Here is a 72,089-nt window from a genome sequence, read left to right as displayed (position 1 = left end):
AATCTTATTTAGTATAGATCATCGGTTTAACTCTAATAATTTTATTGGAATTTTTCAATTTAATTTCATAATATCTAAGGCTATTTTGCCATAATTTTAATGGTTCTTCACTAAAATTATTTTCTAATATTTTAAACAACCAATGATTTGTTTCAAGTTGTTTAATTTATTCTTGTCTTGGTGGTGTAAAATTTTATCACAAATAAATTTATGATTTCCTATTAATGGTATTTCTACTGAAGTTTTTCTACAAATAACATAATTAATTTTTATCAATAGAAAATGGTAAATGCTGGTATATAAAATTATTTCCTAATAATATATCTCAATGCATTGCAGGAAAGTATAATATTTTAGGTATCACAATTTTACATTATTTATGTAGATTGGTACATTTCTAGCTTTATATTGGATTATGGTTTTATTATCATCTATTCCTATAGCTTTTATTGGATGTTTCATAGGTTCCCATTTTTCTAAAGGAATGGCATTTTTTCTGCAACAACTAGTTGTAGCTCCAGTATATAATAAAGCATGCAAAAAATATGTTTTATATTCTCTAAATTGAAATGTAATTCAATATATGTGTAATATTTCTTGGACTGGAAATTTGAAAATGTAATTACATCACTTGTTTCAAGTTTCATTTGTTGGATAATTATTGAAGTTTGTATTTCTTCCATTCTAGTGTTTCTATAATTTCTACTTGGTTCTGTAGGAAAAATAGGAATATGAACTTTTTTCATTCCTATTGGTGTTGAAGGTATAGAACTTGTACTTGTATTTTCCTCATCTTCCTCTATTTGAGTATTTGAGGGTAAAACTAAATTATCATTTGTATTTGTTATAGCAGTATTTTTAAAATATAATTTATCCCTAGAAGACATATATTCTATAGTACTTATGTAACACCCCTTACCCGAGCCCGTAGCCGGAGTCGAGCACGAGGCGCTACCTGACTTAGCTTACTAATTCGGGGCATAAAAATTTGCTTTTAAAATTAATTTAGTTTCATTCATTCAATTTGTCCTTAAAAAGGGTCCTCGAGACCCTAAAACATGAAATTGAAATAGTTTGGGAACAAACCGAAATCAATAAAAATTTTCCGATCACTTAAACAAATCAAAACAATTTATTTCATCTTTCATAAATAAACTGTCCATCTGCGTCATAGCCACTAAATAAATTATAACTCAAGTTAAGAAACTCAAAAATAAAATCCGTAAATTTTCTCTAAAACTAGACTCATATATCTTCTTACTAAATTTTTTTTAGAATTTTTTGGTCTAGCCAATTAGTACAGTTTATTATTTAAAGTTTCCTCTATTTTAGTGTTCGGCTGCTCTGATCTCTGTTCACTACGAATTAATTTTCTCTCTGTAAAGAATTCAAATAACCATGACGTTTATTTTATTTAAAATTAGACTTAGTAAGGAATCTATACATATAAAGTATAAATCTTAATTATTTTTGTACAATTTTTAGTTAATTTCTAAAGTCAGAACAGGGGATTCAGAGATCACTCTGACACTGTCTCACCAAAATTTAAATATCTTGTAAAATACAACTCCTTTATTTACTCTGTTTCTTTCATATGAAAATAGACTCAATAAGATTTAATTATATTATTTTTAGTGATTTTCAAAATTCACGTCATTACTGCTGTCCGATACTGTTTTAAAACTAATTTCATCTTTTTCATGATTTCCATGGAATAACTAGCATTTAGGCATACATAACACCAAACATGTCCTTGATTAGCCATTCCAATAGCTAACCATTATCAAGCATTTACATACCATTCATCAGTCATATCATAAGATCATACACACAAAATGGCTACGATGCTATACATGCCATATTCAAAATGAAACGTCTAGCTATACCAAAATAATCCTTGTGATAGTGTGCCCAGACCTCCGACGTACTTTACGATCCCCGAGTTAGCTTGACAAAACTATAAAAAGAAGGAAAATAAAGGGGGTAAGCATTAAGCTTAGTAAGTTTGCATGCAAATAAATAACAACATCCATAAGAATTATCTTACTACTTGGCATGATACTACTTAATGCAACTTCATTAATTGTCATAGACATATTTTAAACTTCTTCACTTAGTCACTTACTTAAATACTTACTTACTTAATCAAATTTATTAATAAATTTTACTTATCTTTTTCCTTATCAAGCATGCATGAACATTATATACTTACCTTTGCTCTTCTAGCATGAACTTGTCTTACCTTTTTAGCATAACTCGTCTTACCTTACTTTACCTTGATATTCTCTTTAAATTTTCCCGTTGAACCACTTGGAATACTAAGGATACACGGGCACCTTACCATTTTCATGACTTTTCATGGTCTTACATGGTATCCTTTTGAAACTTACCATTGCCATGTCTTGACATGGTCTTACATGGTATCCTTGCCTTATGAACTCACCAATGCCATGCCTTGGCATGGTATTACATGGGACCTTTGCCTTATAGTAACTTATCAATGCCATGTCTTGACATGGTCTTACATGATTTCCTTGCCTTAGAAACCTTACCAATTGTCATGCATTGGCATGGTTTTACATGGTATCCTTAAACCCTAATGTCATGACATTTGTATCCTACACATTCCTAAGGTTCAACTGGGACTTTCTGAAATTACTTCTCCGTCAATTTATGCTTGAGTCTTCTTTGAATAATTTCATAAAATAAATATACATATGCTGGAAATTAACAACATTAACATAAAAAAATAGAATATTGCATTTATTTACTGCAAACTTACCGCGAAACAAAATACGATCAACTATATCGATTTAGTCCATTATCTTTTTCTTTCCCTGGTCTAACTCCAGATTTCATTCTTCTTGATCTATAATAAAAAAATTTAGCTTATTTAATACTCACATTTATTAAAACAGTCCTTGACCCAAACTTTGAAAAAATTACATTTTTGCCCCTAAACTTTTACATATTTACACTTTTTCCCCAAGGCTCGGAAATTAAACTTCATCCTATTTTCTTATGTTTTATAACATGCTGGTCATTTTTCCCTTCTATTACAACATCAAATTCTCACTCTAACATGTACTTATGAACATTAGGTATTTTTTTACCGATTATGTCGTTTTACTTGTTTTCACGTAAAATCGCTTAGCAAAAGTTGTTTAACACAATTTCAACCTTCATATTCTACCATAAAACATCAAAATAAACACATTTCACCTATGGGTATTTTTATAAATATAAACACTAGGTTAAATTATTGCTAGAATAAGCTTAATCAAGTTACCGGGACTCCAAAAACGTAAAGAACATTAAAAACAGGGCTAAAATGGACTTACAATCGAGCTTGGAAGCTTTAAAAACCCTAGCTATGTCTTCCTCATGTGAAATTCGGCCAAAGGGTTGAAGATGGACAAAAATTGGCTTTTAATTTTGTTTTTAATTCATTTTAATAACTAAATAACCAAAATGCCCTTAATTAAAAACTATGGTGTTTTATCTTCCTTTAGGTATTTTTGTCCAAACCAGTAAAATGGTCTAATTACTATCCAAGGACCTCCACTTTAAAAACCCATTACTCACAAGTACTTAGTACCTTTGTGAACTAGAACACACGTTTTACAACTTTTGCAATTTACTCCTACATATCAAATTAGACCCTCTATCGATAAAATTTCTAAACGAAATTTTCACACAATCATGCAATCATGCCATAGACCTTAAAATGATAATAAAATAAATTTTTCTATCTCGAATTTGTGGTTTCGCAACCACTGTTCCGTTTAGGCCCTATTTCGGGATGTTACAACTTACAGGTTTAGAAGTACTTGCACTATCTATCTTTTCTATCATCCAATCTCTTCGTATTGATAAATCTCTTAAATGTAATAATTTTGGTTTTATTTCAGTAGTGAATTTATTAGGTTTAAAGAGCTCAATAATTTTATTATTAATTTCTTTGATCACTACTTTTGTTGTATTAGTATATTCATTAATAGAAGTCCAACTTATTGCTAGATCTTACGCTAAATCATTAATTTCAAAATTTTTGTCTAAATTCTAAGACATAAACATTATTCTATCAGAGGATCTATAATAGGTATAAAGTAATTTGGTTTAAATTTAAATTCTATTACTCCGGTATGTAAATTTGATTGAATTCCTCTAATAAGTGCTTTTATTGGATTTTCAAATCTTTTATCTAATAAAACTGTTATTATTGGTATATAATGCCATTTTCTAAACAAAGCTCTTATTGTTATCATTTTATTCCTAAATGTATATATCTAACATGAGGATATTTCTTTTAATCCTCTTAACTTTATCTTTAGTGAACAATGAGATTTCTGTTAATCCTCCTCTAGTATCTTTAGCTATTGTATTACCACTTATTTTTTCTATATGTCTTTGACACCATATCTTATATTTAGATATTTTATAAATTTCTTTCTTAGAAATATGATTTTTCTTTATTTTTCTATCATTTCATCTGAAAAGCATTTTTCTTCTCGATTATATTTCCTAATTTTATATCTTATTGTTCATTTTAGGAATTTCTTCTAATTGATTATCGAAGCGCTTCCCATATTAAGCGAAATATATATTCCTCTTTATCTGCATCGAATATGTTTATGATATTAATTCGTATAATATTTCCTCATGATTTATTTCCTCTTCTGAACATATTTCTAAATATATATTCCAATAAAATATATATTCGTATTGGCTCTCTTCCGCAACCGGTAAGTTGCAAATTTTATCGCCCAAGTCTTACCCATGCAACTCGTGAATTCTAATGTTGTTCCATCTTCTACTATCATCAAGTCATAATTCTTTCAGGCTGCTCTCATTAGGGTTAAACAAATTTGGATTAACAGGCACACCATTTAAACCTTCCAGCCCCAATTATCGGTCCGAATATTGATATTATCACCATTTAAGTACATATTTTTATTTACATATAACTGGAACCTATTGGAGAGTAAAAACATAAGTAGAATTATCATCTACTTTTTAAGAGATCTAGAGCTCTCTCTAAACAAGTCTTAAAGGTTTTAATCTCCCTTGATTATCAGTTACCATAGGTTGTTCTAGGAATAGTTATGAAGGGAAGATAATCACTTCTAACATTCTCGTTAATTGCCCAATAACTCCATCATGTTCTTGTGTTTTCAACAATTTGGTATCAAACCCACTCACAATGAGTGATAAAATCCAAACTTATGTAGATTGTGGTGGTGATGAAATTTGTTGATCTGCAAATCAGATGGACAAACAATTTCAACAAATGCAAGATAAGATGAAAGTCCTATTTTCTTATCGAAGAAAATCGACAACTAGGGAGGAGAACCCAACTAGATTAGGTGTCACTGCCACCACCACCGAGTAGGGTTACTTCGATAGTTGGAGGATCTATTTCTTAGTTTGCAAAAAGGTTATGCTATAATTGCGATTAGACTTATTCGGCCACTCATTAGCGCAAAAAGTTATTTTAGTTTAAATTGGTGATACAGTGGAGGATAATATTGAAGAATTAGGAGAACTTGAAATCTCCTGGCATGGTAAGACTGTGCAATTACAAGCCGTAATGAATGGACAAATGTTGTTAAGCTTGATAGATTCAAGTAGTACATACAACTTCAGTAGTGTTACAGCTGCTCAGCGTCTTGTACTTTCGGTAACACTTAGTGTGTCAATTGCCAATGGTAAGAAGGTAAAAAGTAAAGAGGTTTGTTCTCAGTTACTTTTTTATATTGCTACTCATGAATTTTTTGCAGGCTTTTATATTATTCCTCTGATTGGGTTTGATATCGTGTTGGGTATTTAAATGGCTTCAAATATTTGAACTTTGGTGAACTAACAATGAACTTTGCAGTGAAAAGAAGATAGGCGAGCCCACCACTTGTTTATAAACTAACTTCGATGCCTTTCTTAGGCTTCTATCATCTCTATTTATAGGAGAATTCTTAAACTCTGTTTAATTTTCTTTGAATCCTGCACATTTTTTCTGATAAGGATGATGTCTAATTATTAATTTGTCATGACATGGTTGCTTCCACGTTGCTTTTTTTTGTCTAAACTTGGATGTTGCTTTCCCAAGTTGCTTTCTTCTATTGTCTGATCTTGAATGTTGTTTTCCCAAGTTGCTTCTTTTTTTGTCTAGACATAGATGTTGCCTTCCCACGTTGCTTGATATTTTTATTGATTTTTTCCAATGGGCTTTTATCCTTCCTGAATATTATCTAGATTTATTTCCTCAATTTCATCTAGATGTAATGAATCGATTGACACTCTTGGTGAGCTTCAATTTTCCCACAAATTCTTGATTTCTTCTATTAAGTGTGATGGAAAATTATCAATCTCCATGTTAGCTACCTTTTTTAGTAGTTGAACGAATTTATTATTTCTATCATCATGAGTGTATCCAACTCCAGTATCATATGCCAATATTCTTCTTCCATCAGTCCAGAGGCTAAAAGTTTTTTGTTGAAGTAAATATTGGGCTTTGGTCATTAAATCTATTCATGCTTGGATCTGATAATAACTGAGATTATTGTAACACTTGTCAATATTTTTTGTCAAGTGTTATTTGTCCTCTTTAACTGCTGAAAGGTTGGGACCTCCAATCATTTTTTTAATGATCCAAATTTGATATGGCTGATAATTTTTTTCTTTTTCAACTATACCAATAAGATTTTTGATTTCAAGATGAAAATAAAAATAATAAATCACCATCATATACCATACGTAATAACATTGTCTTAATAAATGCAGAAAAATCTTTTAATAAATGGAAAGAAAAAATTTGAATTGTTATTTCTTTAACAAAACCTCATTCAATATCGCTTATATCAAATAGTTCATTATCAAGTCTAAACTTTATAGTAGGGAATTTTTCATTTAAATCATTTGTGAAAATATAAACTTCTAGAAAGTATTTTGAAAAAGCTTTTGAAATTGAGTTTGTTGGTTGCAAATAGCTCCATTTATTTTTGTAAATATTTCTACATGCAAAATATTCCTAGCCTTATTATATAAACATAACCTAAACATTTTATTTATAATTGGGTTATTTGTTCCCTTATTAATAAAATACTAAAATATATCAAGAAGATTGTTTATCTCCTTAATATCTAAATAACTAATTTCTAGTTCTTCCCAATCTCGATATAAAATGGATTTTAATAATAAATCATGAGCTTCTTGTTCTTTAGTTTTTTTTTTCAACTAAAAATTGTGAAAGCTTAGTAAGAGCTCTATTGAAATTAGCTCTTTGCTCAGTAATATGTGTTTTCTATATTTCATTAATAAAATTATATAATTCTGATGGTCAGCTTGGATTATAAAAATCTTTTATTTCCTGAATTTGTTGTGGTTTCAACAAATTTTCTGATGCACAAAACTTTTCTGCTCCTTTTATGATTTCAGCATAACTGACTTGGTATGCTGAATTTGGATCTTGAGACCAAGGTAATTGACTTACCTATTGTGGTATAAATAATAATTGAGTTCCAACTGATTGTCTTACCATTGGATATGGAATGTAATATCCTTGATTAGGATAAAAAGATACTTGAAAAGGTATTGTCATAAATCCTTGATTAGGATTTATTGATTTGAAAATGTTCCATTTGTTGGGCCTTTTATGAACAGTAGTCCATTCACCGACTTTTTCTAGAGGTTGTTTACCTTTGTCCATTTGGCCTGCTAAGATAATCAGCAATAATATTGTCAGTTCCTTTTACATATAATACTTCAAAATTAAAAGTATATAATTCATTATACCATCTAATTCTTCTAGGTATAATTTCCAAACTTTTATTAGTAAGGAAATGTTTAAATGCTGATTATCGGTTTTTATAATAAATTTTTCATGTGCTAAATATAGAAGAAAATTTTTATTCCTTTCTTTATTGCTAATAATTCTTTTTCATATATGACATAATTAATTTTATTTTGTTTAAATTTTCTCGAACTATATCCACATATTAATTCTTCGTTGTTTATTGTTCTAGCTTTTAAAATACAACCCCAATGATTTTGTGAAGCGCCTATTTCTAAAATTAATTTATCACCTTATTTAGGTAAATAAACTTTTGGAATTTAAGTAATTTCAGATTTTAGATTTTTTATGATTTTCGTGTCTATTTTAGACCAGATAAAGGGTTTATCCATTTTTTTAAAATTTTCATATAACCTACCTATTTTTTCTCAGATAAGTTAGGAAAGAAATTTCTTCCATAATTAATAATTCCTAAAAACTGTTGAAGCTGCTTTTTATCTTCAAATTTTTCAGAAATTTTTTATTTTACTATAATATGATCTTGTAGTTTAAGACCATTTGCAGATAATTTTAATCCTAAGAATTATATTTCTGATTTTTCTAGCTATATTTTCTTAGAACTTAGTATGATTCCATGTTTTATGAATTCTAGAAATAATATTTAAATGTTTTCTATGTAATTCTAATGTGTCCGAAAATATCAAAATATCATATATATCAACGACACAATTTTTTTTATATTTATTAAATATAGAATCCATCCATCTTTGAAAGATTTGTGGTGCATTACATAATCCAAATGGCATTACTTTCCATTGATAATATCCATTAGGTGCACTAAAAGCTGTCAAAGGCTTGGATTCTTCTATTAGCATGATTTGCTAGAATCATGATTTACTGATCAAATTTACTAAAATATTTTTCTTGTTTAGCTTAATTAATTAAAATATCATTTCTTGAATAAAATAACCATCAAAAATAATATTTTGATTTAATCTTTTATAATTAATAACCATTCTAGCTTTTCCTCTTTTTATTTTGGCATGATTTCTAACTATAAAGTCTAGACTAGAATGTGGATTATTAGTTGTTTCTATTAATCGTTTTTCTAATAATTCTTTAATTTGTATGTCAAATTCATCTATACCTGATTTAGTATAGATCATTGGTTTAAATCTAATAATTTTATAGTGTAACACCCAAAACCCGGCCTAGACGTTATGGCCGAATCTGGCGATGTCACATGAAATGGAATTTGAAAATCAAAGTTATCAAGTTAAAATCGTTTTCGTTCATTAGCCTCTATTTATCTCTCGTCAATTCCAAAATTTATTTTCTCGTTAATTTGATTCATTTAAACACATATTCTGTAGCGGAAGCTTTAAAAACCGTGATATTTAAAGAAAATCGTTCGCATTCAGAAAAAATATCGTTTTGAATTAAACCGAGCTTTTGTTGAGTTTACAGTTTAAAAATTCATGAAAACAGTGAAAATCCAGAGTAAAAGCAACCATCCAAAAGTCCAATTTACATCAAAAATACCCCAAAACTAGATAATAAAAACCATAAATGAAATTAAAATCGTTCAATAAACATGTGGTCAATGTTGAGTCCTCCACCGTACCGATCTGTCTAAATCTGGGGATTACCTGTACAGATAAAACAAAAGGGGTGAATTTACATAAACTCAATGTGTAATCCCCACAGAAGACATGCATACAATCAAACAACAGTCATCAGTCAAATGCAGTTTGTGCTTAAGCCCATTTCAATTTCAGTAGCAGTTCGGGCCTTAGCCCATTTCGATTTCAGTATCAGATATGTATTAATTAGTAAACAGAGTCTTACCCAACCAGCCTCTACACACTATCTCCGTCCATCCTTACACTCCATGTGGGATTTAAAACACTCACCCATCCCTACACTCCAAGTAGTACCGAATGCGGCACAAAATCAATAAATTGCAGCTGAGCTACCAGATAATAGACTTAAGAGTCTTTCAGTACACTTCCTCCAAATATCAACATCCCAACCCAATGTAATGCAACATACAGTATATGACATGATAATACATGAACATCAATTATACATACAGTTCAGTGTTCATTCATATAATCATCTTGCTCAGTACATACATCATACATACAGTCCACGTATTTAAGGGTCTAAGTAGTGCTTACCGACCCTACAGTAGGTTCACAGTCGACTTGGACGACCCGTGCAACTTTAGAACACATTTCAGTTAAATGGACTCACACGCCCATATGACCTGCCCATGCAGGCCCACACGCCAGTGTGGCTCATACGGCCTAATTTGGCCTTAGCGGTGTGGTTCACACGACCTAGCCCAGAATCCCACACGCCCTTGTGCACTACCCGTGTGAACCCACACGCCCATATGGCCCACACAGCCCAAATCATTCTAGCTCGTGTGTCGTACGTGGCCTACCTGGTCATCACAAGGTCGTGTCTTGCGCGCACGGCCTGGCCTCGCTGATCACACACCTGTGTTATGGTACACGGCCTACCACATGGCCTACCATACGGTCGTGTGGCGTCAACAAAAAAGTTTTCGGCTTTTTCTAAAAATACGTTTTCTTGCGATTCGAGTACACACCTATATTGTTTATGCTGCTAAAACAACCACGAGCATTCCCGAACCTACAGACGACATTCCAACACCCAAAAATCAGCCTGAAACCACGATTAATCCGAAAGCACCACACTATAAAAAATTTAGAACATCCAATTAACGTTTACCTCGAAACCTCCTAACGTTTTCCACTACAATTCGGCACGAGACAACCCCTTATACCCGATTCTCAGGTGTCAAGACAGTATACTTAGGTCCCCAATTAAAATCTTAAAAATCGAGATTACAAGGCACCAAAATCACTTATCACTACCGACGAAAATAGAGAGCGAACTCCAGAAGAGTAAATACGAACGAATAGCAAAGAGAGTAGTAGCGTTTGAGAACAAATTGACAAAAGAAGGAGATGAAGAAGGGAGAGGGTTGCCGTCCAAGCCTTTTCTTTTTTTGGGGAGGGGGGAAAAGAGTAAAATTAAAATCTAACCTAACATATGATAACCCCTCAATCCCGCAATCCCTTAATTTTCTCAATTAACCACCCATTAGCATCCACTACTCAGAATTTCAATTTAATTTGAACTCCACCACACGCCACACACCTCAAGCAAATATAATTCCCTTGCTCGCGTAAGGATTCAAACACAGAATCTCCAACCAATTAACACTCCACTTAACCACCAGACCAGTAGGCCCATTTTAATATGGTTTTACGAATAATTTAATATAAGCTCGCTGAACAAGTCTAAGGCTTAAGTCCAATCCAAAGTTTTCTTACATATTTGTTTTTTATTATAACTAGAATTTTTCTTATTTCCTGATTTCCATCTAACTAGCTTATGTTTTCTATTTTTCTTTTTATAAATAGCTTATATTTTTCTTTTTATATTTTCTAACTAGTTTATACTTAGCTTGTTTAGAAGCCTTACTTTGTAAACAATACATAGGTATTCTTTCTTTTGCAAAATTAATTCTATTTCCTTTAGAATCTATACTTTTTAATTCTACATGACTATTTTACTATGCTTTTCTAAATAAGAATCATACTTTTTTATATAAATTCCATCCCATGGTGGTGGTAATTTATAGAAATATTGGTTTTTCGAAAATTTTATTTTTATTTTTAGTTTTTGATATTCATAAAGAATTTTTTAAAAATTCTTCTAAGTATCTGATGCCACATAATTTAATTTTGACAATACAAAACTAGTTAGACAATCTTCATCTTTTTATCAATATATCCACAATTTTATTTTTAGAATAAAAGTTGACCATTTTAATAAATATTTTAATAGGCTTTTATATTATTCCTCTGATTGGGTTATGCTTAAGGGAATACAAATACATTCTGAGATAGGCGAGTGCACCACTGAATCAAACCAATTAAAAAGTATCTTGTCTGAGTTTACAATTAAAAAGTATCTTGTCTGAGTTTAACTTCTTATTTCAAGAACCAACTAGCCTACCACCTCTAAGGCAATGTGAGATTCAAATTTGTTTGCTACCAAGATCTACACCTCACTTATAGAAGGATAAAATTGAGCTGAAAATGTACTTGAATGATTCAACAAGGTCACTAGTTTTGTTAGTACTAAAGCAAGAAAAGACTTGGCACTTCTATGTTGATTACAGGGAGTTAAACATTAGAACAATGAAGGATGGATTTCGTATTCCGATAGTAGAGGAGCTTCTTGATGTTTCAAAGTATTTTACAAAGTTGGATTTGAGATTTAGCTACTTTCAGATACATATTTGTTCCCTACAGATATTGAGAAAATGACATTACGTACTCATCACAAGCACTTTGAATTCCTTGTTATGTCAGTTGGGTTGACAAATGCCCCAATCTACTTGTTAGGCTCTCACGAACGCGGTATTTCATACTCACTTCACTTTGTGTTAGTTTTCTTTGACGATCTCTTGATTTATATTTAGACATGGAAAGATCACTTAGTACACATGTAGACAGTTTTTGAATTGTGACGTGCTCATCGCCTTTATCCAAAGTGTTCTAAATGCTTTTTGCCGACAAACAAAGTCACAACGGTAAGTGTAAGGGTTGAAACAAGCACGATTCAAGCTATCTTAGATTGGCCTCAACTACAACCTCTTACTTCTCTCAGAGGATTCTTGACACTTGCTGGTTATTATCGCAAGTTTATTGTCATTATGGCCAATTGGCTGCTCCCTTAACCAATATGCTTAAACGGAATTCTTTTCAGTGGTCTAAATCAGCCTTGAATACTTTTGATAAACTGAAACAAGCTCTTTTGACTGCTCCAGTCCTACAGTTGCCAAGTTTTGATATTGAATTTGTTGTAGAGTGTGATACTTCAAACGGAGGTATAGAGGCTGTTTTGCAACAAGATGGTCACATAATGGCATTCTTCCCCTAATGAAAAAAGGTTTATTGGCAACCTAAAAAGCACCGGCAAACGACTCTCCATCTTGTGCCATGAAACGAGTCACCCAATAACGACCACCCATATGCCTCACACTGCCCATAAAGAGGGCACCGAGGACCACTAAGGGACTACTGAAATTTAATAACTTCGTACTACTGAAACTTAAAAACCTCGTATTATCTCAACAAAGACTTGCCACTTGTCAACTATACAAGCAAGTCAATCCGTACTGTCAGTGACGTGACACAATTACGTAAGAGGGCCTTCCACCTATATATACCTCAAACCACAATGAATGATCTTTTTGGCACCTTTTTACTCCCTTTAAACCTTAGCTTTCTGCACTCACCTATCTTGATCTTCCTTCTCCATTCTCCCTACTTCATCCAACTTTGGCTCCAACTTTGGCTCTCAGCTTGTAACAAGTGAACCGACCTCTTCATCACCATCACGTATCAACAATTGTTGTCACAAAGCCTTCTAATAGAGTTAGAGCGCCTACGTTAAATGGTGAAAGCCTTGCGTTTCTATACCTGTAATTAAGCCATTTTTCCCTATAACATTGATGCAGATGATGCTATTTTTGTTCCTAATTTGTGTAGTCATTTTACTTGCAATGCAAATTCATTGTAAAATATTAGAATATAATAAAAATCCCCAAAGTTATTGAATATTCATGAAGCCAAACATCTAAAGCGTTATTGAATAGCACGAAACAATTCTCCAATTGTCTTCAAACCCACCGAGTAGAAAAAGCAGCAACTTTTCGCCATCATCACAAAACCGAAACAAAAGTTTCTAAGAATCTAGCACCAAGTATAGAGTGGATTTCACTTTAAAGTTAATGGACGAAATATCTTTAAAGAAACGTAGATGAAAATAACCACAACCTTGTTAAATTAGAAGTTGCTCCTCAAGCTTCTTCAATGGGAGGATTCTGCGGAAAAATTCGATGGTTTTGAGAAAAATCATTACAATAGCTTCAGTCCACCAGTTACATCATCCACCATTTCAATAGGACCTGCAAATAACATTAAATGGAATCGAAGGTAGAATTTTTTACTTCTTTTTTTCTTTTTTTGATAATTGGCGGAGGGAAATGGGGTTGTTTAGAATTGAACCCAAGCTGTCATGCCTACAACATAATGCTCTTACCAAGAATAGCCATCACCGTCCTCGAATCTGAAAATGAATATATTACAAAAAAAGCCTTTAGAAAGCAAAAGCTATCGAAATCTTCACCTAAGAACTTAAATGCATTCATATGCTAGGAAAATAGAGAAATGAAGAACATAAATGCGTTTGTATGCTTGGGATATAGAAAAATGAAGAGATTTGATTTCCACTCAATGACTAAAACCAACGCAGATGTTTGAACAGAAGCCATAGTTCTGAAGCTTGTAGCTTCAGATACTAATTCAAACAATCAGGCAATTTATTATTTCTCTCTTTAACCTTGGGTCTCCACAACTTGATTTTTCAATACCAATGCTAATTCTAACAATAAGAATAACTATTGAGGTTTAGCATTTATAGATGCACAAGCACCTTCATAGCAAGCATCAAAATGTTTCCCTAGCTTGTCCTTCCTAACTTCCGCAATAGGATCAATAGTTTAAGATAATAATAGTTTATTTAACTGTTCTGAAAAAGTAGGAAAAAACAGATTTCATAACACCACCCAGTAAAGGTTACACAACAACAATGATAGCAAAATATCCTAACCTAGAATTTTTTCCCTTTTTGGTACATATCCAATCTAGAATTTGATTCTTCTACATTTTCTCTTGTTGATCCCTTACCATCTCTTATCAAACTCAACAGTTTCCCCCAATCTTTTCTTTTTTTAGCTATATACTGCTAAAGCAATGAATTAACTAAGGGTTATAAAGAAGGCAGAAGAACAGAAAACAAGCCACAGAAGGCAAAGATGGAAGGACCTACATAACTTGTTTTTATCTATACTATTATTTAAACCCCAGGCTGAGTTGATGTCATGAGTCAACCGCGCACCAACTCTGTTAAGGGAAATCACAGAAATATCCTTTCATAATTAAATTAGATAATATTATTTGGGCATACTTTATTCTTTCTATTTTAACTAAAACAAATAAAAATAAAAATATGCATATGGTAAAATTTGAACCCACACCAATGGATTGGTAAAACCTTAAATTTACCACTCAACCAAAGCTTCTTTTTACAAATTTTTATATTAATATGCACACTTTATTACATCCATTAATTGTATATATTAATAATGTTGTTAATTCAATTACTCACAATCGATCACAATACCATGATGAACAATTTTAGTACATTTAGTATTGTTACTTTGATGTATTTATGTGTTTAAATTTCGTTTTACTCACAATTTAATATTTTTTATATTTTAATATTGTAAATATTTCATGTGTTATTATGATTAATTAGTTTCAAACCATGCGTTTCATTATTTATTGTATGTTATTCTTAAACAAGCATTTATGTTCTAAATCCGTGATTTCCACACACATACGTGTGGTAGGATTTCTAGTATAGCTTACATTTGTAACTACAAACCCAAGCTAAGAAAAGCTCTTAACTTTTGCAATTTATAAAAGAGAATAACTTATATTAAGATTCTAAAACCTTGTTTTTTTTTTTTAAAGAAAATAACAAGTAACTATTTAAGAATAAAATCAGCATAAATAATGAAATCAATACATTTAAAATATATATATATACACAGTAAGACTAGACCAATTGATTTATTAATAATAATAATAATATCAGGGATTCTACAATCCTCTTAACAAACAGTAGTCAGTGAGAAAAAAGCTAAACATCATCTTACCAAAGAATGCAAAATAATCATACCAATCCTAGATCAGATTTTTAGTTTTCATTGACCGAAAATAAATTAAAACCAAGTTTCCATTCTTTAAAAACACTTGCTGCAAAAAGAACATATACCCTCGTTTAGAAACTTTTCCCAAGCAGCAATAGACTAAACAATTAGTATTGAAGCAATATATCAATGTAAAAAGTAAAATAACAGCAATGATACCTCTGGATAAACCAAGCTTTGCCCTTAATGCTTTTTATTTTTTTAATCTATAAACCTAGCAAATTATCTAGTAAAGTTACCGCTATTTACTTATTAATTTCAAATTGTAATGTTAATTGGGTGTGGAAGTGTACACTAAAATAATTTAATGCCTTTTAAAAAAATGATAGTGTGGCATTATTTTATTAGTGTCTAAAACGTTAGTTTTTTAGGATCATCCTAATATAAGTTAAGTGATGCTTTACAATTTAGCAAGCCCGGGATGACAGAAGCTATGAAGTGAGAAATAAAATGAACTATGCCACTCACTTGGTGCAATCTGAGTTCTCCCTGCATCAATGGTGATATGTGTCGGTATGTTTAATGATTTTGCCCTCTCCTGAAAAGTTAAAATTCTAGTTAATAATGAAAAAACCATGTAAATGAAATACCAAGATAGATTATCATAAATATTAAAGCTCTAAGGAGAAGGTATAAGACCAAACAAATAGTAGATGTCATTCAAACTGGTGAATTGTTGACCATTTTTGGAGACAGGTTTGGCAACACCAGAAAGAAACATCAACAAGGTCCTAAAATTTATATCAAAGAATTATCAACAGCAACGTTCGTGAGTAAAACATTAAATTGTCTACACACAACATAGAGAAAGATGGATAATTCTAATAAGAGAGAAACACCAATTATAATATGAAAATGGAATACACAATATCATTGGAGCAAGAAACTGACCACAAGTATATGTGAATATTCTTCTAAGAATCAACCTCTACTTTAACAATTCCCATCAAATCCACAAATCTAAAAGTTCATGAAAGCTCTCTCACCACTGTTCTCTAAACAAGTAAAAACGGCCTCTATGACCCACAAAAGAAAAAATCATTAACTTATTTCTTCCATGCCATACTCAAAAAAGAAGTCATAAGTTTCACATTGCAATACTTTTTTTCTTTTATTTGAAACTATGGCTTTTTCTTCTGACCATAACTTGCTCTGTCGATAAATTGTTGATACAAATTCATCAAACAACAAGGTAGATGGTGTTTATAGTGGAGTATACATAATATTTATCAGAATATGAAGCACAAGAACAATTCTTAAAACCACACTGACTTGCAAAACTAGCATATCTTCCTCGCTATCAATTTTCACAACCACCTTTGGCTGAGCACACATCTCCCACCTGCATATTAACAACACAAGAAAATGAAAGAGAGACATGGTTAGAGGCAGAAAGATAAGCACAAAAACTACAGTTTCAGTATTATAACGCCAGAAATGCTCTACCTGTTCAAAGCTTTTGGTGCTCGATGTAGGAGTTTTTTGTAAAGACCCAAAGTTGCATGACTAAACATTGAAAGGAAAAACAAAACCAGTTGGATTACAAACTGAACAAAAAGGGATTCACCAGAACAAAATTTGTCAAGAAAATATATGCAAATCAACCAAGAGGTTAACAAATCACATCAAACAACCACTTCTTTAACAGTATAAAAAATCAGTGACAGTAAATTTACACGAAATTCCTTATAAAAGATGGCAAAATGAGAAGCCACCAAAGTAGCAGCATTTTGTTAAAAGATAGCAAGAAATAACTTGATGAGATTCAAATGTGTTTACCAAAACTGCATGATTGCACATGAGGAACTTAATAGATGACCTTATCCAATGGGTTAAATCCTGTTTTGAGGAAATCAGAATTCCAAATTGTTGCAAACAATTTCTTACAAAATGCTATGCCATGTCTTGATGAGATTCAAAATGTGTCACACCTAATACAGTGCAAAAGTTCCAATAATTTATTGAGTATGAGCTGCTCGAAGAACTCCTGCTTATCACACCCCAAGCATTCAAGTATAATGACAATTTATCCAATAGCAGTTAGACTTCTAATTGGCAGTTGGTTTACTTTTACTCGGATGGATATTCATTATCAATACTAGGAATATGTATATCCCATCTAATCAACAAAATTATGAGTTAGGAAAGGACCTATCAACAATCATATAGTAATTCATTGCTTGACCTGTAAATCATATCTCAGGAGCAAAAAGTTGCATCTAGAAAAATAAGTGATAAAACTAGAAAAAAAACAAGGTTCACCTGCATTGGGCAGCAATTTTCCCTTTACCCATCTTAAGATCGTTTCTTACAACCAGTACCTGAAGAAAATAAAAGAAAGACACAGTTGTTCATTGTCTACATTTTTAAACTTTATAGTTTGCCATAACATACCAATGCCAATCACCAAGAGATGAGAAACAGTTCAATACCATTTTAAAATCCTCTAGAATGTCTGCCAACTTTTCGATTTCCAAGGGTTCTTTGATCTTCTTATTTACTTTAGAGACTGTAGTATCTTTAGCTCCTCTTGATGAGAGAAATATACATGTAGGACGGTGCCTACCAATGCAGTACCCTAGTGCAAGGCAGCCCGCCCCAACTAGGATGGCACTCAACCATGACAAACCCACCATTTTAAAGTACAACAATAATTCCCCCTTTGTCCTAAAAGCCACAGCAAGCATCCACTTAAGACTCAAAGGAAACTCACATCGTGCTTAAACAGATTTCAGAAACCCACCTTGACGATTTTAATAGAATTACAATTATGTTACACATAAAATGAATGGAAAGAAAATAGAAACTAATGATCTTATTATTGGTAGTAGAAACTATACAAGTAAGCACTCAATAAGGGCTTATTGAGGCTCCATTTAGTTGATCATCTTGTAATCTGCTTTCCGCCTTTTCTATTGACATTCGGCTTCAATAAACATTGCTAAAATGTAGAAGTAAATGGTAAAAGGCGAAATGATAATTAATTAGAAAAGGAACAAACAACTAAAGTTTAATAATTATATTGTTCAATATGGAAGTTGAATTATGCATTTTCAAGTTCAAAAGAAATACATTTCTAATTTCTTTCGGTATCAAAACATTTATTTTCTCGGTGCTTCCAGAAGGAGGGAAAAGATAACTATAATAAAAATAAATCAAGTTAACAAAACTTTAGAAACTCTGAAGCCAATGCCAATATCAAACCAAAAAACTTCAAATTTCTCAAATGTGATTGATCAAATTAAATTAAACACCCAAACACCTAATTTTCATTCAATCAGGTTTGTAACTGCAGAGGGTTCAGACCATTGACAATAACTAAATCTCTGAACTATCAAGTTTCAAACTTTATCCTAGACATTCATCAATGAAGCAAACATTTCCCAAATCACCAAAGAAATAACTAAAAGGAAACATAATCGAAGGCAAAGGTAACTGAAATTGCAAACAAAAATCAAAAGGAACAAGGAGAAGGAAAGAGAGAAACGATACCAATTAGGAACTTGGGTTAGAGTTGGATCGTGGAGTTATTGACCCTGGGTTAAATGGGAAAGTGGGTTTCTTTGGGGTTTTGTGTTTGGGTTCAAAGAAAAGGTTCAGGGAACAAAAAAAAAAGGCTGCGAGTGAGCCAAAAAAATGGGGAGAAAAATGAGTAATAGAAGTTGGGTAAAGTGAATAGAAAACAGCAATAGAGCAGAGAGAAGTAAGCAAAGCAAGAAGAGAGTGGGATCCTCCAAGTCAAGCGACTTGGCTCTATTTATTCATCCCATCAATGTAATTTATGATAAACTACTTTTTAGGTGATTAAAATATTAATAATTTTATATTTTTATTATTTAACTCTAAAAAATTACAAAATAATTATCAAATTATTTAAAAGTTTTCATTTAAATCATTAAATTATTCTTAAATTGTTAAGTTTCTTTTTAAAGTTCAGTTAGCGAGTTCTAAATAATAATTTGATGATCGGTACATTAAATTAATACTCATCGATGAGTAGAAAAATATACCTTAGATTCAATTCAATATGACAGTCAGTGTTGAAAATTGAATAAGAAAATTATTTGAATTTTAACTTGCAAATTAGTGACGTTTAAATTTATTTCATAATAAATAAATAAATTGTAAAGGGAAATGAGAGTTTTCGATTTTTGCATGTATTGCGAATAAAGAAGGTCATATAACAGTGGTTTTAATAGCCTAGTGACTTAAACGAAAACTTTCGAATAGTTTAATGATCATTTTGTAATCTTTTAAAGTTGAGTGATCAAAATGTAAACTTACTAATAGTTTAGTGACATTGGGTGTAATTTATCCTTTAATATATATTATAATTCATTGTTATTTTAACCAGTCTCGATCAATCAATTGGACCAGTTAAACTGAAAAATAGTCATGATAGCAGTTTAATTGAGTCACGAACCGATATAAATCGATTAAATTAAATTATAAATTGATTATCTTTCCATGAATGTTTTAATAATTTATTTAATTGAATTGGTAACTTAGATCATTAAACCACCTATATAAATGTAAAAGTGATAATAAAATTGAAGATTTTTTATTAGAATAATGTAAAAATATTTCATAATTTGTTATTGAACTTATTTATCAAAATTGGTCAAAATGTAGAATGCGGGTAAAGTGGGGGGAAGTGGTATTGAAGAAGGAGCGTGTCAAGGTTGGTTACATTAATCTCTCTCTATTTTAATTAATTTGGTTTAGACTTGATAAATTTTATTCAATTATTATATCAAACATAGAAATAAAGCTTAGTAACACCATATTTAGTTTGCGTTAGCATAGATAATAAATTAATACAAACTAAAGTAACTCTAAAATAATATTCTTCTTATTTTAATATTTTCTTTCTTTTTAATAATTTAATTAATCATTATCATTAAAATTTTAGTTCATCTAATATTCAACTAATTTACTTATAAAGACCCATTTCTAAGTATATTTACGGAAATAGGTCAATTTCTGCATTATTTACTGGAAATGGCTAATTTTGGCAAAACATATCCACGTAGGAGCGTTTTAGGGTGAAATTTCTAGCAAATTGTGCCTTTGGGGAGCTTTTTTGCCATGTCAGCACAAAACGCGCTGACGTGAACGCGCTTTGCTAACGTGGCAAAAAGCTCCCCTAGAGGCGCGTTTTACTCCGATTTTTATCCCAATGAGTTTTTTTTTTTACCATTAGGGGGTCCAACGGTAAAAAAAAGTATAAAACCCTCCTCATATTATTTCACACAAAATTTCTTCAAAATTTAGCAAAAAACTCTCAAATTTCTCTCTAAATTTCTCCTTAAATTTCTCAAAGCTCTATTTAATTAATTATTTCCTTTAATTTTCTTTCTAAATTAGTATTATTTTTTTATAATTTCAAAAATATTTGATCGTGTTAGCAATGGCCGGAGAATTAATTTGTCTCGATCATAAACATATATCCATTAAACAAATGAAAATGGTAAGGGTTAATTTTAATTTTTGAATATTATTTAATATTTTTTCATTTATGTAATTTAATTAATTTGCATTTTATAATTTTTTTATAACAGTCTGTAGATCGGGTGTTACGATGTTATATTCGTAATATGTCTGGTCCTCCATCACCGTTGATAGAAAATTACTTGAGGAAAGCGGGTTTTTGGCACGTGGCCACTATCGGTCGGGGGTGCAAGTTGGACCCGAAACTCATCAGCGTGTTAATAAAGAGGTGGATACCTGAGACGCACCACATTTCATCTTCCATGCAGAGAGTGTACTATCACTTTGAAAGACATGCAGTTACAATTAGGATTGTCAGTGGATAGGTCCGCATTAACCTGGTCTGTTCAATCTGTTGATTCGGGGGTCGTATGCTACAATCTTTTAGGTGCAATTTCGGATAATATTTATGGAGGTCGTATCGAGATGGGCTGGTTATGAGATACATTCCTGGAGCCGAGGAATGATTTGACTAAAGTAGAAATAATACGATATGCTCGAGCATACATCTTGAGATTATTTGATGCCGGACTTGTCACGAAACCTCGTACATCTGAGGTGACTGCTAAAACTCATTGATTTTAGAGCATCTGGCGAATTTAGTTAGGGGTCTTCCGTGTTGGCAACATTATACCGAGAGATATGAGAGGCGACGCCACCAAATAAAGCCAAAATTAGAGGTTGCCTATCACTACTACAATCATAGGCTCGGTTTCGCTTTTTATTTTTATGTCCTCGAGTGAACTACCTATATACATTCTCACTCATAACGAGGTATATTTTTTATTTGATTTTACAATTATTATATAGATTTAAAATAAAATTGTATGCTAAAAATTTATTTAATTAGGTGAAACCATCCGGCGAGTTATGTTGGAATACCTACCGTGTTTTAAGATATAAGGCTTCTATTAGACCAACGATCGGAAGCCCAAGTAAGTATTAAATAAAATATATATACATAAAATAGTCGTTTCATATTTAATATTTAGTATTTAGTATTATGTATATAACTAATTTTTTATCACATTCATATAGTTTCAATGGACACCATACGAGGATTCGACAGTTCAGACAGTAATTCCGGATAAATTATTTCCAAAACCCAAACATTTGGCATGTTAAGGTACCATTGGTCAATTATGCTACTGTCGAGATACACCAAACAGATAGAGTGTTGCGACAATTCGGATTCTGACAATCGATTCCTAATGCACCTGAGGTACTCTATAATGAGCACAAAATTAACTTACAGCGAACGGTTACGAATTAGCTGGCATTCTTCTCGGAATATATTAAAATTTGGGAAAATCGGTATGATCATGTACCTACTAGCGAACCAATCATCGTTTCAGAGTTAGCGTATGCGTCGGGTTATATACCATGGTTTAAGATCCATGGCAAGCCATATTTGCTGTTGGAATAACAGATGCGTTGGCAAATTAGTGTCGAAAGGGAACAACGAGGCTCTTTAAATCCAATGAGAAGGGACGATGGCACTAGCCCATCAACAACACCCATACAATCACTGGGCCCAAAGCCTTAACCAACGACACCCACACCACAGCCTCTTCAAATTATACCAAGTGTGTATCCTAACCCTTATATGTATCCTAACCTTTATATGTTTCCTTTTCCCAGTCCTATGCCAAGTTAGAATGCATGACCCAGTGAATCTCCTTTTCTTATGACTTCGACTCAACCCTCAATATATAGGTCATCTTCACTGAAGGGATCGCACGAGACACCGTTTGAGAACTCATCTCATTATCAATCTCAATCACCTTATGAGATTCAAGCACCTTCGTCGTGGGTGATGCAAACACCTCCACATTCTTTATTCTATCAAGGTGGGTCATCCTCCCAACACCCACAACCTGAGCAACCACAACCCCCGCCGGAAGTTGAACCAAGGAGGAATCCAGCGCGTAATCGTCAACCACCCTATGTGGCATTGGTTTGGACCGGCATATACATTGATTTTTTTAAAATATATTAGTACAAACTATTTTTATATTATTTCATTTAATAAAATAAAATTTGTTTTTAATATTTTAATGGTAAATTATTTTTATATTTTTAATAAAATAGAAGTTCTTTTGAATAGGGCAATAAAAATAATGCAACATAGTTTCATTACAGCAATTATCAACTATTTCAGTTTGGACATGATCGAATTGTATAACCTGGGTTCCTATATCATTCGTATAACTTCTGTTGGTTCGTTCTTTCTCGAATATCCATTATGTATTCTAATCGAGTAAGGTCGATCTTTTGGTTTGCGATGCAATTCTCTATCCGGTAACAACTTAAATAGAGCAAGCAATATAGATGGTCACTTACGTTCATCTAGGACCTGTGGGAATACGTGTCTCTACATATTGTACATGTATTCTATTTTGTACACTTCATCGACATATCTTATGGGATCCAAACGGAGATTCTGACAAGCTACAATTACATGAGTGCATGGATAATGAAGTGTGTCAAACGTCCCATAGTCGCAAGTCTTATTTATCAGGTGTACACGATATTTCTCGCTGGTAATACATTGGTTTGGTCTGTTAAACTTCGTCACACGAAACCATAGGTTGTCGCGATCGCGACACACTGTGTGTATTATGTTAGTCTGCGCCTTTGCCTTGTTAATTTCTTGCAGTACCTTCCAGAACCATACATGGCCTCCCTGCATTTGGCCTTTATAACTCGCTGCTCACTTTAGAAATAGTACTGTCAAATGAAAATATGTCTCTCACACAACCGAGGTTATCAACAAATGATACGTTCCTTTTTAAAATAAAATTTATGCATTCAGCTAGGTTTGTGGTCATATGACCATATCGTAGGCCGCTATCGTATACTAATGTTCACTATTCGAAAGGTATGTTACAGAGGTAGTCTGCACCTTGACCGCTAACTAAACACAAAATCCCCAACATCTCATGAAAACGATCATTATTGATCTCATACCCTACCAATATAAGTTGATAGCGAAAATTGCATATCATTATTCCATTCAGAATAAATTAAATATTACAAACGAAATTATATTAATAAATATTAAATACCCATGTTAGTCACTTGCCGCCATTCAGTGGTAGACCGATATTACCCATAGTAGTTAAATGTAATATGCCTTAGACAATATCGATGGTGCGTGCAATCCCATAGGCTTCTTTGTTGCTCAATTGCGGCTAATATTCCAGTGCCTCGATCTGATATAACGTAAATATCAGGTTGGGGCATACATGCCTCCTTAACCTAGAAAGAAAGAAATCATAGTCATCACCTGACTCTCCTGGTGTTATTGCAAACGCAATTGGAAGGATTCTCCCACAACTATTCTTTATCACAACTAGCAAAAGCTTATGGGTATATCTACCATACATAAAGGTACCGTCAATTTGTACCAATGGTTTGCAGTACACAAATGCATCCTGGCATTGCTTAAAGCTCCAGAACAGATGCCTGAACACTTGGCATCTGCGGAGCAATCGGTCGTTGTAGTATGCAGGAACTGTTTCAAGGTTGTTATGCAACCTAGGACGTACCTCTCCAGCATCTAACACCACTGTCACACCTCATTATATGAAGCATCTCACCCACTATGCATCTTTTTCAATGCCTTCTATTTAGCTATTCAAGCCTTGCGGTAAGAGGGCGTATACCTCAATTGGCTACTAATATTGGCAATTAAGACTGACATAGAAATCCTGAGATCTGCCTTCAACATCAGTAATATTAAGCTAGCTATCATACTTGAATCCATATTGGGATGATCTTATGAAACACTTGTTAATGAAGTATGTTAAATAATGCAACGTTAATTAATAACATTATTATTCAAAAACCCTAAACACCCAGTGAAACTGTACCGGTAACACAAGTATGTTGACCTTTGTACTTTTTTATCTCCTACAAACTTGTCTTTTTCCTAAAAGAAATTATGATTTTCCATGAACATGTACCATCTTACACTGCACACTTGGCCTCGAACTTCTCAAATTTGGATTTAACCACGTTGTAGTTAATTCCGTGATTGATGCTATATTGTTTCAATGAACCAAGAAAACTATCTTTACTGGAAAACTCCCTACCAACTTCCAATTCACCCGAATCCAATGACGAACCTGTACAGTCACGCCTTCTGTATGGTAGATCTGGAAACTCCAATGCATCATCTGTCGATATATCGACATTATGCATGTGGGTTGGAGGTGAGTACGCTCTGAATCGTGGATCTTCTTCTTCATTTGAACCCTCTTCAATATCTTCAGGTTCGGATGGAACAGGCTCTGGTTCAGAAAATAATGCAACTTCTACACCATCGGGGCCTAGCTCTCGAAGTGAATCCACATCGGACTCATCATCCAACCCACAATTATCTACAACGTATGAGGTCTCCTCGCCGGTGGACGTCGTAGGGAGTACATCATCCTTTCTTGTGGATGTTTCGTAACGTCTCCAATCAGATGTGGATTTTTAACCACTAGAAGTTGATGTCATTCCCCAATACATATTTTCAGCATCGAATATTGACCCACTGATGTGCATGTCCCATCCACTAATTGAGTGTCATGTAGAAATTATGTATTCCATACTGCCACCAAACACGGGCGCTTCCGTGTTCTGCCTCCCACTAACAGAGTGTCGGGTAGGGGTTTTGTTTTCCTCTCGAATAACAGTAGATGTTGAAGTCGTAAATGTTTCATTTGGCGATAAAAATTGTACATATAACTCAAGATAGGATGATCCACTAGTGAAATGAGTCTGTATCATCGCCTCAAAGCTATGACCACTTTTGATATCAAATGAGTCATATGTCATGGAATCAATCGAAGCACAAAATTGATACTTAATAGAAGAAACCCTCATTGGAGTCATTCTGAATATTTTGTGCTTATTTTTTTTTATAAAATTATGTCAAATCTACAGTCTGGTTAAAAACCATTCGCCTTGTGTTCTCTGATAAAAAAAACAATGTCGTTCTCGGTGTCACGGACCTCACCATCATAGTAAATAACAACACTAATACATTCACTCATCTTCAATTTCTATTCTGCTTAACCTCTCTAATTTTTCTTGCTGTAATTTATGCAACTTGAGAATAAAATTTGGCTCATTTATAGCCTAAGGCCAAACATGAACTATTATAGAAAAAGAGTGTCTATGTGGGAGCTTTTTCAATAATTTTACTGACAGTGCATCCTGCTTGAAGCATTTTTGACACTATTTGTTTAGAAGCGTCTTCTCAAAATTATTTTTTAGGAACTACTATAGAAAAAGAGCGTCCATATAGGAGCTTTTTTTATCAATTTTGCTCATAGTGCATACTACTTAAAGCGTTTTTGACACTATTTGTTTAGAAACGTTTTCTCAAAATTATTTTTTCAAGAACTACTGTAGAAAAAGAGCGTCCACGTGAGAGTTTTTTTCATCAATTTTGCTGACAGTGCATTCTGCTTGAAGCGTTTTTGACATTATTTGTTCAAAATCGTCCTTTCAAAATTATTTTTTCAAGAATTACTGTAAAAAAAAAGCCCACAGGGGAGCTTTTTTCAGTAAATTTGCTAACAATGCATCCTGTTTGAAACGTTTTTGACACTATTTATTTAGAACCATTTTTTCAAAATTAGTTTGTCAGGAACTATTCTAGAAAAAAAATAAAAATCCTTATTGTTAATATAATTTTCCTTAAACCTTAAGCTTAAACACAATATTATTTAAAAAAAACCTAAACCCAAATTTAATTAATTTTCTTAAAAATACTAAACCCAAATTTAATTAATTTATTTTAAACCCTAAACCTTAATTTAATTATTTTTAAAAAGAACACTAAGTTCTGATTTATTTTTAAAAATTCTTAAAACTTAGAACCTTAAATTATTTTAACAAAACCCTAAATTATTTTAACAAAACCCTAACCTAAAAACCCTAAACCAAAACATGCAAAAAGCCCTAGGGACTAAACATGCAAAAAGCCCTAACCTAGAAAAAACATGGAGCAAAACACGCCTCTGGTGGAGCGTTTTTGCCATGTCAGCAAAGCACGTCTGCATCAGCGCGTTTTGTGCTGACATGGCAAAAAGGCTCCTCTAGGGGCACAATTTTCTAGAAATTTCACCCTAAAATGCTCCTACATGGATACGTTTTGTCAAAATCGGCCCTTTCCAGTAAATAATGCAGAATTTGGCCCATTTCCGTAAATATACTTGGAAATGGGCCTTTATATGTAAATTAGTTCTAATATTGTATTTCTCACCGTCACATTTTAACTTTTGATTAAAATTATAGATTTCTTTTTCGCTTTCTGTTTTTCTTTCAGAAAAAAGAAAATTCAAGCAAAGCTAAAACTCTAAACTTTCCCCTTCTTAGACTTATCATTGAAAGGGAAAGATTAAGCGAAAGGAAAAGAAAATAACTTCTTCTTTTTTCCTAAAATAAAAGTTGATCTTTTTGTTTGGTTCGATTCTCTTAAGCCATTTCATATTTGCATGTAAATGCTCTTTGGTAGCCTTAACTTGCCACTTCAACTCACTTCAAGCTAATAACCCTAACGAGTCCCCCGCCAATGATTTCCTAGACTAAATCCTCACATTCCCCAACTTCGTGCCTATTGAGACTAGCTTACCAGGGCCCGACAATAGATTATCTAGAAACGTCGCGACGGCTAGAGTGCCAATGCTCTTGCAATTCAGTTCTGGCGGTGGCACTAGACACATTGGCGCAATCGGCAATGGTAAAGGCTGTGGGTTTAACGAACATGTTTTCCCATTGTGATTGAGCTTGAATTAAGAAAAAGGTGGGTTTTTGAAGCCTAGGGAAGCTTTCGGTAGCAGCAAGCGCTTCTGTGACAATATCATTAATGGCAAAGTTGCTTTCTGTTAAAAACGTAAAAAAAAAAATTGTAATCATATTTACATAAACAATATGTATACCACATCCAAAACATAAAAAAAACACACCTTTAAATCATAAATTAAGAAAAACTCATGTCATAGAATCATGAAAACAAATTATCCTGTTACTTTTTCAAGGAAACAAATAAGAAATAGAAAACTTAAAAGCTTTAATTTTATGTTGTAAATAAACAAAAAATAATTTAAACTAATTATAAAAACATTTGTAGCTTTATTTAAAAGTAAAAGGACACCACATCAACAATCTCTTAATGAATTAACATAATTTTTAACAACAATTAAATTGACAAAAAAAATTTAAACTGACCGAAATAGGAACAGCATAGAACAACTTGCGATGTAGTTTAATCTAGAGGTGTGCATGGGCTGGGGTATAGATTTGGACAAAAAAAGAGAGAGGCTAGTTTAGAAAATAGACCGGGCCTTTGATAAAACTTTTTTCGCCAGGGCCCTACCCGGCCCGAATTATATACTAAATATATATATATTTATTTTTAATCCTATTTACACTTTATTTCAATTGTAATATAACCACTTTTTATTATATTTTCAATTTGCATATTGTTTTAAGAATTATTTTAGTCTCATTTTTTATTTATTTCTTGTTTTAATATCTGTTTTTATGTTTTTAAATGTATTTGATTTATTATAATTTAAAATTTTTTATTTAATGAAATAAGTTAAAAAAATTTTAGTATGGGCTGGGCTCGGGCTTAACAATTTTATTTCGGGCCAGACTTAGATAAATTTTTAGGCCCATATTTCGAGCCGGGCCTAGAAAATTGACTTAAAATTTTGTTTGGGCCCAGCCCGACCCATGCACACCTCTAATTTAATAGAATGAAAATGATTTAAATCAGTATAATATAATTTTGCATATATTATCCCTATTAATCTCTGCAATGTGGAGTATAAAATACTTTCCAAGGTATTATGAATCAATCTTCTTTTGTTTGCTGGCGATTGCTTTCTATGTAATTTATCAAGATTGTTAAAGCTATCCTAATGGAATTCTATAATTTGATAAGTTGGAACTCTTCTTGAGCTAATCCACAAACAAAATGAAATAAGTTGGTTCAGTGGGATCTTAGGATTGATAAGGTATTTGGGGGTAATTTTTTAGGATATCAATAAAACAAATTTTTCTTTAATTAATTACATAAATGATCTTTTTTTTTTAAGTTTTGTCTTATTTGTTTTATTATTTCTTTATTTTTTACTTTTTAAAAGTTTTTATTTATACTTATTTATTTTTTATTATTGATTTTAAAAATTTGAAATGTTTATTTGAAATGTTTTATAATATATATTTTAAAATTTTAAATATTATTTTAAATATTAAATATATTTTTAATAATATAAAATATTTAAATATTTTAAAGATATGACCTTTAAAATTTATTATTAATTTTATAATATTTTAAATTTAAAATTTTTTAATTTTTTAAAATATATTATTTTTAAATATATGAGTGCCAACCAAATTTTAAGTATATCTATTAATATATACTTCATCCGCTAAATTATGCATTTGATTGAAAATTGTATTATTTGTAAAGTTCTTTCTCTCTTTTTTACAATGCTAATTGAGTGAAAATAATTGTTAACTACGAGACAAAAGATTTTGATTTTTCTAGCATGAAATTGCTCATATTATTTGATAATTAATTTCAAATTTTAGTTGCAGCTTTTGTCTAGAAAAATTATTTAGCTAGAAAAATCAATTTGCATTGTAAAAATGAGAGAAAGAAATAAAAAGGCACTGCATTACTTTGATCCTGTATTTATATATTTTAGTTTATCTATATATATTAGTGTGAGGATGAACATTCCATATGGCTTGTTATAAATCGAGTATTAATAACAACTGTACGATATTAAAAAGTTTCATTGACGTATATTACAAAGGATAGTCATCCTTCTCCCGGTTGAAGAACGTAATTATAATAGTAAATCAAATGCATAATTTAGCTGGATGAAGTATGTATTAACATATATACTCATACGTCCTCTGAGTTACGCAGGTAAATTGTATAAGGAATTATATGCAAAAATGTGCAAACGTTGAGGGCGAATTTTGGACTTTCTTATTCCGAGTGTTTGCTTGTTATAAAATCGAGTATTAAAAACAACTTTACAATATTACTAACTTTCATTGATTATATAACTTACGAGTTTGCCTTAAATATTAATGTTAACATCGTTCATGTGTTATTAAAATAAAATGTAATTGACCATTCTATATGGCTTGTTATAAATCGAGAATTAATAACAACTGTAAGATATTAAAAGTTTCATTAATGTATTTTACAAAGGAAAGTCATCTTTAAAAATAATATATTTAAAAAAATAAAATTATTTAAAATATTATATAACAAATTAAAAATATTTAAAATTTAAAGTATTATAAAACTAATAATAAATTTGAAAGGTCATGTCATTAAAATGTTTAAATGTTTTATATTATTAAAAATATATTTAATATTTAAAAATATATTATAAAACATTTCAAATATACATTTCAAATTTTTAAAATTAATAATAATAAAATAAATAAATAAATAAGGAAAAATAAAAAGTTAAAAAATTAATAGAACAAATAATAAAAATCAATAATAATAAAATAAATAAATAAGGACAAATAAAAAGTTAAAAAATTAAAAAGTAAAAAAAGAAAGAAATAATAGATCAAAGTAATAAAGGACAAAACTTAAAAAATGTAAAAAAGAAAAGAAAGAAAGAATAGAGTATAGGGTGTCAGGAATCGAAATTGGGTAGCGCCAATTTATTTGACTTTACTAGAAAATAAAAAATTATTTTTAAAGTCTCCTTTTTTGGGAATTACAGTATTTTTTTAATATTTATATAGATAGTGACATGTTATATGACTCCACTAAAAAATTAATTTTTTATCCTGTTTGCTGATATGATATGTTGGTGGTGCCAAACTTTTTAGCTCCACCAACTTTTACTGTAGATTTTAAATTATTTATGTTTTAATTAATAAAATGGGTTATTTATGTAATTAATTAAATTTTTTGAGTTATTTTTATAAAAAAGATAGTTTTCTTCCAAGTCATCTTTGATAACCTGGCACTCTAGAAGGCTGAATGTCTGTCGCAAGGAGGAAGACTCACACTTATCAAGTCAGCGCTTGCAGCCTTACCCCTCTACATGTTCTCTTTTGGTGGGGACATGAGGTTGGTGAAAAGAAACTTCACCTACCTAGATGGGAGAAATTGTGTAGACCTGTACGAGAGGGTGGATTGGATATTGAGCATACAAAGTTGATGAATGAAGTTCTATCGCTAAAACGAATATGAACACTACAACTAAGACTTTAAAGGCAAAGTGTTGCAAGAATCAAGATCTTACGACTATAGAAACAACACCTTTTGATTCCAGAGTTTGGCAAGGAAGGATGTCTGTAATTTAGGAAAAGACATTTAGATACGGGGAGGCTCGAATTGCGAGCTGGGAACAATACATAATGCCACAATCACATGGGCATCTTATTTGACAATCACACAAAATTCTCTTCAAAAACTTTTTAGGAGACATGAGATGAAAGATCCATTAGAAATACTTACTTCTCCTCCTTTGGTGGAGAGGATAAAATGGTTAAGTCGACATATTATGCACTATGCGATCATAAATTCTATGACAAGAATACCCAGAACTAGCTTGATAAGAAGTGGAAGGTTATATAGCAGCTTAAGTTACCTTTGAAGCTCATTATAATTTTGTAAAAGATATGACATAATTTCCTCTTTATGAGGGATGAGCTTCAGAAGGGATCGAGTTTCTATCCACTTTGCAATGATTGTGATGAATCATTGGAACACCTCTTCATACGATGGAAATACCATGTCTTTAAGGATTCAAATGTTCAGTCTTGATCCATTGAAAGAATAGATATTTTGATGGCTAAAGCAAGAGAGTTCCAAACAAACTTTACTTGCACACTTTAGGGTATATGGAAAGCTAAAAAATTGGTTTGAGACTTTACGACTAACAGTTGAGTCTTCTTAATATGAATGCAAAATTGTAGGTTAGAGGTACTAGAAGATGCCAACTAATATTCAAGTTGGCAAACTCCCCTCATAATGTTGGAGCAAGGAGAAGCAGCTGATGTTATATCTCTTTCTATTCACTGCAAACTTTTTTGTGAAAATTGTGGTAGCAAAAATATGGTATGGTGTCGCTTTTCGACCCAATGGCAACAACCTTGTTATATACGCAATATTTATTTTTATTCCACAAAACCCAAAAATCTGGCCAAAGACTGAAACTCCAAGGAATGTTAGAAAACTCAACATTACCCAGTCGTTACGCCTCGCCGTCTTCTTTCATTTGATATCTCAACTGAGTATGAAAGCTAAAATTTTTCTTTGTCATTTACTTAATCGCATCAATTTTGGGTCACCAAGAATTGTACTTTTCCTATGTTTTATTTTTGGATTTTGAATTTGAAGCTTTGGGGTGTTTAAAGGATTTAAAAAAAAAAAAAAAACTTCTTATGCATCTATTTTCGTATATTAAGTTTTAACTGCTACTAAATTAGGAGGAAAATTTATATTTACTTTTAATTAATCGAGTTGTTTGCTTTATCATTAGGTATATGTTGGTTTATTTTGTTTAATCAGCGAATTGTTCATTTTTGGAAATTTGAAGTTAATATGTTGGTAATGTGGGTTATATGTGGAGCTTTGGAATTTAAGGATTTTGGGTTTGAAGAAGTTTGATGCTATTGAAAATTGTTCGGGTAAAGTTTTAGATTTGCATTTCTGGGTATACAATTGGGAAGAGGGTGAAAGAAGCTAAACCAGATATTTTTTATTCTTCTAATTAACAATGACGAGCAAATCATCGATATGTTTGTTTTCTTCTTTTTCCATTGAAGAAATTTGATTGATTAGTTTAGCCATTTATTTCTTGTTTGAGATTGGTTGAACATATCGTCGTGTTGCTTTTTTGAAGGCTTGGTGAAAATGGACAAAAATTTGATGGATAAAGTTAGTGCCTTTGGTGAACGCCTCAAAGTTGAAGGAGCTGAGGTGGGTAGAAAGGTGAGTGCTGGCATGAGTTCAATGAGCTTCAAGATGAAGGAGCTCTTCCAAGGCCCTAACCCAGCTGATCAACTTGTCGAGGATGCCACCTCTGAGGCCCTCGATGAGCCTGATTGGGCCGTGAATCTTGATATTTGTGACATGATAAACCATGAAAGAGTTAATAGTGTAGATTTAATCCGTGGCATAAAGCGGAGGTTAATGTTGAAGAGCCCTAGGGTTCAATACTTGTCATTGGTGTTGCTGGAAACTTGTGTCAAGAACTGTGACAAGGCATTTTCGGAGGTGGCAGCGGAGAGGGTTCTTGATGAGATGGTTAATCTAATTGATGACCCTCAGACTGTTGTTAATAATCGGAACAAAGCTTTGATGCTTATTGAAGCGTGGGAAGAGTCAACCAGTGAGCTCTGCTATTTGCCTATTTACGAGGAAACTTACAAGGTAACGGCATCAAGTTTTTCTGCGGTTTCCTGTGTTGTTTTTCTGATTGAAATCATGTAACTTTGGCAATAACAGTTTTTGAAAAATTTTCTTTGGCTGCTGTTACAGCTTAGATTTGTTGTTAATTTAGCCTACAAATCTTCATTATACCATGGAACCAGAATTTTTCTATGAAAAAGAGCTCATAAAATCAATTTAGAAAGTCCTTGAATAGCTTTCTCCATTACTTGAATTCTTGACTAGAACCTTTTTGGGTAGGGTCTCTTCAACACCTATCTTTTGTGCTTTGCATTGCTGTGAGATTTAATATGCATGCCAAGTAAGCAATGGAAATATTTCTACAAAAGAAAAACACCTATCTTTTGGCTTGTAGATTGATGTTGAGTTTTTTCTTGAATGATCCTTTTCTCGTGTAGAGATTAAAATCAAAGGGTATTTGCTTTCCGGGTCGTGATAATGAGAGTTTGGCACCTATTTTTACCCCTAGTCGTTCCATTTCTGCACCAGAAGTGGATGTTAGTCTTGCACATCAGTTTCAACATGACATGCAGCTTCAGCACGATATTCCTGTCCAAAGCTTTACAGCTGAACAAACTAAGGAAGCATTTGATGTGGCAAGAAACAGCATTGAGCTTCTTTCAATTGTGCTATCCTCATCACCTCAACGAGATGCTCTCAAGGTATTATTGTCTTTTTTTTTTTTTTTTCATCACTTCTTAGTTTCTAAGTTCGTATAAGATTACCCATAAAGTAAGCTTTCTTCTATGCTGCCAAGGAAGAGGCCTTAAAAATCTGAGCCTTAGCAGAATGAATCTTTAATCTGTTTTGTCTATCAATACCTTAAACAATATTTAGTATTCTGTTACATGCACTAAAGATCATATTGTTTGTCAAAAAATTGATTTCTGTTCCATTTTTGAGGAAGAATACTTTCTTTCTAGGGCTTTTAGATACTCTATATTATCCGTTTATAATCTTCATAGCACTTGAAGGGTTATACTCTGAGACTTGATGCTTGTCATCATTGAGTTAAACTTATTCAACCTTTTTGCAAACTACTGATTGTGATTTAACTCGGACTTATTTTTTAAGATCTTTGTCAATAGAAACAGACAGATAGCAATTTCATAATATCCTGGAATTTTATTCGGTGTTAGACTTGTAACATCAACATGATGCCCCAAATGGTTATTTAGTTGTTATTGTGGTAGAAGCAGTATCTATATTGTTCTGAATCTCTAAGTTACTGGTGCAGCTCGTCTAAACCTTTTAAATTTTGAAGGTGCTGCTACCATATGCAAATCTAGCCTTCTAAGATGAAGTGTGTTTTTGCTTTTTTTCATTTTATTCACATTAGTAGAATCATATGAATGAGCCTCTTTGTTTGGTAGGTGAAATGATTTCGCTTTTTGCTTTTTGCTTTTTGCTTTTTGTCGTGTATTTTTATTTTCCTCTTTATTTAGGGCTGGAAGCTGGTCGTATCCCAATAATATATATTTACTTTGTTGCAGGATGACTTAACAACTATTCTTGTCCAACAATGTCGTCAATCCCAGTCCACTTTCTAAGAATCATCGAGACTGCTGGAGATAATGAGGCCCTCCTTTTGGAAGCTTTAAATGTCAGTGATGATCTCCAGAAAGCTCTCTCAAAGTATGAAGAGTTGAGGAAGCCATCGGTTGTTCCTCATGAACCCGAACCCACTATGATTCCTGTGGCCGTTGAGCCTGACGATTCACCCCTCAATACAAAACATGATGCCTTGATTAGAAAACCAGCAGGTACACGACATGGGATTCATGGGGGAAGCAGCGACGACATGATGGATGATCTCGATGAAATGATTTTCGGTAAGAAAGGTGGGGATTCATCTGAAGGAGGGCAGGATTCAAAGAATCAGCAAGCAGCAATAGATGATCTAATCACATTATGAGTATTACTCATAACACTACAAATATCCCGTGATTTAGGACACAAAGGCCTATGCCAGGCCATTGTAGGCATTGAACGACAAATTTGAATGAAAAACCTTTTATTTTCACATACAACCATTGATTATTGGTGCAAAACGACGTGTAAAGTAATTCATGACTGGATTCATTATTTGAAGAGTATACAATACATCATTCATGGGAGGATTGGTACGGACTTAATATATCTTTATGTTATGGCTCTCATGTTTCTTTGGTTTGATCACTTAATAAACATTATACAGTTACATCAACATTTTAATATATAAAAATTCATATAAACTTCCTAAAAATAATAATAATAATAATAATTCATATAAACTATTAATAATGATTTATTTTTTATGGATATACTAAAATTTAGTACTTTAAACATACCAAAAAAAAAAAAAAAATTCCTTCCTTCTGTATTGTCTAATAGGTTTGTACCCTAATAAAAAATTCATAGCCTTACTCTTTTAAAGATCAAGTTAGGATGAATCAAAACTCGAAAAAAGTTACAAATGTTAAGATTTGAACACATGCCATCAAAATCTATAAAAAAAAATTTTGACCACTTCGACAAAAGTTTTATTTTAATATTTTTTATACATTTTAATTTTATTATATAAACTGTTTCACTCACACTTTTTTGTATATATTGATAATGTTGTTCATTGAATTGGTATTATAAGTCAATTCGATATCAATGAAGAACCACGTGAACAATTAAAGTGCATTTAATATTCTTAACCTAATGTATTTGTCTATTTAAATTTCATTTTACTCACAATTAAAACTAAATTTTAATTTTAATTTCGTACCTATTGCATGTGTTGTTATTACTATTACTAGATAAATGCCTACACTTTATTACGGGTATGCTATCATATTTGAATTGCTAATTTGTAATGAGCTTAAAAATTAAAAAAAAAGAATAAAATAATTTAGATGTTTAATATGAAATGACATGTATTTGAACAAATTTGTTAAACTCTATGTTAAAAAGTTATTAATATGCCAACATTTTTATTAAATATAATATATATTGAATATGATGATGATTATTGAAAACCAAAAAACCAACACGAAGATATATGACTTGGGAAAATATAAGTTATTGTAATAGTTTTTACTTTGCCAAGTTCATTTATTAATATTTTTATACCATGCTTATATTTGTGTTTTTTGTGAGTTTAGAATATAATTTACTTTATATAGAATTTGTTGTGTTTTTAATGCTTGTCATACTTATGTTTTTCTTTTTCTTTTTTTGATAAGTAAGTTGTATTATCCAATAAGAAAAAAAAAAAACATCTACATCCAACAGTACACAACAATCAAACTGTAATTGTACAGTAAAAACCTAATAAAACTCAAGAAACACAATAGATTACAACAACGAAAATCAGAAACCTAACCTATACATTCCTCGAACTTCATTCTAAACATAATCGATTATTGATAGGGTTTGAATCAATAGGACATCTACCACTAAGACGAAACAGCACAACATCTTTAACTTTCTCTAACAAAACTTCAACAGAATTAGAAGAATTCCCAAATAGCCTACTATTCCTTTCACACCAAAAAAAGTACACAACTGCTTTCCATACCAGCTTGAGCAGGCAGAGAAGGAACGACTTACTTTTCAAACAAGAAGTTGCCCAGTTAAATTCTTGAAGCCACGTACCAATAGACCTCTTGATGCTACACAAACCCAGAACAAGTTGCCACAAGCCTTGAGAGTAGGCACACTCAAAGAAAATATGGTTTTGAGACTCACAAGACTAAGAGCACAACAGAAAACAACGATCAGAAACATACCATGACTAAACAATCTGTCACGAGTGGAAAGTGTGTTTAAGATTGTCATCCAAGCAATTGTAGAGTGTTTAAACACATGGAGAAGGAACCAAAGGAGTTTATACTAAGAGACCTTTGCAGCTTTAACCTAAAGGTCCTCCCAAAGCTTATGAGTCCACACTGCTGTCCCAATCGGAAAGCTTCTGGAAGAACTAACTACAACATCCTTAAGCTTAAAAAATCTTCTCCAATTCCAGCTGCTAGTTGAGTTGGCAGTAACAGACCAATAGGAACCACATTTTAAAACATATTTTTGGACCCAAACAACCCATAAGGAGCCTTCAGAAGTAAGCAAGGCTCAAAAGCAACCCATCCAACAAGTTTCTTCAAGCCAAGCCTTCCCTCAGACTTTAGCAAACATAAGATATCCCATTTGACTTTAGCACCAGAAGCAGAAGAGCTACTACCTTTCCATAAGAACCTAGAGCACAATTGGTCCACTTGTTGAAGAATAACCTTTGGCAATAAGAATTGCCTACTCCAATTGGCCTACACACTGAACAATACTGCCTTTATCAATTGAAGTCTGTTAGCATAACTGAGATGCATAGTAGACCATTGAAGAATTTTAGCCTTAATCTTCTCTACAAACGGCTTACAATCAGCACAAGAGAGCCCTCTAGAAACCAAAGAAACTCCAAGATAACGAATAGGGAGAGTTTCAGACTTAAAACCAGTAATATTCAAAAATGTGAGACACTTCCTCATTGGATACCCTTGCAAAAAAAAAAAAAAAATCACTCTTGGAGGCATTAAGCTGAAGACCAGAAATGGAGTAGGATTCATCCAAAAGGCACCTTACCCTCACAACAGAGTCCACACATCCTTTCACAAATATTAGAAGATCATTTGCAAAAAAAAAAATGAGTAAGTTTAACTCTGCTACATTTAGGTTGAAACTTTAAGATACCATGGCGAGCAGCAATCTCCAATAGCCTAGACAACATTCCTATTGCAATAACAAAAAGGAAATGGGAAAGAGGATCTCCTTGCTGCAATCCTTTTGCCCCTTTAAAGTAGCCCACCAAACTGCCATTGAGTGAAATAAAAAAGTGAAGTGAAGTGATGCATACCTCAATCCAATTCTTAAAAAGTTTCTGGGAATTTCAAAACCTTCAAAACCGAGAGAAGAAAGCACTAATTGACTGAATCAAATGCCTTTTGCAAGTCAATCTTGAGGGCACAATGAGGTATTATGTTCTTTCTACCATAACCCCTCATTAGCTCATGAGCCAAAAGGGTGTTGTCAACTATACTTCTACCTCTTGTAAAATGGCAGACTGGCTCAGAGAGATAATTTTAAGAAAAAAATAAAGTCAATTAGCCAGGATCTTAGATATACCTTTTTAAATTGTATTACAGCACGAAATTGGCATAAATTGCTTAAAATGAGTAGGTTGAACACATTTGGGAACAAGGGCAATAGCAGTGGTATTAAGAGCAGGGAGCATCTTAAAGTTGAGAAAAAAATAACGAACTACTACAAGAACATCTAGCCCAACAATACTCTAGGAAGACCTAAACTTAGTTGTAAAGCCATCAGAGCCAGAGGATTAGTCATTCCCCTGACTGAAAAAAAGTTGTTTTAATTTCTTTATCAATAATAGGTTTGACAAGTTCCTATTGCGCATGATCAGGCAAAGGTTGCTGCAGAAGCTCAGAAAAAAGTTGATTAGGATAGGAAACAAAAGGATCAACCTCACCCAACAAGCCCTTGAATTAAACCACAACCTCAACAGACAGTTGGGCAAATGAAGTGAGTTGGTTGCCTTCAGCATCCTATAAAGGCCGAATGGTAAACTTGTTCTGTCTGATTGCGACAGCTGGATGAAAAAACCTAGTGCTTGTCGGAAAAAACCTGGTTTGAAAATAATTTTATTGTGCAGCGAAAAATTAAAATTTTAAAAATTAACTTGATTTGTGATATTTATAGCAATAAACATTAACTAAATTCGTACCTGTGTTTTTGAATAAGTGGATTATTGATATTTTTCAGCTTTCAACTAAATGGTCTTCTTCGCTATTTTCGTACCACGAATTGATTCGAGTGTGGCCTCAAACCAATTGAATTAAAACACCGACTATAAAAAGTTTTCTTTTTAGGGTGAAAAAAAATTCTCTCTTATTTAATAGAAACCGATAAAATTATTATTCTAAAAAATATGTTTATAAGTTTAGAATAAATTCTCTCTATTTTTCGGCAAAACAATAATATCTCAAAAGTTATGTAAATAGCTCTACCGATGTCATCTATTTATAAAAAAAAGAAGGTAGAACCCTTGTAGAGTTGTAGAGATTTATTTTAAGTAGAAAAACAATATCCTGCTTAGAGTAAGTGTAACAACCCAATTTCGGTGAAATCGGAACAGTGGTCTCGGGACCACAAATTCGAGCCGAAAAATAAAATTTATTTTTATTTTATTATATGGTCTGTATTATGATAAACATGTCATGTGAAAATTTTGATAAGAAAATTTTACCGATTATGTGCTTAATTACGAGAAGGACTAAATCGCATTTAATGCAAAAGTTGAATTCTAAGTAGCTATAAGGATTAAATAGCTATGGAATTCAAAACTAGAGGTCCTTATATGGTAATTAGACCATTAATAAAAAGTATGTAGATATTTTGGTGAGTCATCCATGTAAAAATAAAAAAAGGCTAAGGACTAAATTGGAAAGATGAAAAGTTATTAAATGACAATTTAATTAAATGAAAAAGAAAACAATTTCATATTGTAGCGACGTAAAAATTTTAGCTTGGTCGCTAATTGTGGCGATTTATTGAAAACTTGAAAATTGAAGTTTGATTTTGAAATACAAAAGGGGAGTCGCCACCGATCCCTTTTTTGTAGGTGTGATCAGACACTAATATATTTATTTATTATTTATTATTTATTTTTTAAAACAAAAGAAGGCTGAATTTAGGTCTACATGAAAATCCGAGAAGAATTAGGGTTCGGGAGTCGGTTACGCGCGAGGAAGGTATTAGCACCCTCGCGACGCCCAAAATTGGTATCTTATAAACATGTGTTGTCTTGATTTTCAAAAATACGAGTTCAATGTAATATTTAGTCATGATTCAATTGAAAAGACAAGGAACTTTAGTTTTTTCGATTTTTTGAGAAGGATATACCGCTTAAACACGAGCCTAAAAATTCCATCCAACATAGCGATGAAACTTACGGCCTAATGTTAAATCGATAAATTGCCTCACTTATTAAAACAAGAATAAGATTTTCGAAATAATGCTAAGCCAATTGATGTGAAATAAAAATAAATAAAGGAACCAGAAATACGTTGAAGCAAATAACGAGTATGACAGTAATATAAGAAAACAATAACAATACATGCAAGATTAAATGTAATAATAGTATCAAATACGAGAAAACAATGAATATACATATATATAAAAATGATATTAAGAGTATGTACGTAATATATTTTGTACACACCTATATATAAGTAGAAATAATGTTAGAAAGATACTATATATATTATTTGAACTATATATGAAATGATAAAATATATAACTAGTAATGTTAAAGTATATACATAATAATAAATGTTGAAAGATGTATGTACATTATGTATATAAGAAATATATATATATATATATACATAATATAATATGCAAGAAGATAACATAGTTATTCAAAACATACATACGATAAAAATACAATATTAAAAAGTATATATGCATGAAAATGTGTATGTAATATAATATTGACATAATATACACATATTGGGAATAATGATATATATATAAAATCCTATTACGTAAATATACATAGAGATGAAAGATGTTTACATAATAATACTAAATATAAGTATTAATATATATATATACATAATATATTTAAAATGAACATATACAATATACATATATAATAAAATACATGACTATTATGATATTTTAAAAGAACATATATAAATAATAAGAAAAATATTATAATAAGTACTAAAAATATCTATATATATATACATGTATAATAATGAATAATACGATATATAAAAATAATACTAATAAAAAGTATATATATACATGTAATGAAATATATGTACTAATATTAATAATAAATATAAATAATATATACATAGTATGGTATGAAAAAACATAGATATATAAAGCATAGTACTATAATATACATAAAATATATAAGAATATATATGTAATAAAGTATTAAAATTTGTACATGATATATATAATAATATGATGTTAAGAGTATATACATGAAATATAATATTAAAAATATGCATGCTTAGTATAAAAATGTATATATATAATATGGTATTAAAATATATATGCATAATAATATATATATTAAAGAATAATAATGCTATAAACAAGTAGTAATAATACTTTATAAATATATATATACATACTTAAAATATACATAAATATAATATATACATACAAAGTACACTAATATTTAAAAATAATAATAGCAAAATAATATAATAATAATCTTAAGTAGAATAATATGTTTACAACAATAATAATAATAAGCAACAATAATATAATAATAATATAGCAAAACTAATATTACAAATATTATTTAAGGGTAAAAACAAAAAGGACGAAGTCTTAATCAAAATAGAATTCTAGGGGTGAAATTAGAAATAAAATAGGAAATCAGACTAAATTGCAACGCGCGCATAAACTGGAGGGACCAAGGGCGTAATATCCCCAAAGTATCCAAAACGCAACATATTGAACGAGACTAAATTGAAAAATGCTGAAAATCTTAGGGCCGAATTAAAAGCATGAAAAATTTAATTGCAAAACATTTAAAAAGCGGAGGGGTTAAACACACAAATAACCCCTCCCTTTAAAAAAACACGCGGACCCTGAGTGGAGCGGGTCGGGTCGACCCGACCCATTGTGAAACGACGCCGTTTCAGTGCTTAAATGCAGGGCCTAAAACGACGCCGTTCCAGACCCCTATAAAAGTTAAAAAATTTTGTAAATTTTTCATTTCTGCGTGTTGAAGAAAAAAAAATAGAGAGAGGGGGGCTTATTTTCTCTGGACCAAGTCCAGAATCCGGCCCGGAAGGCCACCGTCGCCGCCGGATCTCCGTCGCCTCCGGCCACCGTGTACGGTGGCCGAAAATCGAAAAGGTGAGGATTTTTTTTTTTTAATCTTCTTTTTATTATTATTATAATATATGTACATGTATGAGTATAAATAGAAAAAAGAAAGAAAGAAAAAATAAAATAAGACCGATTCAAAAATAAAATAAAAGGTTACCTTTGATTTTTCGATTTTGATTTTCGCTTTTTTTGAAATATCTGTTTTGGTGTTGTTCTTGTATTATATTTTTTCTTCAAATCACTGTTTGTATATGAATTGCAATTTTTGTATTCATTCTAGGATCCCCCCCTTTTACAAACTGGTTTCTAGACTTATATAGCTTTTTACACTTTCTATTTGTTCTATTTTGTTGCTGTTGCGTGTCCTTCTCATCTTGCAGGTAGTGGTTGGATGTAGCAGACGTCGGTGGTGGATGGGACAAGGGCAGGTGCAAGTGGCCAGATGGGACAAGGGTTTCGACGCTTGGTCAGAGGGCAGAAGGCTGAAGACCCTAGGTGCGGCGCACCTAAGGTTTGGTTGCTGATTAGATTGGGATGGGCTAGGGTTTGGTGGGATTTGGGCTTCTATTGGGTTAGGCTTAGTGGGCTTTGGGTATTTGGGTTTTAGGTTAGCTTGGTGGGTTGTTTTGGGATTAATGGGCTAATGTATTGGGTCTGATGTTGGGTTGGGGTTTAATGGGTTTGAGGGTTTAAAGGGGTTTGGGTTTTAATGTAAGTGGGCTAAATTGGCCTATAACACATATCATCTTCCCTAAACACTTCCATGGAAACCCTAAGAGAGAGGAAGAAGACTTATCAAACTTATTTGGATTCGGCTAGACCAAATTCAGAGTTAGAACGAGCAAAAAGGAAAATGTCAGATTAGTAGATTTTACGCACACGAACATTGTCGAGGTAAGTTCGTGTGACTAAATTGTGTTTATTTACATGCTTGCATTGATTGTTTTTAATATGTGAAATGATTACATATCTGATCAAGCCCGATAAATAAAAATATTTAAATTAAATGATAATGCCTGATAGATGATAAAGGATAGACGATGAGAATGTTACTTATATGCTTGAAATGAATGTGGAATGTGTTTATTTGAATTATATGAATGTTGTGGATGTATGAAATAATCACATGCACAATAATGCCTGAGAAAAATATTTAAATCCCAGTTGAATAAGATGGAAAATAAATGGATATGTGATTTCCCAAAATGAATGAGGTCCTGCATTTGTTGCTGACGGGATTTAGCTCGGACGAGTAATCCTATTGACCTCATTACAAAAAGGATTTAGCCCAGACGGGTAATTCAGACCAAGCTCCTTAGAGCATATGTCATAAAAAGGATTTAGCCTAAACTGATAATCCTGTTGTATACATGTGTGGCTTGAGAGTGTACTCTCTGATATAGTTCCTTATGGGTACCATTGGACATGATTTGACGGATCCTAATTCATACACCTTGTAACACCCCTCGCCCGTATCCAACGCCGGGATAGGGTTCGTAGTGTTACCGAACTTAAACTCAACCAACTATATAAAACCGGGCTGTAAAATTTTGATCAATTTAAAACTTTTCATTTCACATACATTTTGTCCCTTAAACGGGCTCACGAGGCCCAAAACATGTATTAGAGGCGGTTCGGGACTAAACCAAGAACTTAAGAAAAACTTGAAAAATTTCATGCTTTAAGGCTCCACATGCCCGTGCCCTTAGCCCATGTGCAACACTGACTTTAAAACACAGCCATGTCACACGCCCGTGTGACCTACCCATGTACTAAACTGGCTTAAAATTTTAAGTGCAGGGGACGCACGGTTGGACAACACGCCCATGGGGTAGACCGTGTGGACAATTCCAAGGCTATTTTCCGAGCCATTTGTCACCCTCACAACATATGCACACATACTTATCCAATAACATACAACATGGCATAAATGAGCTCTTAAGCATCTACAAACATGTTATGCTCATGACAATTTCTTATGCAATAAATATTATAGAATTTACTCACATCATTACCACATACTTGTCATAACAATCATTACGTCTTAAACCTCATGTCCATCACTAAGCATGCATAATCATATCCAAAAACCATTCATGAGGTATTATTAACTATTTACCGATCACTTAATCTTGTATCAGTTACTAACTCATCAATGAATCTCAATTCAATCTCTAGGCATACATGTTGTAAGCCACATCACAAGAGATAATAACATACATGCACAAGAATAATCATATAGGCCCATAACATCATTAGCCAACATAGGCCAATTTACAAGACTACATAATACCTTAATAACAAGCCAATGCCTTTAGCTAAATCATAATATCACACATTCAACATTAAAACCCTATACATGCCATAGATTCAAAATATTAGGATTTACTTACGCCGATAGCGTTAACTCGACAGTGTGATAATATCTTTGATGACCTCTAACCCGAGCTAACCTGGAAACCCTAGGGAACATGGGAGAGAAAGGGGGGGGCTAAGATTTATGCTTAGTAAGTTTATATGAAAACAATAAGCAACTCATTAATATGTTCTATTAATGTTTACAACATATTCTCAAATTCAAGACAAGCTGTCTTCCTGAGCAACAGTCACTAAATTATTTATATCTGGATATACGAAACTCTAAATTAAGTTTTGTTAATTTTTCTTGAAACTAGACTCATGTATCTTTCTACCATAAAATTTTCAAAATTTTTGGTTTAGCCAATTAGTACAGTTTATTCCTCAAAGTTATCCCTGATTCACTATCTGACAGTTCAGACCCTTTTGTACTAAAGTTCAATTATCTCATAGCACAAGACTCTAATAATGTTCTAGTCTATTTCTATTGAAAATAGACTCATTAAGGATTCTAAACATATAAATTATAACTAATAAATATTTTTGTACAATTTATAATGATTTTCTAAAATCAGAATAGGGGATTTCAAAGTCATTCTGACTCTATTCAATGCAACTTCAAATATCCCATTATAGGAAATTCTTTTGCTTACACAGTTTATTTTATAAGAAACTAGACTCAATAAGATTTATTTTCATATTTTATTCAACTTCTAACTCATTTTCCACTATTTTTAGTGTATTTTTAAATTTACAATACTGCAGTAACTCAAATCTGTCAAGGCTAAGTTACTCATTCATGATCATTGTTCACAAATTTAATACAACATCATTTCATCCATCATGGTAAGAACACATATTTATGCATCATAGATCATCACATACCAAGGCATTCTCATAGGCTTAGTGTACATACCGGCACAACTCGTAATATAACTCAAGTGCATACTCACCAGTGACTTACTTCATTGGGACCATCATCAACTCTTTCCTCGGATTACCCGTTGAACACTTGGAATACTAATTGGATACTCGGAAAAACCTTTGCACATAAGTGCCTCAATTTTAGCTAAAGCTGCCTCATATCTCATGACATTTAAATGCTCACTCTCGAGCTAGTCATCTAGACTCATAATTCCTAGTGACATGTCACTCGTATCCTATTTTATTCCTAAGGTTCAAACGGGATTTTTCCTCGCTTATCAAGGCTTTGTCTCATCATATTTATATTAATCACATACACATTAATATTTGCACAATTCATGTGATGATAACATTAAAATACATGTATAGCATGATATTATTTACATACAAACTTACCTCGATACCACAAAGGTGAAAAAGACGTAATCGTCCATAAATTGATTTTCCCCATTCTAGGCCCAAATCGCATTTTTCAACATCTAAAACATCACATTTAGCTAATTAAAACAATGTTCTAATCAAATTAGTCCATTGACACACTTTGGCAAAATTTACAATTATGCCCCTTTATTTTGCCAAAATTACCAAATTGCCCCTAGGCTCGAAACAAGATTTTTATTCAATTTCTACACTCCTTAAGCCTAGATAAACCATTTTCATAACTATGGAAACTCATAAAAATCATTATTACACACATTAACAACCCATTTTACAACTTTGCATAATAACCTTTTTAAGGTATTTTCATGCAAATTTCCTTCACAAAAGTTGTTTACTAGGCAACTACAACTCATATTCTTCCGTAAAAACAGCAAAAAACACATATACATTCATGAAAAAACCCTAGACTCTTAATCATTTTGCAAAATAGTCCCCTCTTATGAAAGCTCATGCTTTAGGGGTTTCAAAAATGTAAAAATCTTCAAGAAAAAGCATTAAAATCACTTGCTTTCAAGGAAGTTTATTTGCTGAAAGTTCAAAGCTTCTAAACCATTTTCTTTGCTGGTATTTTCGGTCAAAGAAGAAGGAAGAAAATGAAAAAGTTGAAGCTAATTCCTTAGGGTACCATTTTATCACCTAATATGACATCATTTACCAAATACATTGACCATTTGAAATTTCTTGTCCCATGGCTGGCCAAGCCATATTTAGGGGTCTAATTTCACTTTAAAGGCCCCCAATTTTAATAGTCTAGCTATTAGACACACAACTTTTACCTTTTACGCAATTTAGTCCTTTTTCAAAATTGGACTAGAAATCGCTAAAATTAATATACCAAAATTTTCATGCTCCTTTATAAACATGTTACAACACATAAAATACTATCAAAATAATTTTCTCCGGCCTCAGAATAGTGGTTCTGAAACCACTGTTCTGATTAGGCCCAAAATCAGGCTGTTACACACCTCGAGTATATTACCTGTGTATCCATTGATATTCCGAATAAATTCAATGGGTGACAATTCTAGACATGAGAAGATATGAATAATAAAATAATTTATTACACGTATCTGTCTAAAATACAAGAAAATGATGATACATGACAAATGATATATGAAAACATGAGATGATGATATTTGTACATGGATTTTATTTGATGAATATATGTTCATTCTTGATTATGGACTTGTACACCTTGAGTATACTAATCGTGACCTTGATATTCTGAGTAATATGGGTAAAGTTCTGAAATGAAATGATCTGAACTCGAGATGAACTATTACAAAATTTTACTTGTAATATAAAGAGTGATTTATACATGTTAAATGAATACATGTTGCGGAAAGCATATGTGCATAGAAACTTGATTGTTATTGAGCCCATAAATGTTTGTGATGTTACTATGGAATAAATGACTAACAAGGGCAATGAGGATATGTGTAGGGCTTGAGGGCAAATTGATTGAATATGCCTTACATAGTTACCTTAAAATAGAATGAATGGTAAGTTAAGTACCCTGTTATATGAACTTACTAAGCATTTTATGCTTACTTAGTTTTATTTCCCTGTTTTAGAGTAAATTGAAAGCTCATTGGATTGGAAGCTTGGTGGAGATCACTCACACTATCCATCGACCCATGTCGGTATAATATGGTAAATCAATTATGGTTGTAATAGCATGTATAGGATATAATGACCATAATGGCATGTAAATGTAAATGATGCCTGAAATCTAGCCATTGGAATAGTTAGTAATGGTTCGTTTTAATATACTTGTAATGAAAATGTAACACCCTTTACCCGTATCCGTCACCGGGACAGGGTTCGAAGCGTTACCGGACTCAAACATAAACATTCATACAAAACTGAGCTATAAAATTTTGCCCAATTTAAAACCATTTATACACAAGCATATTGTCCCTAATAAGAGCCCAAGACGTCCAAAACATACATCGGGGGTGGTTCAGGACTAAATCGTAAACTTTCAGAACTTTTACAACACTTAGAAAAAATTTCTTATTTTAGAGGGTTACACGCCCGTATGGGTAGACCGTGTGGTCACACACGCTCGTGTGGCTTGGGACACGCTCGTGTCCTCAGCCCGTGTAACTCTTTGTTTATGATGTCATCAACAAAATAGGGTCACACGGCCAAGTCACAAGCCTATGTGCTTAGGCCGTGTGGCGAATTAAATTCCAAAAATTAAGTGCAGACTTCACAGGGCCAGGGCACATGCCCATGTCCTGAGGCCGTCTCCTTCACACGGCTGAGACACACGACCGTGTCTCTGCCTGTGTATTTACTACTGGGTATTCTGTTTTACCTAATTAGGGTGCAGGGGACACACGGCCGGATCATACGCCTATGGGGCAGACCGTGTATCACACACGGTCTAGACACACGCCCGTGTGTCTACCCGTGTGGACAACTTTAAAGGCTACTTTCCAAGCCTTTTGTCACCTTCAATAACACATGTACCCTTACACATCTCAATAATATCCTACATGAAATAAATGAGCACTTACACATTCATAAACATGGCTCATGCCTGTCAACTTTTTATTAATTTATACTTGTTTAAAACTTCATATAACACCCCCTAACCCTAAACCGTTTCCAGAATAGGGTTACGAGGCATGACCGGACATATAAGAAAACTTACTAATAATTCATAATTAATATAACATTCATAGTATAATTTAATAATTAAGTCCCTATATTGGACTCTCGAAGCCCAAAACATGTATTAAAAGTAGAACGGGACTTGTTCGAGTATTCCGAAAAAATTTTCGTAAATTTTTTTTACAAAAATTTCGATAGTATTTCTATTTATTTTTACCTAAAACCCCCTGCAATTTCAAACCAAAAACAAACTAATACCAATATTTCAACCAAAGAATTTTACATCTTAAACACTACTAGATCATGCTTAATCCATTGATTTATTACTTAAATTTTAAAGTGTTAACATATAAGGAACTAATTCATATCTTTCATTTCATTTCAAATTTTAATACTAAATTTACTATTTTATAACTTTAAACTTACTTATCATCCAAAATTTCATAACTATCTAATTACAACAAGACCATTTAACCTATATATATATATATATATACATGGCTCATGTACAACCACCTAGTGTCACAGGGCTAGACCTTTCGTCTCGTAATCCGTGCCTCCTTAGGCGATTTGCTCGTCCAAACTCGTCCAAGTCAGCCTTTACTCGAATGAGGATTCCTTAAGAACTCCTCTAAGGCACCAACTCGTACAGCGGAAGCAAACTTGTGCCAAAATAAGCTTATAAGAACAATAGAAAGCCACAGAAAAGATTGCACACAAGGTGTTTGAGTAAATGCTCTCAGAACTCTATTACTTTTAAGAATTCTCAAATACAATGGATGATTTACAAGTGAGGGGGAGACTCTCTATTTATACTTGAGCTCCCCCAAAACCGACGGACAAGATACATTTACATCGACGGACGAGATTAACCATATCCCATAATTTAAGGGATTTACAAGATATTGCCAAATCAAATCCTATCTAATCTTACAAGATATGATTCCCTCTATCTTTGAAGATTAGTTACCATAGTTGCCTAAGTTGCCATATCTTTGCTATAGGGCCAACCAGGCTTCAATTTGATAGGCTTCTCTATCAGTTCCTTGAATCGGGCCAGCTCTCGTGGGCTAAATGATCCTCATCTTATCTACAGACCTCCATGAGGCATATCTTGTGCCATGGTCACGGGCCTTGCACTCTGACCCGTGACATTCTCCCCCACCCATTCTCACAACGCCCTCGTTGCGACTTCCGAATGGCACTAACTTGATTCACCTTGGATCCCTCTCGTTGCCTTGGCTTCCTCCCGACTCGCTTCCCAATTGAGTTGTCCCTTCTTTTGAACTTTTTGCCTCAGCTTCCGTCGCCTCTTATCTTGAACCGTCACACTCGTTGGTACATTTCGTTGGCAAGAAGTATCCACATTAACTTGCCCCAATTTTGACCTGTTCCCTTTTGAATCACCTTGATTCTTACACCTTGGCTTCGTGTTGCCCATAGTCCCTCGGCTTCCTTGCTTATGGACCTTGAAAGGGCCCTTACGACCTTGCCAAGCCAACAAGTCAGAATTTAAAACACTATCAAAGTGTTCACAATGTACCTTTCTCGCAGCATTTACTCGTCCTGACTGTTTCTGTATCGCTCCTTTTTCCTCGAAGCCCGATGCACAACACACCTTTCCCGAAGGTGTTGGCTCCATAGTCGAATCTGCAGGCTTCATAACGATCTCTTGCGCCACTAACACTTCCGAATGGGCTTTCATAACATCCCGTTCTGTCGAGTCAATGTTCCTCCCATATGAAACATCCTTGACTAGTTGGATTGATGATAGCACCTTTGTCCCAACCTTCATATCCCGATATGCTAGCACAACAATCTTTAATAACGGACCAGTGACAATATGAATCTGATCGGCCCATGGATACAGAACTGTCTGAATCCTGTCAAAGAATTTTAAGCCAAGCACATAATCATAATCATCTAATTGAATTACCTCGAATTCTTCATTGCCCTTCCATTCACCGATTTGTAGTTCCACCTCACGAACTACTCCCACAGTTGGGCCCTCCTCGAAATTTACCGTATTGATCTTCCTACTCGATTTCTTAATCGAGAGACCAAGTTTCTTCGCAGCCTTCTCCGATATGAACAAATTTGATGCTCCCGTATCAATAAGAGCACTCCCATTTCAACCTGCAATGTTGATGTCTAGGAACATCAACCCTTCCCTACCATTCCTTTTTTTCGGGAAGAGAATCATCGAATTGACCCTCGATGTCTTTTTCTCAATAGGCTTTGCCTCTTCCGGCTCATCACTCTTCTTGATAGCCGTAAACGTAGATACCTTTGGGCAGTCCCTCTTCATGTGCGATCCATTACAAAAGTAGCATCTCAACTTTCCCCTTTTCTCTTTCGGGCTATTGGGTCTCTTTTTCCCATTTCGTGGTTTCCTAGTACCACCATCTCTGCCATAATAGCTATGTCCCTCTTCATCCTCCTCATGGTGCCCACTATTGCCCCTCCCATTGGGCTTGGAAGATTCAAACTTGTCTCTTCTCGGAACAAGTTCCACTAAGGACTCCGCCACCATCATGGCATTGGTTAGTTCTTGAACTCCACGACGTTGCAATTCTTGCTTCACCCATGGTTTCAGCCAGTCCGTAAAAGAGAAAAATGCTTCCTTTTCGCTCAAATCTGAAATCTGAAACATGAGTTCACTGAACTCCTGCACATACTCCCTAACCGTACCTCGTTGCGTAAGCTGCAGCAACTTTGCTTGAGCTTCATTCTCAGCATACTCGGGGTAAAACTGTGCCTTAAACTCCTTTTAGAACTCCTCCCAAGTCTTAATCTCGGTCCCACCATGTTTCACATCAGTGGACCTACGTCGCCACCATAACAAAGCAACGTCAGTAAAATACATAGCAACAGTGTTTACCTTTGCGACATTATCCTCGATGCCCATCGTACGGAAGTATTGCTCCATGGCCCAAAGAAAATTATCCACCTCACTTACAGACCTTGACATTTTAAACGCTTTCGGTTTGGGCACATCCATTACTTGTTGCTTTAGCTTCGAAGCCAACATCCTATTACCTATGGCAGCCTTGATCATCTCGAGCTCCCCCTTAAACTCATTGATCTTCTCCTTCAAAGCTGTCACCATAGCCTCAAGAGCATCATCCTTCCTAGCCAGCTTATTCTCCGAGGAACCAATAGTATCCAACACATATTCCTTGAGCTGCACTTGCATAGTTTGCAACCCATCATGAAGACTATCACCGATATCATCAATCCTCTCTCCGACATCCCCCATGGATTCCTCGAGAGTGATGACTCGATCCTCCAAAGCTGACAACAAGTCCCTTGATCGACTTACTTTTCTGGACCTTCCTCGGGTTTCCATTGGCTCATTCTGACCAGTGACTTCTTTCGACATCCCAACAGTGCCTTCGAACCAATAACTCGGATACCACTTGTCACGGGGCTAGACCTTTCGTCACGCAATCCGTGCGGCCTTAGGCGATTTGCTCGTCCAAACTCGCCCAAGTCAGCCTTTACTCGAATGAGAATTCCTTAAGAACTCCTCCAAGGAACCAACTCGTACAGCAGAAGCAAACTTGTGCCAAAAGAAAATTATAAAAACAACAGAAAGCCACAGAAAATATCGTACACAAGGTGTTTGAGTAAATGCTCTCAGAACTCTATTACTTTTAAGAATTCTCAAATACAATGAATGATTTACAAGTGAGGGAGAGGCTCTCTATTTATACTTGAGCTCCCCCAAAATCGACGGATAAGATACATTTACATCGACGGACGAGATTAACCATATCTCATAATTTAAGGGATTTACAAGTTATTGCCAAATCAAATCCTATCTAATCTTACAAGATATGATTCCCTCTATCTTTGAAGATTAGTTACCATAGTTGCCTAAGTTGCAATATCTTTGCTATAGGGCCAATCAGGCTTCAATTTGACAGACTTCTCTATCAGTTCCTTGAATCGGGCCAGCTCTCGTGGGCTAAATGATCCACATCTTATCAACAGACCTCCATGGGGCGTATCTTGTGCCATGGTCACGGGCCTTGCACTCTGACCCGTGACACTAGTACATGCCACTTAAACAAAAAGAAGAAATACATCACCAAAATTTTCTTGTTGGAGTCAGGATCTTTTTGGATGCTGAATTGGATCTTGAACTCTAATGACCTGCGCATGGAAACAACCGTACACTGAGTATTTCATACTCAGTGGTATTATTATAAACCAAACTATTTAACATTAATAAATCACATCATCAACCATAAGCTTTATAAATCATTTAAACTAATTATACATAATTATATATCACTTCATAAATCTTAAATTCATATTCTATATTTCATATTTCATATTTTTTCACATACTAATTCAATTCATAATTTAATTCATACATTCTTTTTCGTATTTTCAGTAGTGCCAAATCAATCAATCTCATTTTCAAATTTTCATTTCAATTATTTACCCTATTAACAAGGCTCGGACTTTGATAGATACGCGGATTCCACCCAAACACACTAGAATATCCAACCCAACACACCCGGAATAATATAAATCCTCCATAACACACTAGTATAATATAGCCTCCCAGACACACCGGTATATCATATCCTCCCAAACACACCAATAAAGCATTAAATGCCTATTCGGTTAAACCGAAGCATATAATATCAAAATCATCTTCTCGGCCGAGCTACAAATCTCCTCATCACATCACAATCCTATGGCATGCCATTTGTATCCAATCTAGTCCGACAAGTTAATAGGGTATTATTTTACTTTTTCAATTTCGAATTCATTTCCACAACAATTTCAAATATTCAATCAATTCAAAACATCTATTATCTCATTTCACATATAATTCAATATTCACACATATTCTTATTTAATTTCAAATATTATTACTTACCTTATCTTAGATGTTCCATGGCTACAAATTCAATATAGCATTTAATAAATAGTTTGAGTTATAGTAATACAAACCCGGAGTACGCGTTTACTCGTCAACGATCTTTTCTTTTCCTTTGGATGCCGATGCCTCGTTTTCCTTGTTAGCTACGAAAATAATACTAACAATTTACATTATTAATTACAACATTAATTTAATAATTAATTGAATTTTATTCAATTTATTCCTAATTTAAATTTAATCCTAATTAACTCTTTTATTTGTTTAACTTAATTTATACTTCATTTCTACTCAATTTCCTTCCATATTCACCCTAACAATCTAATGTTCATTATAAAACCCTAATTTAAAAATTCTTTCAATTTAATTTCCTAAAACACAAAACTTATAGTTTCTTTTACAATTTAATCCATTTTCAATTCTAACTTAAAATTTATTCAATTAAATCCCTAATTCTTCTTTTTGTTCAACATAACCTATGCTTAAAAACCCAAGAACTTCCAAAACCTTAATTTAATTTCAACAAGACTTTGTTTTAAAGCTTCTAAAACATCAAAATTAAGAGAAAAGGACTAAATTTATCTTACCAATTAAACTTGAAGCTTTAAAATCCAAATTTTCCCTTTTTTTCCTTTCCCTTTTTCTTCCCCTGTTTTGGTTTTGCTCTCTGTTCTTTTCTGTTCTTCTTTCTTTTACTTTCTTTTATTCTATTTACTTATTTCTTTTAGTTATTTTATATTACTTTAATATTAAGTAAACAAATTATTTTATAACAAATGTACCAATATTTTTATTACAATTATCATTATTCAATTTGTTTATTCTAAAAAAATCTTATAATTTAATTATTATCATTTACTTATTATATAAGAAATTATATATATATATTTTACACATGTACCAATAATAATTATGCACTTGTCTTATTTCATAATATAATATTAATTTAATAATTATTAATATATAAATATATTTTGCTTAACATTTAAGAAAATATACAAAATATATATATATATATATATATATATATATATAAATATATTACATGTGTTAAATACACATATCACACATGTACATTTTATCATCATATATTTGGCACAAATTTTAATTTATTTATAATATAATACCAAAATTTTAAATCAAATAATAATAATATTATTAATAAATTCTAATAACAATAATAATTAATAAAATCTAAGAAAATCTTAGATTTTTCTATTCATTTTGCCGCCTCAATTATTACAAATGGCTTAATTATTTTATAATGTCAATTTAACTGAAGTATTTTGTTCTCTTTTTTTTTTTTTTTTTTCAGTTCTCAAGGCATTTCATGTATTCTAGTCCTGCTCAACCCTTGGGTCCAGAAGATCTGGTTTGAAGAATGGTTTGTAATTCTGTTCACCAAAATTCCTGGCTTATATTTGTATCTTCGGTTTTTTTATTATTTGAAACTATACCAACTTTATTGCTTTGAGCTTAAGCTTGTTCTAGTTCAAAGAGAAGTTTAAAATAAAATAAATTATCTTGAAGATAGCATTAGCAGTAATATGCAATCTCATTATCCAATAGTCATTATCAATGTTAAGGTATGATTCTCTAAAGATATAAAAGAAATTATTAAAAATTCAAAATATTTGTATCTGATCCGATATTCATTCTTAGTCTGAGTAATATAAGCAATAACTGTCATGATCGATGTTAATGTATGATTTTCTAAAGATATAAAAGAAGTTATTAAAAATTTAAAATATTTGTATTTGATTCAATATTTATTCCTAGTCTGAGTAATATAGGCAATAACTGTTTTTAAAGAATAGATGGTGTTGTAATTCTGTGTAAATCCTACTAATTTACCAAATATTTGTTATATGTAACAGATGGGTGGTAAGTTGGTGAACATCAAACTTCATACTCGGATATCGCAGCGCGTGGTTAAAGAATCAAGAAGTGTCTGTACTTGTGATTGCAGGACTGGCAACAATACCACATCCAGTACTTTATCTGGTTAGTCTCTCTCCGGTTGAAGGTGCTGTGTATGAATCATTATACATAGACAGCTTCTTGTTTCCTAGTTGATATTAGATTGATTTGGGGGGTGGTGCAAGCATTCTTATTTTTATGACGTGCTTCTTTTGATTAGATATGCCCACTGTTGAAGTATCCGTGTAAATCCGTTCGATATGTGGATGGTTTGGATACCTGGTTGGGTCTTAGTTCCAACAGTCAACTTGAGTGACAATTATTAAAATTTATATTTGTATATTATTATCATTGGGTACTATATCTTTTAATATAGGCAGGGTTGGATTATATAGTTATGGAGGAATTAGGTAAAATTGAAGGTATATTTGTAGACTAGTGTAGGTTATATTTGAATTGGGTTGAACCTAAATAGATGTTTTTAACAAATTAAAGTTTTGATTTTTGACTTGGATGAAAGGTGGACTATTTTATAATACTATGTAGATACTTGTAAAGTGAATGATCGAAAGGAAACAACAAATGTAAAGACCTTATATAAGTATGAGGCGTTGTAGATGTTAAAAATTTTAAAAAAACTTTCATATTTCATGATGTGCACACACACTAAAAGTAACTAATATTATCTGCGGATTAAACATATGACGTGAATTATAGAGTGAATACTCTTAGTCAATGAGTTTGATAGATCTTGATATTTAATTAAAATTATATATTAATTTTAGGAAAATAAAAGAAATGAATAATATATATATATATATATATATATATATATATATTCATGAATCTTCTTTTGGAAGCAGCTTAATATTGGTTGAAGGTTTTTTACCGATGCAAGTTTTTGGGGTGAAATTGGATAATGGAAGAATAATCTAGGTATTAATTTTGATTAAAAAATGGGATATTATAATTTTTAGTTCTTAAATTTGATAACAACATTTATTTTGTGCTTGTATTTTTTATTGGTTCATTTTAGTATTTAAACTTGACAATTAAATCTATTTTAGTTTCTGAATTTGGATTTCTTTAGTATTTAATTATGTGACCCATGTTTTTGGAACAAGACTGGATTGACCAGTTGGGCCAATTGGACCAAGAGTCAAATGACATACGGGTTCGAATAAAGTGATTAAATTGATTAACTCGAATGGTAAAAATTGAAAATTGATATAAAAAATTAACATAATTTTATAAATTTTTATGAATTTTAATTATTGATGATTTAACAATTGAATCGATCAAATCGATTGAATTTAAAAGTAGTATTCAGTACGTAATATCCTAAAATTGTATCAAATTTCACTTGTACATTTAAATAAAATTTTAACTTTTAAATAATGACGTGGTACAATTGAAGAAATATCATCAATGTTTTGTTTTTAAATTTAGGGGTTAAAATGAATCTAATTATTAAATTTAAGTACCAGATAAAAATTAAAATTTCCAAGATAGAGAAAAATTATATTATCCCAACAAATTAAATACCAAAAAAATATGGTTTAATCACGAATTATAGGTTAAGCCAAAAAAAGAAATAACAAATAAAACTCAAAGTCTCAAAGTTAAAGAAAGATCTAAAGCTAAACTCGCTTTGCTAGCAAATATTTTCTTGGGTTCCCTCTGCTCCAAGTTTCGAACAACATCGTCAGCAATTACTACTGATTAGTAAGCACAAGAAAGAAGAACAGCTGCTCTCGCAGTTTCAACCTCCTTTTTCTTATTCTTCTATGCCACCAACGTACTGTATTACTGGGTATTGAATCCCTCATTTCTATGGCATTTCAAACGTTTGATGAATTGTCTCACAGAAAGAACCAGCTGCTCTCGCTAGATATTTATGAGTTTCTGAGTAATTCTTTTACCCGATTTCTTGCAGAAATTTGAGAAAGAAAGATGGATGCTAGACTGGCCAACACCTGGCGCTTGACATTGAATGAGAAGAATTTTATCAAAACAGCATTACTTTCTGAAATAAGAATAGATGGTCGGAAACCCTTTGAATTTCGTAATATCAGCATCAACTTTGGCAGGCAAGTTAAATCGTACTTTTTATTTATTTATTTTTGTTTATTTTCTTGTAAAACTTACCGCGTTTCCTTTCCCCTTTTTTTGGAAGTTCTACTTTTCTGTTTGATTTTGTGCTATGATTAATCTTCGTAGAACTGAAATTATTACACTAAATTAAATTTTAATTATTCAAAAGCAATGATTTCTTCCAAATGCAAATTACTTTGTTTTATTTGGCACATTTGCTGAATTATAAGGGAGGAGGAGAGGAAATTTTAACCGTAGAACTTTAGGCTTTGCTTGGTAGAGGGGAAAGAGAATTGGAAAGAAGAAAAATTGAAAGGTAGAGAAATAGAAGGATGAAAAATATAAGTTTTCTTTTCATACGTGTAGGAAAGATGGAAAAACGGAGTTAGAGTTGAAAAATGAAAGGAATAGAACTTTTAAAAAATGTATAATTTTGAACTAATATACACCTCTTTCATTTTCTCTCCTTTTTTATTCCAATTTGGAAAGATCGGTTTTTATGCATGAAGACATTTTCCATCTTCTCACTTTTCTTTCCTACTAAGCAAATTCAAAATTTATTTTCTTTCTATTTTTCCATTCCCTCCTTCCACTAAACCAAGCGAAGTTTTAATCATTTTCAGAAGGTTAACTATCAGTAAGACAAGTCTCAGGTGTTTTCTACTAATGAAAGTTAAAAATGTGTTTTTCTTCTCAATATGTATTTGGTTGACTTTTGCAGAGAAGATGGGTCTGCAGAGGTGCAGTTGGGCCAGACTCGTGTTATGGGCATTGTGACAGCTAAATTTGTTCAGCCTTATCGAGACAGGCCTAATGAAGGAACTCTTACAATCTACCCAGAATTTTCGCCTATGGCTGATCCCTCATTTGAGGCAGGCCGTTCTGGAGAATCTGCTGTTGAGTTGGGACGGATAATAGATCGTGGTCTAAGGTTTTCTTTCTTTTATTAGCGTTACTTGTGATTATTTGCTATTAATGTTATTTCATTGATTATAGATATTAATTTTAAATAGTGTCCAGTTTACAAGCTATGTGGAATATTGTGGGATCTATATTGTGGTTCCTTTGCAGCATATGTTTGAACATGCGTCTGAAGGTATATAGTTCTCTTGCAGAGAAAGTAGGGCTGTAGATACTGAATCACTTTGTATTGTTGCTGGCAAGTTAGTGTGGGCCATCCGTATTGATATCCTCATTCTAGATAACGGGGGGTATGACCAATGTCTTTTATTGAATAACGTTCTTTAACTCCCTTCCCCCTCCCCCAAAATTTGAAATGTTTGCTTTTTATCAATATGCCTTTTTGGAAACAGTAACCTGGTTGATGCAGCTAATATTGCTGCTTTGGCTGCTCTTATGACATTTCGGACACCTGAATGCTCACTAGGAGGAGAAGATGGTCAGGAAGTAATAATACATCCACCTGAGGTGATTATTCCAGAGTCTTGGCATTGAACTTTTGTTCTGAAATTCTTCTTCTGGTTCAATAAGAGTATTAATAAGAATTTAGCGAGTTTTGAGACCTACATTTTGATGCTTTTGGTTTACAAGGGTTTCCAGCCTTAGGAAGGAGATTGCACCAAATAGTAAATGCTGTAACTATAAACAGTATTGAAGTTCTGAATGCCTTTATTGAATCAATTATTTTAGTGGATTGTACTTGTGCCTTACTAACTTACTAACAAAGAGTATGTCCATCATATAAAGCGTGCATTATTTCCTAACATGTTTGGAATTGGTTTGCTATTTTTTTTAAAGTTCCAGCGGGTGATAAATTTGCTAATTTAAGGTTACTGGATGTGCCTTACAATATTCCAGCTAGGAGTATGTGCTTCATGTAAATTTAGAAGCACTATTTTTCTTATCAATTTGGAACCTGTAGACTATTTTGTTGTTGAAGCTTTGTGGTTGATAACAAATTCTACCATAACTTATATCTAATGCAATGTTCTGGTTTAACTTTAATCTTCATAAAATCTAAAGTAACATCAGATGGTATTTGTTGCTGTGTATACAAAATAGCATTATTATGAGTTATACATTCTGAAGGATGTGTTGCTTCCTGAAGTTAATTTTTTCAACATTTTATGAGCTTGGATGTGGTTTCATTTGGTAAGCACTTAACCTGCTTGGACCTCTCTCAGCTTGTCTACAGACTGCTTTAATCAAGCTTGTAAATGGACTACTCCAAGCTTAGTTAAAGCATGACAATTCAGCTGTACCTAAGGAAACCAACTAAGTTGCTGGTCTGAGGCACTGAGCTATTAAGTTCAGTCTAAATAAGCCCCCAGGCTGATATTAGCGCAATTATAAAGGCTCAATCTTGCTGCAACAAATTTTCTGAAGTAGATAAAATTTGCAACAAATATATTTTATGCAATTTCTTCAATTATGAACATTTAGTAATTTGCTGGCTTCGATGTTCCCATATTTTATCTGTATCATAGGTTGAAGATAGTATTTATGTGTTAATTTAAAAATTTCTTAAGTGAAAACATAATCTGTGTCATTTAGGCTTCCTTTTGGTGGAAATGAGCAATTAGTTAGCCTGCTCCTCTCTATGTCTCTCCAGGCAATTGTGCTCTCTTCTTATCTACTTACTGTCTGAGTGGTGCCATAGCCTTTGCTTCTAGCCAGTGCCTCCATATCCAACATAACCTTTTTATCATTACCTTAAATACCTATTCATCCAAGTGTAATCCACAATATAGAAAATTCCCCTCTTAAAGAAACTGGATTTTAATGATCGAGTTTCATACATTGGAGATAAACTAATTATTGCTGTTATACTTCTCTCCCCCCTTTCTAATTTATTAATATCAGTCTATATGCTTTTGACTAAATTGTATATTGCAGCAAATAGTTTTTAATAATGTCTTTTCTTTTGATAGATGAGAGATCCACTTCCTTTGATCTTGCATCATCTTCCTATAGCGATTACTTTTGGATTTTTTATTGATGAGAACGTTGTGGTAAGAAAACTTCTTTCTTTAACTTGTAGGCTACTTTTAAGTTTGGTAAAAGCTAAAGTCCGTATGTTTTGCTTTCTGAGTGTGATGAAATGTCATGAAGGTGATAGATCCCATCCACAATGAGGAGGCTGTTATGGCTGGAAGAATGATTGCTACCGTTAATGCAAATGGTGATATTTGTGCGATTCAAAAAGCTGGAGAAGGTGTCAGTCAAAGAGTTATCATGCAATGTTTGCAACTTGCTATTACAAAAGCTGCAGATATAACAAAACAGATAAAAGCAGCAGTAAGTCCACCCCTCCTCCCCCGGTCCTTTGAAACTTGAGGGAAAATGGATCTTGACTGCTCATTTTATCTGCCATTCATACCCTGATAAATATTTTATAGATCTTAACTGGTAGTTAGGCTAATTGTCAACAAAGTGATTTTTTAGAATGTATAGCGATATGCTATTGAATTTCATGATTTGTGGTTATTCCTTTTACCACATGTTTTTTGCTTCCAAAAGTTAAAAGAAAAATGCATTTGGATTGAAGAACAAAAAATATTGTTAAATAAATAAAACTTAAAAACTTGTATAGCTAGCAACTTGCTTGTTTTATTTTCATAGATATGTTTGGATTGGTGGATTGGTGTTAGATCTTAAGCACTTTCTCATTTTTAATCAAATTTGTTTTCACCTTTTTCCATACAACTTTGAAATTGTTTTGTCATCTCTATATGATTGCTTTACACCACGTCTTGTTCATATTTGTTATTTTATGCTGCTGGAGATTGGGAGAAAACCATTTGCATGTGGTAAATACACTGTTTCCAGAGCTAGGAAGTATGACTGCTCTTCAGCTCATATTCTTCTTACTCCTTTTTCCATCACTCTGCAACTATTGAATGGACACGACTGCTTCTTCCATGAGCCAGTGAATACCAAGCTAGGAAAAAAAATGTAGGAAGCTTCTGAGGAATCAAGTAGTGCAGCAATTAGATAGCTAACCAATTTTATTTTGCTCTTATATATTTACTTTCTATCCAGTAGAAACTCAGCTTCAAATTTTATTTTTTTATTACACAACTTGTGAGGGCCATTTATTCTTCCTCTTTAATCATGTTACTTGTTTCAAGTAGGGTTTTTTCATATTGAGCTTCTATTGTCCGCCCCACAATAAGCTTGTTCAATACCTTGATGTAGGTTGAAGCATACAACTCAGAAAGAGCTCTACAAAAGATCAAGCGTGAAACTACTTGTGTTGGTAATAGTGTAAAAGGGGACCAAAACCAAACTCTTGATAATAAGGGCATTAGTGAGTTGGTGGGTAAATATATGGAGAGGTTAAAACTCATATCAGTTGAAAGCTATGCAAGTCAAAATATTAATGCTGAGGAAATCAAATCATTGAGAAGAGGGACGGACAGCAATTGTATCAAATTTAACAGCACCCCCTTGAGTTGGTAAGAATTTAAGCAAGTCCAGTATTCATACATGCATTACATATACTTTTATGCATATATATTTATGGTTTTTCTGAATTTCTGGGGGAACTGTTTAACTGTATTTACCTAAATTAAGCCTGTCAGAATAACCTTAGACCGTTTATAGTTGAATACTATTTGTGTAAGGGGTTTTTCTTTTTATCTGTGCTATGCATTTTAACCGGAGGTTCCTTTGTCACCGATTGAAGTCTTCTATTATCACAAAGAGATGAAGAACTGGCATGATGAATGTGTTATTAGAGCAGCTAATTTTGTTTGGATTAAATTGATATGATGTATCTGACTGATTGAAGTTATCCTTGACCAAAACATCTTCTAATGTCTGGATCACTACCTGGTATCTTGTGATTGTTTTTTTTCTTGTTCTGTACTTTAGCTATATGAAAGATATTGAAGAATTTATCTACAAGGAACACCTATCTGGAGTATATTATGATTCAAACGTTGTTTGACTACAAATAATCATACAACTTTCCAAGTGCTCTAATGTAGTGTATCGATGTTTTGCTTGTTTGCTCTGCCAGTCGAACTAAAATGGCTACACCTTGGTTAGATTTGTGCAAATTTTGTTTGAGCTGGTTTTAGCCGGAGCTCAATGTTTATTTACATTAAGCAGTGAAATCTTGATGGGTTCACCACATTGAAGAATTTGCTATGACATTTTAAACTAAAATTAGGGATGAAAAACTGAACTTTAGCAAGGAGGGTGAGTACTACGGTTATGTTGCTCCATTGCATGTTTCATCTTTGAAGCTTTCTCACTTTTGATCCCGGGATATATTTTTTTAAGTCTTTCATTGTTATGGTGCATGTTTAAGTCCTCTCTTCATGTCTTGTCGTATGTTCACCCATTCTAATTGTGCTATGTGGTTTCTTTTGTTACATTTTAATTTATTGAACTCTTTTTATTTGTTAATGATGCTGAAACTTTCTCTTTCTCCTCAGGGATCCCTACTCAAAGGGTGTTGATCTGGAATGTCTGAAAGCTTCAGTCGCTTCACAAGGTATGTGGTTTTTCTCTTTACTTTTCCTTTCCATTCCCCCACGAAAATGAATTGATCAGTGTCTGCTCACGCATGTGCGTGTAATCCTACGTCCACTTTTACCGTTCCTCAAGGTCTTGGTCTCGTTTGTTTCTGAAAGCTTACAGCCTTCGGCTTTATTTTGCACAAGTTGATATCACTATCACTTAGTTCTTGCTCTTGTGTTTGTGGAACTCATTTCACTGCAAACCACACTCCTTTTATGCATAATTTTCATATCTCATAAAAATGGTGCAGATAGGATCTTAACAAGATTTTTGATTTATCTAAAAGACTTAAATTTACAGATAGAAACACTAAAAGACAAAAAGCCTATTTATGTTGACCATCAACAACGGAGTTTCTAAAAAATGAGTTGCTAGAGTACCAGCATAGAAGCCGCTGCTAGAGTTGGTTCTTTACTTTTCCGAGCATCCTGACATCACTCGATTTAGGAATAGGATCTAACCCCAGATAAATTGAATTCACTATATGGAGATCCATTTCTGCAAAATCAAAATACACTCGTACCTGATGAGTAGTAATTGACACTTTTTATTAGATGAATGGACTTCTTTACTGTTCTTCACTTTATTCCAAACAGGATAACTTTTAACAAGCATGATAGAAGTCATTACAGTGTCCTCTCGCTTGTAGAATTTTCAGGTGTCTGTTTTTTCTAGTACGCTAGGTTTAGGAATAGGATCTAACCAAGAGATAAACTGACGTTCACCATATGAAGGTCCATTTTCTGCAAAACCAAAATACCCTTGTACCTGATGAATGCTTATGGGAAATTTTAAATAATGGCTACTTTGCTGTTCTTCAATGGATTCTGAATAGGATAAGCTTTTATCTAAACAAGCTCAATAGAAGTGATTATAATGGCGTCTCACCTGTGGAATTTGTAGGTTTGTCAACTGCAAGTGAGGAAAAGGAGGCAAGTGGCAAGGAAAAGGGTAGTGAAGCTGAAAGTGCATGCCCTTATGAAGACGTTAATTCAAAGTGGTCAGCTGTTGATGCATCTACAACTGAAATGCACGTCATAGGGCCGAAAACATTGAAAGATGCTGTAAAACCTAAGAACAAGAGGAAAAAGAAGGTTTCCTCCATGATTTAAGTTCAATATATATTATTTTTACATTTTTATGTTTTATCTTGTTCCACGTATTTGCATGTCAATTGGCTTACGTATGTTTCATGATTTTTGTGGTTACCACTAATCTAAAATCGATAAATTGAATAATTAAAATAAATTTAGCCCATATTTGGGGTGTAACCAGTGCCACAATGAGCCCCTTATATCGAAGCAGAAGCTAGATTGCTGACATTTAGATATGTTTGGTTTGGTCGGGGGGGTTTTGAATTTTTTGAATTATTTATTATAATTTGATTCGGTTTGATTTAATTTTTGATCTATTTTGACAAGATGAGTTTTATTTTATGGCTTTTGGATATTATTTTACAACATTTCATTTTTTTAAAACAATAATTTTAAGAACTTTTAAATTATTTTTAGTATTTTGAATAGAAAATATTTATTTTATATCATAAAAATCAAAATTAATTATAAATTAAATAAAATAGAATTTATTCAATTTTGGGTAATGGTAGTTTTAAACTTATATTTTATAAATCGTTCAAACACCTTAAACTGTGTTGATTTTAGTTTTCTATTTTTCTTTAATAGAAGAGTAGTTTTAGATTTTTTCACTTAATAAAATATTTTCAATCTATCAAAAATTAAAACTTTTTTAAAGGTTTTAAATATATTATATTATTATTAAACTCTATTTTAAATAAGATTATAAAACTATGTCACTAATTAAAAATTAATTTTGAAGGAAAAATAATAATATTATAAACTAAATATGTTAGATATTAATTACAACTAATCAAAACTATTTTTTAAACATAAGTTTTATTCACTATTTAAACTTAATATTACAAAATTGAATATGTTAGACACTAATTAAAACTATGTTTTGAACATGGACGAAGTCGAGAAAATTTTAAGAGGGTCGAGATAATGAACAATAATAATATTTTTAAAATAAAATTAATTTAATAAAAATAAGCTAGAAAGAAATTTAAAAAATATATTTGAATTGAACTCTCCAATCCTTGATCTCACTAAAACCATTAATTATTTTGTTTACATTAAATTTTTCTGCAATTTCTTTCTCATTGTACACAACTAAATAACTTTCCAAAAAATCATCTTTCATCTTGCTAAAAAATTGAGTCTTCACAATCTTCATAGCAGAAAAAAACACGTTTTGTGGATGGAGTTAAAACTGGGAGAGGACAAATCAATCTATCAATGAGTAGGTACATGACTGACTTTCCACTCTCAACTAAACTTCTACAAAGTTCAAAAAGTGTCGATATTTTTCTCAAATTAGTATGCTTACACACATCAAGTTCATAATGCTTCAACTCATATCGGGACATTCTTTCTCTTGTTGAGAAAAATCTTTTGGATAGAACTTACTTACAATAATGCAAATTTTATCAATATCAAATAATTTGAAAAACTCTTTGGGATCTTAAGCTATAGTAAGAGCGAGAAGCTCGACAACATGTTCATTAAATCTGCTCTTCAATTTTTGCAACTGAGTATCTATTGTAGCAAAAAATATATCCATTTGATAATAATGCTACATTGTAACATCTTCCTTCTTGTTATGACTACTATCCACAACGTATTGAGCATTCATATATGGAAAATTCAACTCCCAAGTTTCACAAAAAGATATCACATTTTTCAACAATTCATCCCATCCATCATCTCTCAACTTTTGAATTAAACCTTTTGTTGTTGAAACTAAACTCATGACATTTAATATATCTTGAGAACGACGTTGCAAAGCTTGACAAAGCTTATCAGTAACCCCTAAAACTTCCTTAATCATAAGCAAAATAAAATTAAACTCAAAAGATCTCAGTCTATTATATGTGTTATGAGGATCTCCTCGCTGAGAATAGTTAGGAGCAATATTTTTTAGATTTTCAAGAATTGTGCTAGTAGCATTGTACATCATTAGTAAAATAGTAATTGAATTTAAATGAGAACTCTATCAAGTCTCACTAAGATGTTGTAAAGTGCCAATCTGGTTCATACCTATTCCTGTTGCTAACTCATTGATGGATACCAAATGAGTTATTTCAGCTGCTTGAGTTTTTTGTAATTCATCGTGCTGTTTGGAAGAAGTAAAAACAATACTAATAATATCAAACAAGTCTTTAAAAAACTGATGCACTTCAACCACTTCTCTAGTTGCTGCAATCAATGCTAACTGAAGACGATGAGCAAAATAGTGAACATAATAAGCAGATCGACAATCATTCAAAATCAAAACTTGTAAGCCGTTAAATTCCCCACGCATATTGTTTGCTCCATCATAGCCTTGACCTCAGATGTTTTGTACGTCAAGATTATGTTGCAAGATAACATTAAAAATTTCATATTTCAAAGTCAATGTTGCAGTATCTTTAATATCGACTATATCAAAAAAAAATTCTTTTACCAATATTTGTTTATCAAAAATTCTTAAAACAATTGTCATTTTTTTTTTTACTCGTCTCTTGCTTCATTCACAATAATGCACAACTTTTTGTCACCAATTTCTTTACGAATTACATTACAAACTCTACTGGTATAATTTGCAATATCTTTTTTTGTACTTGTTGAAGAAGTATAACTAGCATTTTGTGGAGCACTTTTTAAAACATCTTTAACTTTCTCATCATAAGATGATAATAGTGAAAAAAAAATCAAGAAAGTTGCCACGATTTTTTGATCCTGAGCTTTCATCATAACCTTCAAAAGCACATCCTTGAAACGTCAACCATCGAACAAAATCTATACTAGTTTTTAAACGTAGACGATGAGTTGTAATTTGTTGTGTTGTTTGTCTATCAAGTGATACTTCAATATATTGAGATTGATTCAATCTAGAAAAGCTCGTTGTGAATTGTTATGCAGTGAATTCAGATATTTTCCCATACATGTCAATAAAACACAATTGCATCCATCATGTACTTTTTTCCAAGTACTAAAGCCATTATGAGTAAATGTAGTTGATCCAAAATGATTACTTGGATTGCTATTAAAAAGAAAATAAGGCAAACAAAATACTGCATCTTTAGAAGGTGAATATTCTAACCAGGAAAATTGTTTAAACCATGATGGTTGAAAATAACGAGGATGCTTTTTTTGAATTAGAAGCAGGATATTCTGAAAGAATAGGTTCATATGGTTCAACCTTAATATAAGCTTTTTGAATTTCATCACGCATATTAACTGGATACTCATATATTTGCTTATGTAACCTAGGTTCACGTTCTAAGTTATACAAATGAAGTGCCTCGTCTTCAACTCTAGGAATTTTAGAATGACAAGCATCAGAGTTTAAAGGATCAAACAATGAAAGTGGCACCTCAAATTGTGACACTTCTAAAGGTGATTTTATTATCTCTGTCATTTTCTTTTTAAAGAATGAATCAATTGTTTTCGACTTCATAACTACAATATCTTAAAAGATAAAAAATTAATAACTATAAAATGAAATTAAATTATAAACTTTTAAACACAATAAAAACAATAATGAAATTGTAAAAAGATAAAAAAAAACCTTTAGACTATGAACCCAATATCGTGCTCGAAGGACAAACGTTGATAACATTAGGCGTTAATAGCAGTAGTAAAAGAGACTTCTTTTTCACTAGTAACAAATTGAATTTTAACTTAAATTCATATTCAATGTTAAATTAAAAAGTGACTAACTATCATTAAAAAAAAAAAGAGTTGGTGGTTGGTGAGACCCATTATATAATATATAATATAAATATTTAAAGCTAAAAAGTTAACATATGTCTTATGAAATAAAAAAAAAAAAACATTTTTGACTGTTCAAAGTTGGAAGGGAGGGAAACAACAACTTGAAGGGGGCTAAAATTTTCAAAAGTTAAGGGACTAAATAATAAATATACATTTTTATAATTTTGAGGGGTGCGGGCCTTGCTAACCCCCAGCTTCGCCACTTTTTTAAAGGGATGTGTAGCCTACGAGCTAAGCACTTCGGTACTCAGGTGTGTTTTGAGAAATTTAGCTCGAATGAGCAATTAGGTGGATTTTGGTGGTTACCTGTGTATCTGTATCTGTTATTATAGTTCATCGAGCTAGTCGGTTAATGTTAAAAGAATCTGATTGTTTGATAATGCATATCGTGATTGGAATTGGATAGATGTATACATATTTGTTTGGAATGATGTAGAAGTTTATATGTTCAATGATTTCGATGAAATGGTGTTGAATTGGATTGAATAGTATAAGTTGAAATGCTTTATGACTCGTATGTGATATACTCACCTTGTATCTATGAAATATGATGACAGAAAAGTAACATATTTAGTTAATTTGTATGTTATTTTGATGGAAGGTGAGTTTTATTGTTTTTTTAGACCTATGAACTTACTAAGAATACTTAATGCTTACACTATTTTATTTCTTGTTTTCTGTAGTTGACATTTTGCGAAATGTATCTATCAGATCATCCTCTGAGCCCACACTGTCCAATTTTAGTCTCAATAGACTTTTAAATTGGTCTAAACTCAGTTATATGACATGTATATAGGCTTTGATATGTTTAAGTGTTAATTTTTGGATAATGATGATTATGGTCCTTATATAATGCTTGAATTTTGAATTCTTACATATTATGTATATAAACATGTTTGTTGGCAATGTGGTATGCCAAGATTAAAAATTCATGATTGGTTAAAATGATTGAAATGGTGGATCATTTCAAAGGATAAGTTGTTTGGTAAGATGCTAAATGGATGGTTAATAACTTGATTGAATGTTACATTGTGGATTATGTATTGATTGATTAGCATGGTATGCTTAACTAAATGTTGATTGATTTAGGTGCCATTTGAGGTATATTGGTATAATGATTAAATGTGCTTTAAATTTGGTAAATTGTTATGTTTTCTATTGAGTTTATGCAAGTTTTGAGTGTCTATGCCATCTTTTGATTTGGTTTTGGTTTGAGCTTGTCAATGTACATGAAATGTGATATTTTGGCAATTTTAGCATGAAGTATCGATACTCATAGTCATGGTATTGATACTTGACCAAATGAACAGTGTTTTAAAAATGACATAATGCCAAAACGATATCGATACTAGATCTCAGTATCGATACTTATAGAAAATTATCGATACCAAGATCTTGTGTATCGATACCAAGGATTTTGAAACGTTTTTGCAAAACAAATAGAATGCCAATTTGGGATTGATACCAAATCATGATATCGATACTTATTAAAAAGTATTGATACCTTGATCATTTGTACCTTATTTTTGGAAAATTTGTAGTATAGTCATTGTTTATGCTTAAATTTGTTTGCAAGCTTGAATTCGACTCTGATTGTTTGTAATCGTATGGCATATGTATATATGGAGTGAATTGATGGTTTTAAATTAAATTAATTGTTATAAGTTGTATGTAATTGTTTCAATGATTGGAGTTGCATCTCGTAACTCTAGTCCGATTACCAGGCTGGGTGTGTAACACTCCTAACCCATATCCATCGCCAGACTAGGGTTAAGAGGCATTACCGGACATATCAGAGCATTTCATAATCATTTCACAATCATAAGTCATGCATCGTCATATCCTAGTCCAACATCAACATTAAGTCCCTTTCTTAGGTCAATGAGACCATAAACATGCATTAGGAAGAGGTCGGGACTAAACCGAACACATACAAAATTTTTCTGAAACATAACAATTTTTTTAAGTTACAAAGGTACCTCACACAGCATTAGACATGCCCGTGTGTCTAGGCCGTGGTGAAACAGTGCATACATGCTGACTTATCCACACAGCCACAAGACATGCCTGTGTGTCTAGCTGTGGTTGAAACTGACTTGGCCACACGGCTTGGCACACGTCCGTGTGTGCATGACCGTGTGGTTTGCCCAGGCTCATTTCGAAATGGCCCTCGAGTAACACGACAGAGACACACGCCTATGTCTCTATCCGTGTGGGCAAAAATAGGCCATTTACAAAGCCAATATGGCACCCATTTGGGTCCTCCCTACAATTCCAAAATTCAAGCATCATATATGCAACATTTTCAGCCAAATTCAACTCCAAACATGTATCAATCAATTCATAATATCATCAACCAATTTCATGCTCATTCTCTATATCAAAGCATATTAAAATCAAATGCTAAACATTACCAAATTCCCAACTATGAACATACCAAAATGACCATTTCACTTGGCCATATACATATATATAACTCTAAACATATCACATTATTTGCCTTTTCAAATCGTATTTAAATAACTAATGCATCATCAATGTTATACTCATCATTTTACCTATAGGGATATGAACCATAAGTCGAAAATATGACCAATATTTCACCTCAATGCTCAAGCCAAATCATATAACCAATTACACCATACATATAAACCATGAATCATACTTCCCAAAATGAGCTCAATACATAACCAAATATACACCATATTAGCATCATAATTAAGCCATTTTTTCATGGCTATATAAATACATAAATCAAAATGAACCATCTCAAAACTAGCCTATACATGCCACATTACCAAAACTCAAAGCTTTTATTTATCGAAGCGATAACCGGATAGTGTGATGGCCTCTCCTACGACTTCCAACCCAAGCAAGTCTCTGAAAAATCTATAGACATAGGAAAAACACACAGAGTAAGCTTTGAAAGCTTAGTAAGCCATAAGCAAATAAATCATTTCAATAATATCTATAATCCAATATCACTTAACCGAATTTATCAAATCTCAATCATATATACCTTTATTGTACTTGTAAATTCATATAACCACATTAACTAACTCCACAATCTTATTTATCAATGAACGTATAACCATGCTTTCAAATTTGAATAACAACCGTTAACTCAATCATATAAGTCAAGCTCGTACATATTCATTATATCGCCAAACAAACTATGTTCATTTATTAAAAATCATACATAAGATTATATCAACTTTTTTATAACCACTTCCAAACTTGAACATCCATAATTCTTTTATTCACATAAACCAAATTTGCATATATTAACCATATAGCCAACTCAACCATTTTAATTTCATTAACTATTCAAGTTTTCGAACCAAGAAATCATACATCAAAGCCATGTTTCATATTTCATAAATCTCATGTCCAAAACATAAAATCACAATTTCATATAACGAGCATATATAACACATCATTCATTTATATGCATTCATATCATTCGTTGTCATATATTTCACATATGGTCATATGATATATACCCACCTTTCGTTTCTGAATTTCATAACAAATCACACGTGCTTGAATCAGATTCAATTTCACATGGTTATTCATTTCTCGGAATGCCCGTTGAACCATTCGGAATCAATAAGGATATTTGGATAACTCATAAGCTCATACAACGCCAATGTCCCAGATGTGGTCTTACATGTAATCAAATATCGATGCCACTGTCCCATACAGAGTCTTACACGAAATCATATACGATGCCAATGTCCCAGACATGGTCTTACACGTAAATCACAAATCGATCCCGACGTCCCAGACGTGGTCTTACACGATAACACATATCAGAATCCTATGTCATTACATAGGTATCCTAACTATTCCTATGGTTCATACGGGACTTTTCAAACGTTGTCACATTATTGAAACTTTTTCAATTTCACCTATTTGAACAATCTATGATCGAAACAAATTCTCCAAAGCTTGATTCAATTCGGCATCACATATATATATTTCTTTACAACTCAATTCAGTACATA

General features: G+C 32.4%; 2 protein-coding genes, 1 long non-coding RNA gene and 1 pseudogene across 10 annotated transcripts; 2 read left to right on the top strand and 2 right to left on the bottom strand.

The window, feature by feature from the left end:
• Positions 1-13,404: 13,404 nt before the first annotated feature.
• Positions 13,405-19,451, bottom strand: LOC108486722 (uncharacterized). Of its 8 annotated transcripts, none has more exons than XR_008277379.1 (9): positions 19,164-19,451; positions 18,104-18,612; positions 17,934-17,992; positions 17,118-17,177; positions 16,944-17,013; positions 16,140-16,209; positions 13,845-13,963; positions 13,672-13,718; positions 13,405-13,587 (listed from the first exon to the last, which is right to left on the bottom strand). XR_008277379.1 is itself a non-coding variant. In XM_053024296.1 (8 exons), the coding sequence occupies exons 2-8, from the start codon at positions 18,356-18,358 to the stop codon at positions 13,753-13,755; spliced, it is 591 nt and encodes a 196-aa protein (XP_052880256.1). In that variant the 5' UTR covers positions 18,359-18,612; positions 19,164-19,450; the 3' UTR covers positions 13,405-13,752. The 8 variants fall into 8 exon arrangements, 3 of the variants coding, with proteins under 3 accessions (XP_052880256.1, XP_017646409.1, XP_017646410.1); XR_008277377.1 differs by having other exon boundaries at positions 13,672-13,802; positions 13,937-13,963; positions 19,164-19,449; XR_008277381.1 differs by having other exon boundaries at positions 13,672-13,802; positions 13,937-13,963; positions 18,104-18,338; positions 19,164-19,446.
• An 11,723-nt stretch (positions 19,452-31,174) lies between these two features.
• Positions 31,175-35,744, top strand: LOC108484581 (TOM1-like protein 1; annotated as a pseudogene).
• Positions 35,745-36,891: 1,147 nt separating this feature from the next.
• On the bottom strand, positions 36,892-39,287 carry LOC128283244 (uncharacterized). Its single transcript, XR_008273591.1, has 2 exons — positions 37,368-39,287; positions 36,892-37,250 (listed from the first exon to the last, which is right to left on the bottom strand). It is a non-coding gene; the product is annotated as an uncharacterized LOC128283244 (long non-coding RNA).
• A 17,924-nt stretch (positions 39,288-57,211) lies between these two features.
• Positions 57,212-64,495, top strand: LOC108484464 (exosome complex component RRP45A-like). Its single transcript, XM_017788255.2, has 10 exons — positions 57,212-57,476; positions 57,600-57,753; positions 58,479-58,688; positions 58,873-58,968; positions 59,071-59,185; positions 60,649-60,729; positions 60,830-61,015; positions 61,916-62,175; positions 63,163-63,221; positions 64,151-64,495. Exons 2-10 carry the CDS (start codon positions 57,617-57,619, stop codon positions 64,357-64,359), a joined length of 1,353 nt encoding a protein of 450 aa, XP_017643744.1. The 5' UTR covers positions 57,212-57,476; positions 57,600-57,616; the 3' UTR covers positions 64,360-64,495.
• Positions 64,496-72,089: the final 7,594 nt, after the last annotated feature.

This window comes from Gossypium arboreum, chromosome 2 (genome assembly GCF_025698485.1).
Source record: "Gossypium arboreum isolate Shixiya-1 chromosome 2, ASM2569848v2, whole genome shotgun sequence".
Taxonomy (NCBI): Eukaryota; Viridiplantae; Streptophyta; class Magnoliopsida; order Malvales; family Malvaceae; genus Gossypium; species Gossypium arboreum.
This window is presented reverse-complemented; position numbering and strand designations above follow the sequence as displayed.

What these genes read in the sequence shown, in the direction of transcription:
- LOC108486722 (XM_053024296.1), bottom strand. Translation starts at nt 18,358, where the DNA reads ATGCTTGCTGTGGCTTTTAGGACAAAGGGGGAATTATTGTTGTACTTT. An exon ending in TTCTAGAGGATTTTAAAATG is followed by an intron (nt 17,993 to 18,103) that starts GTATTGAACTGT and finishes TATTTTCTTCAG; the next exon opens with GTACTGGTTGTAAGAAACGA. An exon ending in GAGAACTCAGATTGCACCAA is followed by an intron (nt 13,964 to 16,139) that starts GTGAGTGGCATA and finishes ATTCATTTTCAG; the next exon opens with ATTCGAGGACGGTGATGGCT.
- LOC108484464 (XM_017788255.2), top strand. Translation starts at nt 57,617, where the DNA reads ATGGATGCTAGACTGGCCAACACCTGGCGCTTGACATTGAATGAGAAG. An exon ending in TAATAATACATCCACCTGAG is followed by an intron (nt 59,186 to 60,648) that starts GTGATTATTCCA and finishes TTCTTTTGATAG; the next exon opens with ATGAGAGATCCACTTCCTTT. An exon ending in TTATTGATGAGAACGTTGTG is followed by an intron (nt 60,730 to 60,829) that starts GTAAGAAAACTT and finishes AATGTCATGAAG; the next exon opens with GTGATAGATCCCATCCACAA.